Source organism: Chiloscyllium punctatum, chromosome 15, assembly GCF_047496795.1.
Source record: "Chiloscyllium punctatum isolate Juve2018m chromosome 15, sChiPun1.3, whole genome shotgun sequence".
NCBI lineage: Eukaryota > Metazoa > Chordata > Chondrichthyes > Orectolobiformes > Hemiscylliidae > Chiloscyllium > Chiloscyllium punctatum.
Window position 1 is genome coordinate 59,402,198 of NC_092753.1, and position 64,941 is coordinate 59,467,138.

The 64,941-nt window shown below is 41.3% G+C and overlaps 1 protein-coding gene across 1 annotated transcript; it reads left to right on the top strand.

Moving 5' to 3' along the window:
- The first annotated feature begins 13,933 nt into the window (after positions 1–13,933).
- LOC140485966 (tyrosine-protein phosphatase non-receptor type substrate 1-like) lies at positions 13,934–34,598 on the top strand. Its single transcript, XM_072584406.1, has 6 exons — positions 13,934–14,019; positions 14,115–14,450; positions 15,763–16,062; positions 20,601–20,705; positions 26,511–26,569; positions 33,869–34,598. Exons 1-6 carry the CDS (start codon positions 13,983–13,985, stop codon positions 34,118–34,120), a joined length of 1,089 nt encoding a protein of 362 aa, XP_072440507.1. The 5' UTR covers positions 13,934–13,982; the 3' UTR covers positions 34,121–34,598.
- Positions 34,599–64,941: the final 30,343 nt, after the last annotated feature.

Consider the following 64,941-nt stretch of genomic DNA (forward strand, 5'->3'; position numbering starts at 1 on the left):
AATCAGTAAGCAGGTTCAGATGAGCAGGTGGTATTTTGGAACAGATTAGTCAACTATTAGTAAAAATGTACGATCTGCTATTTTTCCCACTAAATTGTTTTATGTAAAATGATGAATTGACAGAATGGAAACTAATATATTACTTTTTAAACATTCAGAAAGATACCTTGACATGATTATTTATTAATTGGGTTGCCTTTCAGTGAAACCTTTCCTTGAAATCTTCAGTTTCTTCCCAAAATATGGGTTTGATGGGATTGCAATGTGTGATTCACCTGTCTTTGAGTCAAAACGTAGGCAGCATGCCAACATCAAAGATGTGAGCATATAGCTAGCATGTACATTGAGAGACAATAGACAATAGGTGCAGGAGTAGGTCATTCTGTCCTTCGAGCCTGCACCACCATTCAATATGATCATGGCTGATCATCCTTAATCAGTATCCTGTTCCTGCCTTATCTCCATAACCCTTGATTCCACTATCCTTGAGAGCTCTATCCAATTCCTTCTTAAATGAATTCAGAAACTGGGCCTCCACTGCCCTCTGGGGCAGAGCATTCCACACAGCCACCACTCTCTGGGTGAAGAAGTTTCTCCTCATCTCTGTCCTAAATGGTCTACCCTGTATTTTTAAGCTGTGTCCTCTGGTTCAAAGTATCATGAATGACTTGCATTACTTAAAGGAGAAGTGCATTGTGACTTGAACAGGAGTTGGGTGTTATTTCTAATTGTCAACTGGGGGAAAGAAAACAGCAAATGAAAAAAGGGAATGGGCATCCCAGTTTTGTGATCCATCACTGAGCGTTCCTCAGAAGGAGCAGGAAGAATTCCAGACACAAGATGAGAAGGCAGTTGGGATCAGATAACAATGGAGGTCAATAGCAGAACTCAAGCCTAATGACCTCCGTACTGTGCTAAAATGCATTTAATGATCTGAGAAAAGTTTCAGCATCAGTGATTTTATTCTGATACAATTGTCCATGCCCCCATCGCTCACCAATAATTTATATTTACATTTCATCTCACCCTCACATTCTTAGCACCATTGCACATCTCAAACACAATTCTTAGCTTACACACACTGCCAACTATTTAACCAGAATAGTTACAATACGACCTTGCCCTGCTGTGAAAGTTTTGTGGCTGCAACTGTTGGCAGATATCAGTTACAATCTCTTTGGTGAAGTACAGACATCTCAAACTTTGCTCATAAAGTTCAGGCAGATGAAATACAGGTATAATATCACAATTCCTTCTATTTAAAAATGGTAATGGACCTAAAACTAGAGACACAGGAAGCTGCTCATAATGTATGTTAGACATTACATAACTGTCCACTTATACACGTGCACCAAAACAATTTTTGTGAAGGTTATCATCGTGTTGAGCTTTCTACAGGTCAGGCTCCTTTCAAACAGCTACAGGGGATCTTTGCAGCAAAAGCACCCGAAAAAGGCATAGAATTGTATGAAAGGCTTTGACCTAGAAGCAAGGAAGATTTACAATTTTAAAAGATCTATGGAATCTGTAATTTTATTGAACAATGTTTGAAAGAACTTTAAAGAGTTTGTATTAATTGCAAAAGTATCAAATGTAATTTTCATGAAAATATTGGTCTAAGAGACTTGGTGATCCTTGACCTGGAAACAGTACCAATGTATCAACATACAAATTAGGTGCAGGCCCCTGGATCCTGAGAACATGCTCTGCCGTTCAATAAGATTGTGGCTGGTCTGATTACTTCACTAACATGCCCATGCCAATAGCAATTCCACCCCTTTGCTTTTCAAGAATTTACCTATCTCTGAAATTAAAATATTCAAAGATTCTGCTTCCACCACCAATGGATGATAAGAATTCCAAAGATTCTCAACCCTTTGTGAGAAAGTATTTTTCTTAATCTCCACCTGTAAGTGTGACTCCTTATTTTAACATTGGTGCCTAGTTGTAGATTCCTGTCAGGATTGTATATTTCAAGAAAGTCACCTCTTACTCTTCTAAATTCCAGTGAATATGCATTTAGCCTATTTAACCTCTCAACTAAAACAACCTACACATTTAAGGGATGAGTCTGATAAAAAATCTGAATATTTTCAACAAATTTACATCCTTCCGTCCTTCCTTCAACAAGGAGGTTAATACTAGATTAGATTAGATTACTTACAGTGTGGAAACAGGCCCTTCGGCCCAACAAGTCCACACCGCCCCGCCGAAGCGTAACCCACCCATACCCCTACATCTATATCTACATCTACCCCTTACCTAACACTACGGGCAATTTAGCATGGCCAATTCACCTAACCTGCACATCTTTGGACTGTGGGAGGAAACCCACGCAAACACGGGGAGAATGTGCAAACTCCACACAGTCAGTCGCCTGAGGCGGGAATTGAACCCGGGTCTCCGGCGCTGCAAGGCAGCAGTGCTAACCACTGTGCCACCGTGCCGCCATGACACTATACACAGTACTTTTCAGTATGGTTTCACCAATTCTATATAAAACTGAATCAGGGCCACCCTAAATCTGCATTCAATCCCCCTTGCAATAAACAACAGCTGTGTTAGCTTTCCTAGTTACTTATATCACTCAGATCCGTTTTCATCTCAGAGCTCTGAAGTTTCTCATCAGTTAGACAATATCCAGTTTTATTATGAACAACGAAAGAGTATATGAGAAACACAGCAGGCCTGGCAGCATCTATGGAGAGAAGTGACTAGATTAGATTCCCTACAGAAACAGGCCCTTCGGCCCAACAAGTCTATACCGACCCTCCAAAGAGTAACCCACTCAGACCCATTCCCCGACCCTATATTTATCACTGACTAATAACTTACTTCTTCCCAAACACAGAGTCTTAGAAGAAGTGGCAAGTGAGATAGTTGATAATGGTTTTAATTAACCAAACTTCTTGAGATTCAGAGAACATTCTGTTGGGTTGGAAAATAGCAAATGTAACACCTTTATTCAGGAGGGGGAGACAAAGATCATGAACTACAGGCCAGATTAGCCTAACATCTGTCATTGGGATAATGTAAGAAACTATTATTAATGACACTACAGCAAAGCAGTACAAATCATTGAGGCAATTGAACAGAGTGAACATCAGTTTGTGGAAGGAAATCATGTTAACCAAATTATTTGGAATAATTTTAAGAAATTAAATTTGCTGTGGATAAAGGGAAATTGTTTGATGCATTGCATTTAGATTATCAGATGGTATTTTGGAAAATAAAGTTCATAGTGCAAGGGGTTACACATTGGTATGGAAACCACAACGTAGTCATAAACAGATTTTTTTGAGGTAAGTTGTAGTGAGCAGCATACCATTGGGATCAGTGCTGGGACTCAACTGTTTACAATGTATATAAATAGCTTGGATGGTGATATGGTTAAGTTTGAGGATGGCACAAAACCAGTTGGAAAATGAGTTTTCAATTGAACATATGTAGGCTACAAAAAGATATAGAGAGACTGAGCAATAATTTGGCAAGTAAAGTATAATGCGTGAAAATGTGAAATCCATAATTATTCCAATGTGATTTATAAAAATAGATCTGTAAAAGAGTCATATTGGTTTGAAATGTTATTACTTATTAACGGGCGGCACAGTGGCTCAGTGGTTAGCACTGCTGCCTCACAACGCCAATGACCTGGCCTTGGGTGACTGTACGGAGTTTGCACATTCTCCTCGTGTCTGCGTGGGTTTCCTCCCACAATCAAAGGATGTGCAGGTTAGGTGAATTGGCCATGCTAAATTTCCAATAGTGTTAGGTGCATTAGTTAGTGATAAATGTAGGGTCGGAGTGGGTAATTCTTTGGAGGGTCGGTGTAGACTTACTGGGCCGCAGGAAACCCACGCAGACACAGGGAGAATGTGCAAACTCCACACAGTTAGACACCTCAGGTGGGAATTGAACGCGGGTCTCTGGCGCTGTGAGGAAGCAGTGCTAACCACTGTGCCGCCGTGCTGCCCAGTTAGCAGACTGTTAATTACAGAATAATGGGTAGGCATAAGGCAACTTGCTCAGCATTAGCTCCAGTCAGGTAGCGTCTGGACCGTGTCAGTTAATAGCTGATAAGCAGGTGTTAGTATATAACAGATCCTTGCAAAGAGAAGAATGGCTTCATGCAAAGGGATGAATTTGTTTATCAGGTGTCTGCACAGCTGCAAGGCCAACCATCTCAGGCAGGCATGGAAACAAGCTGTCTATCTATGTAAGGCAAAATGGTTTCCACACATTAATATGTGACAAAATGGCTTCCACAATTCTCCCACATTCTGGATATGTCTATCAAGACTCAAGGACACTGAGCCTGCAACTCCAAAGATTTCCTCAGTACCCCCTCCCTGGTAAATTGTAAGATAGATGGGAAAGACGATGGATAGGTCAAAAGGGCAATGCCAAGTTGGAGGCCAAGGTGATGGGGGAGGGGAAATGAGGAAACTGGTGAAATCCACAGGAAATGACTTCACCACAGGAAATAACAGCCCAAAGAAACCCAAACATATAAATAGAAAGCAGAAATCATATACAGTGCTTCACCTGAGGCCCACTGGAGATGTTAGGAGAAAGTGAGGACTGCAGATGCTGGAGATCAGAGCTTAAAAATGTGTTGCTGGAAAAGCACAGCAGGTCAGGCAGCATCAAAGGAGCAGGAGTATCGATGTTTCGGGCATAAGCCTTTCTTCAGGAATGAGGAGGGTGTGCCAAGCAGGCTAAGATAAAAGGTAGGGAGGAGGGACTTGGGGGAGGGGCATTGGGAATACAATAGGTGGAAGGAGGGTAAGGTGAGGGTGATAGGCCGGAGAGGGGGTGAGGGCGGAGAGGTCGGGAAGAAGAGTGCAGGTCAAGAAGGCGGTGCTGACTCTGAGGGTTGGGACTGAGAAAAGGTGGGGGGAGGGGAAATGAGAAAGCTGGAGAAATCTGCATTCATCCCTTGTGGTTGGAGGGTTCCTAGGCGGAAGATGAGGCGCTCTTCCTCCAGGCGTCGTGTTGCTATGGTTTGGCGATGGGGGAGGTCGACCTGCATGTCCTTGGTGGGGTGGGAGGGGGAGTTAAAATGTTCAACCATGGGGCAGTTGGGTTGGTTGGTGCAGGTGTCCCAGAGGTGTTCTCTGAAACATTCCGCAAGTAGGCGGCCTGTCTCTCCAATGTATAGGAGGCTACTTCGGGTGCAGCGGATGCAATAAATGATTTGTGTGGAGGTGCAGGTGAATTTCTGATGGATATGGAAGGATCTCTTGGGGCCTTGGAGGGAAGTGAGGGGGGAGGTGTGGGTGCAAGTTTTGCATTTCTTGCAGTTGAAGGGGAAGGTGCCGGGAGTGGAGGTTGGGTTGGTGGGGGGTGTGAATCTGACGAGGGAGTCGCGGAGGGAGTGGTCTTTCCGGAACGCTGATAGGAGTGGGGAGGGATCTTTATATTGCTGAGGCTAAACGTCAGCTCGCGGATACCTCCTCCTACTGCCCCCTTGACCATGACCCCACCTCCCACCACCAAACCATCATCTCCCAGACCATCCATAATCTCATCACCTCAGGGGCTCTCCCATTCACCGCCTCCAACCTCATAGTCCCAGAACCCTGCGCCAGCCATTTCTACCTCCTGCCCAAAATCCACAAACCTGACTGCCCCGGCCGACCCATGGTCTCAGCCTGCTCCTGCCCCACCGAACTCTTTTCTGCATACCTTGACACGGTCCTGTCCCCCTTAGTCCAAGAACTCCCCACCCACGCCCTCCACCTCCTCCATGATTTTCGCTTCCCCGGCCTTATCTTCACCATGGACATCCAGTCCCTGTACACCTCCATCCCCCATCATGAAGGACTCAAAGCCCCCCGCTTCTTCCTTTCCCGCTGAACCAACCAGTACCCTTCCACTGACACCCTCCTTCGACTGACTGAACTGGTCCTCACTCTGAACAACTTCGCTTTCAATCCTCCCACTTCCTCCAAACCAAAGGAGTAGCCATGGGCACCCACATGGGCCCCAGCTATGCCTGCTTCTTCGTTGGATATGTGGAACAGTCCATCTTCCGCAGCTACACTGGCACCACCCCCCACCTTTTCCTCCGCTACATCGATGACTGTATCGGCACTACCTCGTGGTCCTACAATGAGGTTGAACAGTTCATGCACTTTACTAACACCTTCCACCCTGACTTCAAATTTACCTGGACCATCTCAGACTCCTCCCTCCCTTTCCTAGACCTCTCCATTTCTATCTCGGACGACCGACTCAACACGGACATTTACTATAAACCGACTGACTCCCACAGCTCCCTAGATTACACCTCCCACCCTGCCCCCTGTAAAAATGCCATCCCATATTCACAATTCCTTCTCCTTCGCCCCATCTTTAATCACTGAAGATGTTACCTAGTAGGGTGATGAAATGTCTGGGAGTGAATCTTCCAGCTCAACAAGCGAACCTACATCCAGATGTTGCTAATCTTGAACGGGTGCAAGAAAGACTTACAGGCATATTGCTGAGACTGGAGGGTTTGAGCTACAGGAAGAAGTTCAATAGGCTGGGGCTTTTTTCCCTGGAATGTTAGCTACTGAGGGGTGATGTTACAGTGGTTTATAAAATTATTAAGATCCTGGTTAGGGTGAATAGCCAAGGTTTTTTTTCCAGATAGGAGAGTCCAAAACTGGAGGACATAGGTTTAATGTGAGAGGGGAAAGCTTTAAAAAGGATCGGAGGTGAGCTTTTTCAAACAGAGTGTGGTTCACATCTGGAATGAGCTACAAGAGGAAGTCATGGAGGGGAGTACAATTACAACAGTTAAAAGGATGGGTATATGAATAGGAAGTGCTTAGAGGGATATGGGCCAAATACTGGCAAATGGGACTAGGTCAGATTGGATGTCTGTTTGGCACAGATGTCTTGCACTGAAGGGTCTGTTTTCATGCAGTCCCCTCTTGGATTTTCCTTTCCTGTTGGAATGTGTTTACTTTGTTTATTCTGAAATATACCCTTAACTGCCTGCTACTGCATACCTTAATCAAATTTGCCAGTTTAGTTTAAAATATTATTAAAATAGATCTACCCTCCTATACCTCAAACCAAATGTAAAATTCAATTAAGTTGATTGCTGTTACCTCGGGGTGCCTTCACTATGAAGCTATTAAGTAATCTTATTTCTTTGCGTATTATCAAGTTTACTATAGTTTCTCTCCAGTTGGATCTAAAATATACTGTTCCAAGAAATAATCCTCAAACCATTGTACCAGCTCCACATTGAACCTACCTTTGCCTATCTGAATTTTCACTCTACATATAGATTAAAATCCCCCATGATTATTGTTGTACCTTTTATATTCTGTCCTACCAGATGGTTTGTGTTAGGGGACCTATAAACCACTTTCACAAGTGAATTCCTGCCATTATTTTCCCTGTTACACTCCTTGCTAGAACCTGTCCCAGCATGGTTCAGGTGTATGCAGATTGTAACTTTCGTCAGTATCAAAACCAGTACCCCACAAACCCAGAACCCACTTCTCTCATACCATCACGAATCATTTCCAAAATCTTATTTCCCTATGTTAATTTGCATACACTTGAGTAATAATGCAGAGATTATCACTTTCGAGGTTCTGCTTTGTAATTTGAAGGCTAGCTCCTCATTTGGACTAAGCAGCATCTCCTTCCTTGCCAAACCCATATTGTAGTACCTACATGGGCCACAATAACTGCACTGTCCCACTCTACTCTAAGTTCCAGGTTTGCTTAAAGTTTTGTGGCTTCAGTGCCATTGCAGTTGTGGGTATGTGCACCGAGCTGAGAAGTTGAGTTGCTGATGTTTCATCCCCTGTCAAAATGACATCTTCAGTGCTTTGGTTTCCAGTTGTTCATTGTAGTGGCCAGTACATTGGGTCTAGGTTTATATGCTTGTTGATGGAGTCAGTGGATGAGTGCCATCCTTCTAGAAGCTCTCATTGAAGGATTCCATCAACAAGCACACACACCTAGACCCTACATACTATAACGACTAACTGGAACTGGCAACCGGAAGCAGCAGGAATGGAACCAAATAAATTCCAGAAGATACAGTATAGCAGCACTTCACAGGAGGCTCCAAAACACTGAGGATGTCACTTAGACTGGGAATGAAACATCTGCAAATCAACTTTCCAGCTTAACGACAACTCTAAGTTTCTTCCCAGCCCTGAGAACAATGTCAATGTCCCCCTCACCTACTTCTGGCATGTTGCTTCTTGCTCTCCCCAGTCAAGTAGCATGGTGCTATGATTGGATGACTCATCCACTATATGGCCCTCACTCTCATCTGTATAAGCTGAGAAAATCTCAAACATGTTGGACAATCACAAAGACTGAGGCTCCTACAATCCTTTGGAGTAGCTGTCACAGTCACACCTTCCTGTCCCTGAACACTGAGCAAATTAGAAGAAACTGTCCTAAGGAGTGGGACCACCTCCTGTTATGACAATCCCAGTTAGCTTTCCTTCTCCCTGACATGTTACAGTGTCTGCCACTCAGCCTCCTGTTTGTAAACTTTAAGAATTAAAGTTCATGCTGCTGCAGAAAGTCACTGCTGTTTACCTTGAATCACACTGGCATACAGCAGCTCCCACATTTTACATTGTAACACATCAAATACCTTACCATTATTTTTACATAATAATTGATTTATGGAGTTAGCTTCATGGGTTAACAAATCAATGAAGCCGACTCTGAATAATTTTAATACTGAGAGTAAATGTTACCTAAAGTGGGTTTCTTGCTGTCTTCAAGGTCTTGGGCAATTTCTCCTTGTTGTAATATTGGATTTGTTCACGATTAGTCAAGCATATACTTATAGAGAGCTAATGATAATATATGTATCATTATGCCATGTGATTGTTGTGGTTCTGTTTGCCGAGCTGGGAATTTGTGTTGCAGACGCAGCTCAGCGAACAGAACCACAACAACGAGCACCCGAGCCACAAACTGTGTGTATTAAGGTACTGGCCTCACCTTGAACAACAGCTTTCAAAGATATTCTGAACAGTGTGTATTTTCTAGTCCATCAGTATGAGATTGTTAATCAACTTGTTAAGTGATAGAGCACAGGGAATATTGGTGTCTGTGATAAAATTGAAATGTCGAAACTCAACTGCAGCGTGATGCAATGGAACATAATAATAGTATCCATGAGGTCAAGCTCCACATTGGTTAATGAAATGTTAATACTTGTGTGGTGAAAGAAATGGCAGTATTTATCTCTGCTGCCTGCAAGTGACTGAATCTTGAAAACATGAAGCCAGGGAATCAGCCTTTGTTCAATAAAGAGTGCAGGAGGATATGCTAGAAAAAAAACCCAGAAAGCATATATAAGCATATCTAAAAATGAGGCACTAACCTGGTGAAGCTACAAAAATAGAACCACTTGTGTGTCTAACGTCTTAACAGCAAAACAGCTAAGCAATTGCTCAACCAACAAATCAGATCTAAGCCTTGCAGTCCTGCCACATCCAATTGGTAATAGTGGTGGACAAATATACAACCCAGCGGGAGAGAGAATCTTCAAAAATATCTCCATCCTGCAGAGCAAAATTTTTGCATGGCTGTAGTTTTGCGCAACACCACCCCCAATGGAAAAGGATTTCCCAACTTTGTTATGGACCAGGCCAGATGCCTCAAAACATTTCAAGAAGGTGGCCCAGCCCCTAACTTTGCTAGTTGGTTTAAGCAGGTGTAAAGTGGATATTCCAGAAGAAATGCCATTGGTCAAATCACTTAGTTTTAAACAAAACAGAATTTATTTAAACTGAAGTAGAGCATGCTGGGATTGTTGACTAAATTTTGTGCAATTTGTGCTAAGTCATTGCTAAAGTGCTGACTGCTCCAGGAGCAGACAAAAATGGAGGTATGACCATTACCAAATAAAACCACAAACTCAAAACAACCAGTTGCTGCAGTTTCAGCAGACCGAAAATGCTTTGCTGTAACTCAAAGATATAAAGGGCTTTGAATTTTGTAATTGGAGAGATAGCTTGGTCAAAACCTACATTTGGGATGACCTCGTTGCTCCCAAAGCTCTTGTTAAATAAACTGTATCTGATTTACTGCTAAATTTGAATTTGTGCATTGTTTTACCTGCAACAACAAGATTACTGAATGCAACACAAACAACAGAAAACAGAATACCGAATAACTTAACCTCCAAAAAACCAACAGATCATCCCAATTAAATGATGCTGTTCCAAATACTTGCAACAATCCCCATGATACGTCCCTTGGCACAAAAGATAAAATCAAACACAGGTCCTTACTGGAGAGAAGTCAGAGAGAGAGTATCAGCCCAGACCTGCTTCTCTGGGTTCTGAGGCTTTTTCCACACGACCGCTGAAAAACCAAACCAGAGAAAAGCTGATCTGGGAGAACTGGCCACTCCCCTTTCTTTGTACAAGTCTTTTTAATTAAAAAAAACTTGAAAGACTTCTGCCTGGGGCAATATTTGTTAGCTATTATCAATTGTCCCTAAAACCCTTCAGCCCCAGACTTTTCAGAGTCTGTGTTGTTTACGACCTTTCTGAAATAAAAACAGCCAAGGACACATAACCTTGTTAAAGTAGCAATTTCATTACAACTTTAATACAACTTAGGCTCAAATGCCAGTGTGAATGAACTTGCCCAGCAACCAATTGTCAAGCCATTCCCAGACACAAGATTTTTTTTTCAGAGGCAATCGGGAATAGAAGAGACACGTCTCAAATGAGCAATAAGAGAGCTACCACAACTGAGCACTGGACAGAGTCCAACTTAGAAATACAAATACAAGTACTTGGATAACCACAAAGGTTTCTAGAATATGTAACCAGCCCAGATAATGCAAAGTTATTACTGATCATGGTATTACACCATTAAGGAACAGAGGCTAACTCAAACTGATCTACAGCACATCAATCATGTGTGAAGACAGTGGTAAAGAAAACTTGGATAATATGATTATGTGGTAATGTTGAATGACAGCAACATTTGGTTTGAGGGGAGGAATGGCCTGTTCCTACTTATGATCTTATTATTGGATACTTGTTAAATTTTGTGATGGTACTTGCCTCTACCAGCCCTCCAGGTAATGTATTCCAGATACCCACCACATGTTGGGTGAAAATATTCTTCCTTAAATCCCTCCCAAACCCCCTTTACCTTGAATCTATGCTCCCTTGATAATGATTGGGTCTTATAAGAGGAAACGTTTCTCAGAGCTATATCGAAGTTTAAATTGTTATTTGGACGCACAGAACTTGTGTATTAATTGAGTATGGGTTTTGAAGATCAGTCACTTGGATCCGAAACTTTAATTTTATTTCTCTCTCCACAAATGCTACCAGGATTGCTGAGTTTCTCCAGCATTTTTCTGGTTTAATTGAATATTCATGGATGTGTCTTTATTGAGTAATACTGTACTGTACCAAAAATTGAATTGCTCATCTTGAAAAGTCTGTTTTAACTGTTTGCATAATGATCAAACTGAGAACAGTTGGCTTTGTACAACAATGTTTATTTGTTTAGGATAATTTCGTGTTTGGAACAAGGGGGCTGTTTCATGGTCAGTATATTCGTATATCTTTAGGAGGCATTGTTATGCTATCGTCACTATATCGTAGCGTGTGACACGAGACTTTAAAGATCTCAGAATCTCTTTTGACACCGTCCATTTGATATATTGCAAACTGATGCAGGCAAACTACTCTTTGTCACCAACAGATTAATGTTACTCCAGACATTGTGGGGAGAATCGTTTTTACGGGCCTGATCGATGGCAAGAAATGTGTGTTTAAACATTCCTCAACGCACCTTTAGGAGAGAGCCGGTGGAAATCCAGGAAAAAAAACGAAATGACCGTCTTTCACTGAAATTATAATTAAAATGTGACTTTATAGTCCTGTTCCTCGTTGTATTGTCATGTTCTCTTTCCAAGAAAAACAGGTTTAATTTAGAAATCAATGTCATTTTGAGGAGGCAGAAGAAAGGAACTGAGATAAAAATTGGGACAATTTGCTCTCTGAACAGTGTGATGGAATCTAAGATTTTATGATTTGTTTTTGTGACAAACCAAACTGAAAAAGAAACAACTTCCTGCAATATGCAAATGAGATTAGCAATCAAAACCTAAGGTTTCTTTGGAAAATGAAACTGGTTGCCGTCAATTACGATAATAGGACCAGGACACATCTGAGCTTAGATGCTGAGGCCAGAAGTGTTGGTTAGTCAAATTAGAGAAGAGGGAGGGTGCATTCAGGAATTGGGATTGGGAAAACTGACAGTTGCTGCAGCTGCTTCTTTTACTTGAAGTCGATGTTGATGGGTCTACCCCCATCAAGACCACTATAAGTAAAGTTGAAGTGTTGCCACAGACATGAACTATTTTGCTCAGTGTTGTACCCATGGAACTCCGATTGGTTTGGTGCTGCTGTTTGCTGGGGATTCGACTAAATGCTAGAAACAAAGGGAGCCAGAAGTCAACTTGTTGTGATTCACTACTTTGAGATTCTTGATGGTTCAGATTAGTGCTATATCTGAAGTGTGGACTGCCTCATAAATCTAGGACATATTGGTGTCATAGCTGATATTTCCTGTATAGCTCATATTGACCACCGTGCCTTAGTTCCTTCTGAAACTGTTAATTTTAGTTTGACTAGTACAGTAAACGATTTAAAGTGGAATCTTATTCGATGACAACCAGTTTCATTAACCCCGGAAAGCTTAGGTTTTGATTTCTAATCTCATTTGCATCTTGCAGGAAGTAGTTTCTTTCTTTTTCTGTTTGGTTTGTTCCAAAAACAAATTGATTCCTTTTTGTCGGGGTCATCTGGGAAGCTTATCGCGACAGAAATACTGTCGGGGTGGGGGAGGGGATCGGGTTTACCATTGACCAAAAACTGAACTGTACTCATCATCTAAATGCTATGACTGCAAAAACCAGAGTGGGGGTAGAACAGCCTGCGGGGAATAACTGACCTGCTGACGCCCGAAGGCCAGTCCACTAGATGTGTAGGTGCAGCTCAACTAAGCACATAAAGCACATTCAACTCAATACCATCCAGGACAAAGCAGCTCACTTGATGGGTAGACCACCCACAACTTACACATTCTACCACAGCAGCAGTATTGACAAGATACATCGTAATAACTTTCTTTCGCTCTATAGGTCATGATTTCCAAATAGATCAAGGCCAGCAGTTACACCTCCTGCGAATTCCCCTCCAAGTCACACGCCAACTGACTTGAAATTATCCCGCAATTCCTTCACTGGCACAGGGAGGAGAATGTTGCCAGTCCTCCCCCTACCTTGGGTGTATCAACTTGCCAAAGACTGCAGCAGTTCGGGATGGTGACTCCCCAGCACCTTATCAAAGACAAGGAGAGCGCGCAAAACTGCAGGCCTCGCCGGTGATATCCCCATAAGGACTGAATCGAGAAACGAAATTGGAGAGGAAAAAGCAGAAAATGGTCTTGAAAATACTCGTAAAATTGGAACCTGCACACACCGATCAAAATTCATATTCAGGCCTAATATTCATCATTAACATCTCACAGCTTTCAGGGATTTCATGAACTAACTGCAGATTTTCTCAGTATTACCTGAATTCTAGACAAGATACATTATTTGAAATTTATGTGGTTCTTAGATGTACTTATTTCGAATTTTTAAGGATATTTACTATGTTAGGTTGGAGCGAATCTATCGGTTAATTTCAAATTAAACGATACCACTTTAATCTCCTGTAAACCGTGGTGTAGGATTTGTTGGTTTGCACATGAAGGGGAACTTGAATTGCTATTGCACAGAAGCAGTGAATATCCTGGCACTGACCGGTTTAGTGTTGCTATTCCTTTCTATCTGTGAGCAGCAGTGAGTGTGATGTGAGTCAGTGCACGGTCCACCCGCACCAAACTCGCTGCGACCTGAATTTCCTGCACAATGACCAACAGCTCCAAGTAACCAGTGAGACAGTGTCACCCTCAGGAACATGGGCTCAGTTCTCAGGCTCTGGCTCTTCCTCTTAGGTAAGGATTGCCTTTGATTCCAGGGAGCAGTCATTGCAGTTAGACTCGGGCTCTGTGGAGTTGATGTTCCCATTTGTTGTCACATTATGTTCCAGGGCCTGTTGTCCCTCTGGAAGTGATTGAGTCTCCTCCAGTTCTCTCCCTCCTGAGAGGGCAGACAGCTCGGATCAACTGCAACCTGATACCGGGAGAGGAGCGGGCGGAGCTGGTGAGATATTATTGGTGTCGGGCGAGAGACAATCCTGACTTCAGCGGCAACGGATCCAGGAACTTCCTGGAAAACAGCTCCCGTGTGTCAGTGTCAGAGAGTTTCCTCATCATCCGGGAGCTGCTGGTAAATGATTCTGACACTTACCGCTGTGTGGTTCTGAGAGAGAAACCTCGGCCCTGGAAATACTTCCAGGGAAATGGAACAACATTGAACATCCAAGGTAATTGTGGAAGATCCGAAATATTCAGCAGGAAGGGCTGCAACTGCAGAGAGAGAGAGAGAGAAACAGGTCATGGCTCAGGTTGGTCAGAACTGGGAGAAGTTGGAGGTTTAATAGTTGAACAGTTTATCAAAGTCGTTTATCTGAGCCGTGCCCCAGAGACAGTCTGACCTGCTGAGTGTTCCTAGAATCCGCGATGTTTTGTTGCTGATTCAGTGTCTGAACAGAATAGTCAGGGAGAGTCTATCCCCATCTCCCAAACCAAGCGGTACAGAGTTACACTGAATATCCTCAGAAACAGAGTCCACATATGGGCTCGGTTTTACCCGCACTGCCCCGGAGTGGGACACAGACAGATTTCATCATGAATTTCAAAAGACAACATTCTGAAGAGAAACATTTCTCAGAAGTTTCCGAATCAGGCGGCTGTAGAACCAGCACGGACACGATGGGTCAAATGTCAAGGTGAGAGAGTGGTGCTGGAAAAGTCAGGCAGCATCCCAGGAGCAGGAGAATCGACGTTTCCGGGCAAAAGCCCTTCAGCAGCCCTTCACGTCAGGCTCACTGAAGCTCCAGTCTGACCTGATGTGTTTTTCCAGCACCACTCTCATCTTGACTCTGACCTCCAGCATCTGCAGTCCTCACTTTCGCCACGATGGGCCAAATGGCCTGGTTCTGAGCAGTGAGCTTTCTCTGAGAAGATGAAGGGAGAGTGAAATAACTCAATGTGTGAGAGAAGGAAACAGAAACAGTGCCCAGTATCACAGAGAGAGAGCGCAGACTGGGATGTTGTGTGGGAGCACAGGGTCTGCCCGGGGTTTACCTTTAATCTCACATTAACCACCCACCAGCAGAACCTGCTTTTCTATCGGATCCTTTCAGTCCCATCCTTTTCAACACTTAGCTTGAAGAAAACCGCCCAAAAGACAAAGCTCTCTAAGCTGAACCCTAACAGCGAAAGTTCCGATTTCCAACAAGTCAATTACCAAATAAACGAACATGATCTTGGGAAAAAATATTTATCATTACCTGGAATATACTGCTCCAAACTAACACAGCCCGAGCACGTGTCGGGACGAAGCTGATTGATGCTCCCGGGCTCTCATTCTAACCCACATTGTTAGGACGGGTCTGTTCTCCTTGTGGCGGTGATTTGGGAATCGGGGTACAATTTATTAAACCCATTCTGCACTGTCCCATTGAGGATCCAAGTTTCACGCTGTTTTAATCATCCCTTTCCTTGCTACCTGCCGATTTCTATTTGCTACAATGAAGATTGACACAATGTGTGTTGTTTAATGTGTTTATTTAGCGAAACCTGAAATCTATCTGACTGCGGATCCCCAGAATGAAGGTGTTGGGATTCAGACACTGACTTGTTTGGCTGCGGGATTTTCCCCGAGGGATCTGACCATTTCCTGGATTGTTGAGGGAGATGTCTCCTATCAGGAGGAGCCGGGCTCGCTGACAGTAAACACGGACAGCAGTTACAACCTGAGCTCCCGGCTGCGGATTGCAAGACCCCAGCGGGAGCAGGGAGCCACCGTCTCCTGTCACATTCAGCACAGGACCTTCACTGGGTCAGTGAGGACAAGGCTCAGAGATAGTCCAGGTAGGTGCCTCACTAATACTGACCATACCACAGTACTCCCAGTTACAGCCAAGGAACTAGAAAATTAACAATTCCATTATAAAACACGCAATATTCGAGATAGAATAACGGGAAAGAGTCCTTTATTCGTTTACGGGATGTGGATGTCTGACCATTGATTGCCCATGGCTAATTGTCCATAGGACAGTTTAGAGTCAGCCGCTTTGCTGTAGGTCTGGAGTCACATGTAGGTCAGACCATGTAAGAATAACACTTTCCCTCCCGAAAGGCCATTACATAGGGATTTCCTACAATCGGTACACGCTCATTAGACTCTTAATTCCAGATTTTGTTTTTCTTGAATTCAAATTCCACCAGCTGCCCAGGCAGGATTCGAATCCCGGGTCCCCCGAACATTACCTGGGCTCTCTCGATGAGCGGCCCTATGCAGTGCAGTATGTTAACCGTATAGCAAAAAAGAAGACACTCTAAATTCCATTAAAATTAACACAATGCTAACGCTGAATTTATTGGTAATTATCGGAAATAATGATGTGAATGGAAATTGGCAAAAACAGCCGATCGGCTGGGGAGCCGGAGTTGGAAATCTCAAACATTGACCTTTCGCATCGTAACCGCCCTAGAATCGATTCGGAGATGCCGGTGTTGGACTGGGGTGTACAAAGTTAAAAATCACACAACACCAGGTCTTTCATCGGACGACCACCGATGACGGAGCGTCGCCCCGAAAGCTTGGCTTCCAAGTAAACCTGTTGGACTATAACTTAGTGTGGTGTGATTTTTAACTCTGCTCTCGAATTAACTTCCAACATTGCTTTGTATGGACTTTAATTCTGTCGAACAGGTGAGTTCGCTTCAGTCGCTCTGTTAGAGCACACAATAATCATGAGAAATATTAAAAAAACAGAAGGCAATTCCTAGCTAGTTTCAACCCTTTGTTTTCACACCGAGTGGTGTCAGAGCCCCTTTCTAAGCCACATTTCCAGAGCGGAATCGCTCCCTGCTTCCACACCAGGCGGCTCAGTGAAATGTCAGCATTGACTGAAGAGTAATTCTGACTTCAGGAATGAAGAGAAAAGGAGCCGCTGGATACAGAACAGGCAGCGTTTATACAGCACAAACCAGATGGGGGAATTACAACTCTGTAACAGATGTCAGCAGTTCCACATTGACCCAGTTCATTCAGCAGGACCGCTGCATTGCTGACAGAGTGACCATAACTTCAGGCCAGACAGGAATACAGAAGGAAAGGCGGGAATTACAGGGAAATGGGAAAAAAGTTCCATCAAACTATCACGGCGACACAAGCAGTGGGCTGAATGGCCTCCTCCTGTGCTCCCATTTATGATTCGCTTCAACAGCCACATCCCATTTATCCGGTTGGCAGGTTCCCAGAGCGTGTGAATAGAATGAACCTGCTATATTCTGTGGGCGATAGGCTATTGACATCATCCCGCCGCTTCACTCCGTTCTCGGTGTGTACAGGCAGTGATCACAGCTCCTATTACACCACTGTCACTGGCCGGGTGGAGAATAGACCATCTATAAATCCCCACTCACGTGAGTTTCATTGGTTCATTACCACAGACCGGTTGGGATTTTAGATGCAGGATCGTAGCCACAAGAAAAGGAAACCCGTTCAGTCCATACCCACAGTGTCGCTCCTGTCCCTGCTCATTAAAGCTCAGGCAGTAAGCTTATCACCCGGATTCCCAAACTTCACCTTTTTGAAAAAAGACTGAGAGAAAGAAATATCCCTGGCCATGTTCTTGATATTTAAGGGAACGATTGCCAAAGAAACAGCGAGGGGATAGTTTGAAAACGTACAAATGGAGCTACGATCCATCAGCACCTTTGAAAACCGCTATGCGCCAAATTCTAGTGAGGGTCGGCGCACTGGATTTGCACGTCAGGCAGAAGTTTGGAACAGGGAATTCATGACCAATTTAAAACTCTTGGAGAATGAGTGTGCCGGGCCTAGCTATAGACTGGCACTAGCTGGTTGTGGCACAATGTGTTTTTGGTGTACACCATGGCAACAGTATCATCCTCGCTCAGCAGACTACAGAATGTACCACTCCAGAACCAAAATGCTGGAAATATGATATGAATGTAGAAAATGCTGGCAATTTCTGAAGATGAGGTAGCGTCTCTGGAAAGGGATTCCAACATTGCAGGTGGTGATCTTTCATCAGAACACTAATGAGAGCCATCATTCTCTAATGAGAGAGCAGGACTATAGTGCCTTATTTGGGAATAGAAGTTTGGACAGGAGGAATTATAAAATATATTAATATGGGCTGTAGTAAATTATTCCCTCTTGGAGGCTGCCTGGGTGGTTTCTGTCTCCACAGTATGCAGTTTGAAACCAATCTTGTTAAAAGTTTGCTATTTTGTGCTGCCATTAAAATAACTGCCAGATCAAAAAGACTAAAAAAAGCTGACCAACAAAAAAAAAGCAGATATGTTGGTCCTAAATGTATGTCACTTGTCATGAAGTTGCAAGATGTGTTGGTTAGGGAAGTGGGTTGTCCTAATAATCTGTAGCTCTATCAATCACGTACAAATAAACAGTAACAGGGATGATTTAGAAATTACAGAAGATGGAAGTGAAGCCTGAAGGCATGAACTTTATTTTCAACAATATTTACCCAGCGTCTTTATTTCACTAAACCACTTGAAGCACCTCCCAAAAGTATTATCAGTCAAAATGAAACACTGAATCACATCTAAAAAAATCATATTTAATACATCATACCACCAACCTATTCTCTTTCCAAATCCAGGCAATTCTGTAACTGAAGCAATTAACATTCAGAAATAAAAATTATTGGTATTTCACAGTAAGTAATACCGTTATAATCTCACAGAGGCCACAACTGCTTAGTGAGAGAAGGGGTCTTTGTGTTTTGTGAAGTACTGATCATACATGCTCCAAATACCTTTTCATGAAAATACAAATGTAAACATCAGTATTTTTGCAGCTTATTTGTCATAAGTAACTTTGTTGGGAGGAACCATAAAATAAACACACCTAGAAATGTGACTATCAGAAACTTCAAAAAGCCTTTATTAGTTGATCACTTCTTTTTGGATCTAATAAAGAATGAAATAATTAATCTTTTGATTCTAGTTCTGTCTTTTAATTGTATTGGTTCCGACTGTCTCCAATTTCAACTTTCAAATTAAATGATCAATTATATTGGCAATGTCCAATATAAGTCAACTAGTTTAATTTTTCTTTTTGAACACAACTGGCAGTTAATAATAGTAACTGTCAGCTTGAAACATTGATAGTTACCATGTCTGCATTGAAAACAAAATATTACAAATCATTTTAAAAAAAGGCAGCATTGGTAACAGTACAGCTGTATTTCAACAAATGTATTAGATGAGTTCTGAAAAAGGGTCACTGGACCCATAATGTTAACTCTGATTCCTCTCTACAAATGCTGCCTGTTGGGTTTTTCCAGCAATTTCTATTTTTGTTTCTGATTTCCAACATCTGCAGTTCCTTCGTATGTTTTTTAATTGGAGGAGGGATTGGGAAGAAAAGTAATGGAGGCACATCATGAAGTAAGTTTGAAATTGCCAATAATTTAAATAGGGGGCTCAGTTTACATGGTCCACTTCCAGCCTGTGTAACTGCAGTGGAAAAAGAGGACTGGGTTCAGTAAAGGTTGCTAAACATCAGTTTTCTGCATGCAAATATACATGGATGATTTGTTTATTTGTATCTCACCTTGGTAAACTTGTTACTGGTCACGAAGAGTTTAGAAAATGGAGGTTTAGCAGGCTGACAGTTTTAAAAGTTACTTTTACTTAATCTGTATAGCTATTCAGTGAAAATTGAAAATACTGTAAGAACATCTCTTAGGCTGTTGTGCATAACTATTTTCACAATACATTAAAGGGTAACATTTCCCCTTTACCTCAGTGACATGATTCTATATGCTGATACAGTGAGATGTGACTTCCCTTTAGGCAGTGACAAAACCACTCATGAATAGCATGACTGTAATGATAAAGACTCAATGATAGTGTGGAGCTTGTCCTTCAATAAATAAATAGTTTCTACACTTTTTGAGGAAATTTTAGTAGAAATGGGATAATGCATGTAATATTACTGTTACACAACTGGAACTAATTTTGGCATCATTCCTTAATGGCATTCTATTGGATGAAACCTATTTATCTATTTCACACAGACAAGTCAACTCAAAAACTTCGAAGTTAAAAATCACACGACACCAGGTTATAGTCCAACAGGTTTAATTGGAAGCACTAGCTTTCGGAATGCCACTCCTTCATTAGGTGGTTGTGGAGGACACAGTTGTAAGGCACAGAATTTATAGCAAAGAGTTTATATCAAAAAATTCAAGTGACAGATAATAAGTGTATTTCTGATTTAACATGTAGGTTAGAGAATATAATTGAAAATTTGAATTTCAAAGTATTGCATATTGTGTAGCCATTCTTGATCTTATTTGTAATTAATTATTATTAATGGTTTGAATTGTTTCAATTGTAATTTGAAGGTTTTTCTAAGTATTATTACCTCGGCCTGCTGAGTCTTATCCTTATTGTACCATTTTGTCTTTGGATCATAAAGAGTCAATGCTATAAACAGAAGAATGGAAAAGGTAATCAGATAAAATGCAGTCTTTTTTTTAATGGCTGAATATATTACATTGAAAATAGTGCATAAGTATTACATGAAATAATTCTAACAAAAATAACCATTGGAAAAATTCATATTCCACAGGCAATAAGAGCTCGGGATAACAGATAGTTAGCCATCTAGGACAGCAGGAAAAGACAAAGTGCAGGAGTCATTGGTCCTAATGCCACTCACAAACTGTTTGTAGGTGTCAAGACTATTTCAAGTGATGAGTTATATAACTAGAGCAGTGGAGCCAAATAGTGGAGATTGGGGAAGATAGATCAAATGATGGAAGATATGGTAAATTTAAGGAAACTGACAAGGCAATAGCACAAGGTATTAACATGGGTAGTGATAATCAGTGTGGCAAGAAGCTTAACATTTAAGATTGCGTCATCAAATAAGGCCTGCTTTTGCGCAAAAGGCAGAACTAAAAGCTCTGTATTTGAATGCATTCATAACAAAATGTCATACAGGAAGAAATATGTATGATTTGATAGCAATTACAGAGATATAACTACAGCATGAGCAAGACTAGGACCTATATATTAAAAGCTTCAAGATACTTCAAAAGGACAGGAAGCTCAGAAAAAGTGTTGAGGTAACTGTGTTAATTAAAAACAAATTTAGTACACAGTAAAAGATAACATTTGCACTAAAGATCAAGGTGCAGAATCAGCTTTGGTAGAAATAATAGACAGTAAATGTAAGAATTGCCTTGTGGGCATATTTTGCAGATCATAATAACTGTACTGTAGGATAGAATATACTTGAATATAATGGGGAATTCTGCAAAAGTTATCAGCATAATCAAAGATGATTTAAATCTACATAGAGATTGAATTAATGAAATTGGCAAGGCAGCATGGAATATCAGTTCATGTAATGGTCTCAGGGCAGTTTCTTAGAGCTGCATGTTCTAGAGTCAACCAGAGAGAAAAGTTATTCAAGAACTCATAAGCTGCAATGACAGAAGACTGACTATTGTTCTGATTGTAAACAAGGCTCCAGGAAGCCAAGGTCAAAACATGATAAAAATTTTGTTTGCATTTTGAGGATGACCAAAGTGGGTTGAAGACTAATGTTTTAAACTTAAATAAAGGCAATTGCAAAAGTGTGAAAGCGGTACTGGCCAGATTGAATTGGGAGATTACGTTAAAGGATAGGACAACATCGATGCATTGGTAGACACTTAATACATCTTTCCTCATTATCAGCAAAGATACATTTCAGTGAGAAAGCATTTTGGAGAAGAATGAAAAATCTGTGTACCAGTAAGGAAGTTTAAGATAATATTGAATTGAAAGAAAAAGTGCACAATTCTACAAAGATTAGTCCTAAGTCAGAGTTATTAACAATATAATTAGTGACTTGGTTGTGGAAAGTGAATGCACTCAGGCCAAGTTTGTTGATGACACAAAAATAGGTGGGAAGGCAAATGGTGAGGAAAACACAAAGAGTCTGCAAAGGAATATAGACAGGCTAGGCAAGTGGGTGAGAAGTTGGTTAATGGAATATAATGTGCGTAAATGTGAGGTTCTCAAATTTGGCAAGAGGAACAGAGGAGCTGAATAATATTTAAATGGTCAAAAACTGTAGAAAGCTATGGAACAGAGGGATTTGAGAGTTCTTGTCCATGAATCACAGAAAGCTACCACTCAACTTGAGCAGGTAACAGGGAAGACAAATGGAATTTTGGCCTCGAGTTTAAAGGGGATGGAGAATAAATATAGGGAGATTTTGCTAAAATTATGCAAGGCACGAGACAGATCACAGATTGAATGTTGTGAACAGTTTTGGTTCCCTTATCTATGGAAAGATGTACTGGCTTTGGGGCCAGTTCAGGGAAAGTTCACTAGGCTGATATCAAGTATGAAGGGACTATGTTGTGTAGTGAGGATGAATAGTTTGTGCCTGTACTCATTGGAATATAGAAAAATGTGAGATAACCTTAATGAAACATATACATTCTTAGGAGACTTGACAGGGTAGATGCAAGAAGAGTGTTTCACCTTTTGGGAGAGTCTTGGACCAGACAGTATGATCTCAGGATAACGGATCACACAGATAGATCAGAGATGGGTAATGAGGCTGTAGAATTCTTTGCCACAGTGGAATACCGAGGCTATATATACTCAAGGCTGAGACAGGCAGGCTTTTAATTAATAAAGGAAGTGAGGGTTGTAGGGAAGTGTTAGGAAAGTAGATTTGAGAGTTATCAGACAAGTCGTGATCTCATTGAACGGCTTGCTTCTGTTCCTGTGTCTTATGATTTTATGATCTAAATTGAGACGGAATTCCAAAACAAAGAATGACAATAAAAACTGGATGAATTTATAGTATGAGAGAAAGCTAAGTAGAAATATAAAAACAAATCGTAAGACTTTCTACCAGAATTTGAAAAGGGAGAGAGGAAAGTGAGCATTGTTCCACTGGCAGGGGGAAGAATGCGGAAAAAATGGGAACTAAAGAAATGATTGGAAGTGTGAACCAACATTTTGAGCATGTTTTCAATGGAGAAGGCACAAATAGCATTTCAGAAATACTTGAAAACCAGGAGCTGAAAGGGAGAGAGGAACTTAAAACAATGCAATTATGATCACTAAGGAAAACATACTGAGAAAACAGTGGCTCTGTGGTTAACACTTTAGCCTCACTGTGCCAGGGAAGATAGGTTTAATTTCAGTCTGTGTGGAGTTTGCATGTTTTCACTCTGTCTGCAGGTGCTCCAGTTTCCTCCCACAGTCCAAAGATGTGCAGTTTAGCTGGATTAGCCATGCTAAATTGCCCATAGTGTCCAGGGATGTGCAGGTTAGGTGGACTAGCCATGGGAATCGTAAGGTTACAGGGATGGGGTGGGTCTGAGTGGGATGCTCTTTGGTGGTTCAATAGGCTGAATGACCTGATTTGCCACTGCAGGGATTCAATGATTCAATGAAAACAAATGTAACAGACAGCCGAAAAGTTCCTAATGCACAGTGGTATGGTCTTAAAGGAAATGCTGATGAAATAATTGATGTATTGATTAGAATTTTGTAAAGTTTGCTGGATTCTGGAAAGAGCTGAAAAATGTGTTGCTGGAAAAGCACAGCAGGTCAGGCAGCATCCAAGGAAAGGGAGAATTGACGTTTCGGGCATGAGCCCTTCTTCAGGAATGAGGAAGGTGTGCCAAGCAGGCTACGATAAAAGGTAGGGAGGAGGGACTTGGGGAAGGGGTGTTGGGAATGTGATAGGTGGAAGGACGTTAAGGTGAGAGTGATAGGTCGGAGTGGGGGTGGGTCGGAGAGGTCGGGAAGAAGATTGCAGGTCAAGAAGGCGGTGCTGAGTCTGAAGGTTGGGACTGAGATAAGGTGGGGGGAGGGGAAATGAGGAAGCTGGAGAAATCTGCATTCATCTCTTGTGGTTGGAGGGTTTCTAGGCGGAAGACGAGGCCCTCTTCCTCCAGGCGTCGTATTGCCATGGTCTGGTGATGGAGGAGGCTAAGGACCTACATGTCCTTGGTGGAGTGGGAAGGGGAGTTAAAGTTTTCTGCCACGGGGCGGTTGGGTTGGTTGGTGCTGGTGTCCCAGAGGTGTTCTCTGAAATGTTCCGCAAGTAGGCAGCCTGTCTCCCCAATCTAGAGGAGGCCACTTCGGGTGCAGCGGATGCAATAAATGATGTGTGTGGAGGTGCAGGTGAATTTGTGATGGATATGGAAGGATCCCTTGGGGCCTTGGAGGGAAGTGAGGGGGGAGGTGTGGGCGCAAGTTTTGCATTCCTTGCAGTTGCAGGGGAAGGTGCCAGGAGTGGAGGTTGGGTTGGTGGGGGGTGTGGACCTGACGAGGGAGTCGCGGAGGGAGTGTTCTTTCCAGAACGCTGATGGGGAGGGGAGGGGAGGGGAGGGAAAGATATCCTTGGTGGTGGGGTCTGTTTGGAGGTGGCGGAAATGACGAAGGATGATACGATGTATCTGGAGGTTGGTAGGGGGGTAGGTGAGGACCAGTGGGGTTCTGTCCTCGTGGCGATTGGAGGGGTGGGTTCACGGGCGGAGGAGCGGGAAGTGGAGGAGATGCAGTGGTGAGCATCATCAACCACGTCACCACCAACCTCCAGATACATCATATCATTCTTCATCATTTCCGCCATCTCCAAACAGACCCCGCCACCAAGGATATCATTCCCTCCTCTTCCCTATCAGTGTTCCGGAAAGACCACTCCCTTCGTGACTCCCTCGTCAGGTCCACACCACCCACCAACCCAACCTCCACTCCCGGCACCTTCCCCTGCTACCGCAAGAAATGCAAAACTTGCGCCCACACATCCCCCCTCACTTCCCTCCAAGGCCCCAAGGGATCCTTCCATACCTGTCACAAATTCACCTGCACCTCCACACACATCAGTTACTGCATCTGCTGCACCTGATGTGGCCTCCTTTACATTGGGGAGACAGGCAGCCTACTTGCAGAATGTTTCAGAGAACACGTCTGGGACACCCGCACCAACCAACCCAACCGCCCCGTGGCAGAAAACTTTAACTCCCCCTCCCACTCCGCCAAGGACATGCAGGTCCTTGGCCTCCTCCATCGCCAGACCATGGCAACACGACGCCTGGAGGAAGAGCGCTTCATCTTCTGCCTAGGAAGCCTCCAACCACAAGGGATGAATGCAGATTTCTCCAGCTTTCTCATTTCCCTTCCCCCCACCTTATCTCAGTCCCAACCCTCGGACTCAGCACCGCCTTCTTGACCTGCAATCTTCTTCCCGACCTCTCCGCCCCCACCCCCACTCCGGCCTATCACCCTCACCTTAACCTCCTTCCACCTATCACATTCCCAACGCCCCTCCCCCAAGTCCCTCCTCCCTACCTTTTATCTTAGCCTGCTTGTCACACCTTCCTCATTCCTGAAGAAGGGCTCATGCCCAAAACGTCGATTCTCCTGCTCCTTGGATGCTGCCTGACCTGCTGCGCTTTTCCAGCAACACATTTTTCAGCTCTGATCTCCAGCATCTGCAGTCCTCACTTTTTTCTAGTGGATTCTGGAAAGGTCTCAACAGACTGGAAAATAGTCAACAAAGCTTCTCTGGCAAGAAAGGGAGGAAAAAGAAAATAAGAGAGCACAGGCCCATTGGCCTAACATCTGCCACAGGGTAAATACAAGATTCATTTCAATAAGTTGCAGCTCACACCTCACCAGTACTTGGATCAATGTTCTCAGAGAAACACATGACAGTGGCTGTGAAAGATTTAAATTAAACTCACAGGGAAATGGGCAGCAGCATGCAGAAGTGGCAAAACAACATAAGGTACATTCACTGAGAATGATGCATAGAACCAGAGAGGAAGTGCTCCCATGTTGAATAGGAGATGACTAAGAAGGACTACAAGGAATACTATGACATTTTGAATGCACACACTTAAAAAGACAAAGTTTAGTCAATAACGTTGACGAGCTACAAGCACAAGCTGTGTGAGAATTTGATGTATTGGCAATAACAAACATGGCTTATAAACTGTGAGGACTGGCTACAAAATATTCAAGGAGAAAGAGTGTTCAAAAATATATGAAAGGGAGGCAAGGCAATGGCACTGGTTCAGGAAGACATCTTAATCTTGAAGACAGAGGATAGAATGTATTTGCATTGAATTGAGAAGTTAGAAAGGTATGACGTGTGCATTTTCTTACCCAGGGTGATTGTCCAAATTGACCGAGATGTTGCGATTATAGGCTACTTTTATGGTTGAATTTCATTTATAGCTACCACTGTACTTCACAGTAAGACAGTTCTAACATTGATATACTTACAGATTCATCAGTCCGTGGTAAAGATGTTGATGATCAAGTAATGGAAATATCGGAATGTGCAGTAAGTAGATTGTTTTGATATATTTCTTCACTTAACTTGAGCTATGCTCCACTGAGCTGAAAAGTATTATCAGTTAAATAAATCAGTTGTGAACATGCTGCATTAGGAACACAAAGATAGCGTAAGGTAAAGGATTCACTTCATTTGTAAGGTGTAAATCAATTGCAATCATATGAGTACGCTAAGTAACCTGTTCAAATATTTTATTACACACCTCGGAAGCATGTGGGACTCAAACCCATACCTCCTGACTCAGAGGGAGAGACACCACCACTGCACCGTTAGAGTCCTTAATTACATTTAAAGGCTGAGTCAACAGAGTAATTTAAAAGGTTAACTAATCTTGCTTACTTACAAGATCAATTCAGACACAAACATTTTTCTTAAGTTTCACAGAATTTGTTAAGCTTATCAAGACATAGATAAAAGTAACGTTACTCAACAAAAGCAGCATTGTCAATCAATTGCTTACTGCCTGTGATCTGTCTCCTTTGGTTCAAGCTCTTACCTCAAAGCATTTTCACATTTGTTATGTTGCATTTTAATAAGCTTGGACCCTTAAACAACAACAAAAACCAGAAAGCATTGATCTTACCTTGACTGGGACATAGGAATATTCTTATGTTTTGCAAGAGTATTTTTACAGATAGCCATACCAAGTAGAATATAATTTCATTCCTGACTTAGAGTCATAGAATCATAGAGATGAACAGCATGGAAACAGATCCTTTAGTCCAAATCGTCCATGCCGACCAGATATCCGAACTTAATCCAGTCTCATTTGCTAGCACTTGGTACATATCTGTCTAAACCCTTCCTATTTATATTCCCACACAGATACCTGTTAAATGTTGCAATTGCAACAGCCTCCTCTGGCAGTTTGTTCCATACACACAATACCCTTTGCCCCTTCAGTCCCTTTTAAATATATGCCCTCTAGTTCTGGACTCCTGCACCCCATGGAGAAGACGTTGTCTATTTAGCCTGTCCATGCTCCTCATGAGTTTATAAACCTCTATAAGATCAGCCCTCAGTCTCCAGCGCTCCAGGGAAAACAGCACAAAACCATGTTGACTATCCCTAATCAGTCCTTGCCTTTCCAAATACATGTACTTCCTGTCCCTCAGGATTCCCTCCAACAACTTGTCCACCACTGATGTCATGCTCACTGGTCTATAACTCCCTGGGGTTTCTTAACCCCTTTCTTAAAAAATGGCACCATGTTAGCCCAGCTCGTCTTCCTGCAACTCACCTGTGACTATTGATGATATAAATATATCAGCAATGGGTCCAGTAATCACTTCCCTAGCTTCCCACAGAGTTCGAGGGTACACCTGATCTGGTCCTGGGGATTTATCCACCTTTATGCCATCCAGCACCTCCTCTTCTGTAATATGGTCATTTTTCAAGATGTCACCATCTATTTCCCCACACTCTATATCTTCCATGTCCTTCTCCACAGTGAACACTGATGCAAATTACTTGTTTATTATCTCTCCCATCTCCTGTGGTCCCACAAATAGGCCGCCTTGCTGGTCTTTGAAGGGTCTTATTCTCTCCTTAGATGCCTTCTTATCCTTAATGTATTTATAAAACCCCTTTGGATTCTCTTAACCCTATTTGCCAAAGTTATCTCCACTTTTTGCCCTCCTGATTTCCCTCTTAAGTATACTCCTGCTGCCTTTATATTCTTCTAAGGATTCACACGATCTCTCCTGCCTATACCTAGTATATGCTTCCTTCTTTTTCTGAACCAAAACATCAATTTCTTTAGTCATCTAGCATTCCCTACACCTACCAGCCTTTCCTTTCACCCTAACAGGAATATATTTTCTCTGGACTCCTGTTATCTCATTTCTGAAGGCTTCCCATTTTCCAGCCGTCCCTTTACCTGCGAACATCTGCCCCCAATCAACTTTTAAAAGTTCTTGCCTAATGCTGTCAAAATTGGCCTTCCTCTAATTTAGAACTTTAACTTTTAGATCTGGTCTATCCTTTTCCATCACTATTTTAAAACGAATAGAATTATGGTCGCTGGCCCCAAAGTGCTCCCCCACTGATACCTCAGTCACCTGCCCTGCCTTATTTCCCAAAAGTAGGTCAAGTTTTGCACCTTCTCTAGCTGATATATCCACATACTGAATCAGAAATTTTCTTGTACATACTTAACAAATTCCTCTCCATCTAAACCTTTAACACTGTTGCAGTCCCAGTCTATGTATGGAAAGTTAAAATCCCTGCCATAACCACCCTAATATTCTTATAGATAACTGAGATTTACAAATTTGTATTTCAATTTTCTGTTGATTATTTGCGGGGGGGGGGGGGGGGGGGGGGGGCGTCTATAATACAATCCAAAATCCAAATAGGGTGATCATCCCATTCTTATTTCTCAGTTCCACCCAAGTAACCTTCCTGGACGTATTGCTAGGAATATCCTCCCTAAATACAGCCACAACCCTCATCAAAAAATGCCATTCACTCATATCTCTCACCACACCTTCTATTCTTCCTATAGCATTTGTCTCCTGGAACATTAAGCTACCAGTCCCGTTCATCCCTGTAATTGCTAATGGTATTCCAATCCCATTTTCCTAACCATGCCCTGAGTTCATCTGCTTTCCCCTGTTAGGCTTCTTGCATTGAAATAAATGCAGATTAATTTATCAGTCCTGCCTTGTTAGATTAGCTTACTGACTTTTAGATTACCGACAGTGTGGAAAAAGGCCCTTCGGCCCAACAAGTCCACATTGACCCTCTGAAGAGCAACCCACCCAGACCCATTTCCCTAAATGATGCACCTAACACTATGGGCAATTTAGTATGGCCAATTCACCTAACCTGCACATCTTCGGACTGTGGGAGGAAACCGGAGCACCCGCACGCAGACACGGGGAGAACATGCAAACTCCACACAGACAGTTACCCAAGGCAGGAATTGAACCCAGGTCCCTGGTGCTGTGAGGCAGCAGTGCTAACCATTGAGCCACCATGCCGCCTCATGTTCTCTACTTTGTCTCTGCCTACCCTGACTGTTTGACTCACTCCTTTTCCCAACTGTACCTGTCTCAGACTGATCTCTTTCCTCACTATTTCTCTGGGTCCCACACCCCCCACCTTACTAGTTTAATTCCTTCCAAGGAGCTCTTGCAAATATCCCTGTCAGTATGTTAGTCCCCTTCTTATACAAGTCACGTCTACCCTAGAAGAGATTCCAATGATTCAAAATATGTGAACCTTTCTCCCCTGCACCAGCTCCTCAGGCACACATTGATCTGCTCTATCCTCCTATTCTTACCCACACTGGCTTGTACCACCATGAATAATTCCGATATTACTATCCTTGATGACCTCCTTCTTAAATTCCTGCCTAACTTCTTATATTCAGAATCTCACCCTTTGTCCTTCCTATGCCATTAGTTCCAATGTATACAATGACCTCCTGCTGGTCCCTCTCCCCTTTGAGTATATTCTGCACTCTGTCCAAGATATCGTTGATCCTGACACCAGGGAGACAACACACTGTTCTGATTTCTCGCTATCGGCTGCAGAAACATCTGTCTATGCCTCTGACTAAAGAGTCACAGTTGATCTCGTGAAACCTGACGTACCCCTCATTACATTAGAGCCAGTCTTGGTACCAGAAACATGGCTGTTCGTGCTACATTCCCCAAAGAGTCCATCACTCCACATGTTTTCCAAAACAGCATATCTGCTTGAGAAGCTGATAACAGCAGGAGACTCCTGCATGACCTGCCTCCCTCTCCTACCTTTCCTGGAGGTAACCCATCTACCTGACTGCATCTGCAGTTTTTCTCCCTTCCTATAAGCGCCATCCATCACACCCCCTAGCTCCTGTAAATTCCTCATTGCCTCTAACTGCCACTCCAACTGATCCATGTAATCTGACAGTATTCACAAACAAAGATATAATAATCATACATACATAATAATCAGTAATATGGAAATCTCCCACATCCAACAGGAAGAGCACATCATTCTACTAAAGGCCATCTTTTTACCTTAACTATCTACAGACCCAGAAAATAGCACAGTCTTACTGCTCTAAAAAACACTGCTCCAAGATAACTCAGTATAAATGTTTTACATTTTCAAATATTAATCAAGAGACAGAGCTCAATAAAATAAATAATCAAAAAGGAGCCACTTCACTCACTATTGCAGATTTACAAAAAAAAAGACAGCTTGCTTACATTTACCATGCACTTAGCTGCTCCTATGCTGTGAGCTCTCCCACACAGATTCCTCCAAGGTTAGCTGTGATTTAGCTGTTAGTTAAGTTTTCTTTGATTCACTCCAACGTCCAGAGATACTTGAACTCAGACAGCAAAGGCAGTAGCTGTACAGTTCACTGCTGTGTCAGACAGCAGTGTAGGTTTCTTTCTCTCTCATGTTTTCACTGACCTTGTGGTCTCTACCTTTGTCTGGTCTTCCTCCTTTTTCAAGTGCTGTTGTGTTGATCTTGGTTTTCCCAAATTTCCAAAACAATGCAACAGCTTATAAAACAGTAATTGTTGGTCCTGGAATTCGAAGAAATCAACTCCAACACTTAAAATACCTTAAAAAACAGCAGCTCTTACAGTCACAACTTTTTCCCATCTTCCATCTTAAATTACCCAGAATCCAAGCCTTACTTGTTTAATTAGATTAAAATTATCAAGAAATATCTTCAGTCTTACAGTTGGATTTGATCCAGTTTACTACTTGAGTAGTATAGGGAATATAGTAAGAAAAAATGGATATGGAGGTTAATACCATAGCGATAGACTCTGACTATTTTCCCTTTCCTCATTAGTTATGAATAAGTGCTGAAATTGAAGATTGAAATGTGTCCCATATTCCATATGTGGCTTGTTGAGATAAAAATCTATGCTCTACCCAGGCACCTAATTTAGTCAATGAAACAACATTTTGCCTCAGCAAACTTTCTTCAGTAGGTTTTATTTTACCAATATGGAAACTATACATGGGAGAGTGCCTCTAAATAATTGAGATTTAATCCCGTGGGGACACAACCTATCTTTTGTTCTCTCTTTTCCCAGAAAAGAAGCCATTTTTTGCTGTATCTCTTTGAAAATTGTTCTACAATGTTGAGTCAACAAAAACTGATTATTCCTTTAATGGATGGGAGTCTTTCAAAATGTATTCATTGATTTCAATGAGATTTGACTGCCTAGTGTAAAATCCCTACTGCTATTGCGTTCCTTTAAATAATACTGGGAGCAACATCTATTGAACTGTTGCTCTGCTGAGTGTGCCACTCCCAATATTAGCATAAGAATCCATCAACAAATTATCATTGACAGCTTTCCATCCACGGAAGATGGCGAACATACAGCAAACAAATTCACACTTTTGCTCATGACTGAAGAAGTTAATCCTCAAGAGTTCTGTCTCATATTCAACTGAATACTAGTATAGGTTGTTTTGCAGTATTGGTGTTTGTTGTCAAGCTGCTGTAATAATCATTGGTCATTGTAGCACTTCACAGAAGGTGTTGCCATTTTCCAGTATTATCAGCTAGTGATTCCCAGGTGCAATATTCTAGAGCCTTCAGGTCATTAGATTACTTACAGTGTGGAAACAGGCCCTTCGGCCCAACAAGTCCACACCGACCCGCAACCTACCCAGACCCCTACATTTACCCCTTTACCTAACACTACGGGCAATTTAGCATGGCCAATTCACCTGACCTGCACATCTTTGGACTGTGGGAGGAAACCGGAGCACCCGGAGGAAACCCATACAGACACGGCGAGAATGTGCAAACTCCACACAGTCAGTCGCCTGAGTCAGGAATTGAACCCAGGTCTCTGGCGCTGTGAGGCAGCAGTGCTGACCACTGTGCCACCGTGGTAATCATTCTCGATGTTGAGCTTTGAACCTCTTGTTGGTTGATTGGTATCACGATTCTCATCAGAAAGGAATTCTTGGTTATACAACTGACTTTCACGCTCTGAATTTGCCCGGCAGTCCAATCATGTCACCTATGGTTGATGAGCATTGCAAACTTGCAAACTGTTTTTGAGATTACTGTTATGTTCGTGACTTAGCTGCAAGTGGTCTGCATTTCGAAGCCATGATACATAGACCCAAGCACACATCAATATGTAAATAAACAAACTTTTGTCAAATGATGAATCATGGATTTCAAAAAGTCTTTGTTTTATTTGGCTCCCTACATACTTGACATAAATAATAACGTGATTGTTGATCCACACTTCTACAACAGTGCCTGAGATTTATGTCCTGCCTATCTAATGATCCAATTTCTTGAAGTAGGAATGTAACCATGAACAAATCAATATTTGTAGTTCAGTAATATTTTAAACATCAGTTTTCATTCTACTACTCCTGGAGGCATTTAATTGCACCCAAATATCAAAGTACATGTCATGTAAATTCAACATAATATTGCTTGACTAAGGAAGGTGTGATGATGGTGTTTAGTCAGGCAAGTGTCTGCACATACATATATGCACATGTACTTTACTCACTAAATATTCAAGAATGTAAGCCTTACTCTGCCCCTATGACAGTAACATTCAGTTAAATTGCACTATTTCAGTTGCTACCAGCTACAAATGAGGATATTGCAAGTAAAATCTTCTACAGTATGGATGATTGAACATAGGATAATGCTTTCTCAAATATCCAACACTAAATTAGTGGCAAGAAAATGTGATTGAGGTAAATTCTGCCTCCATTGCATATTGAATACTTGGCATTCTGTTTAGCATTTGGAAGAGTAATCGATTATAATACATTAACAGCAAATGCAAGAGAAATTCAATTGGTTTGGCAGCATCTGTGGAGAGAGAAACAGAGTTAACATTTTGAGTCAGAGAAAGGAGGATGCTACTTGCAAGAGTTAGAAATCCAATGGGCTGTGCATCATGCAATTATGTCCAACCATACTTTAAAAACAAGATTTATTTTGCAAAGGTGTGGACAATTCATTAGTCTGGACTGGGCACTGGCAATTTAACCAGAGATGGACTGATTGAATGCCAACCAATGGTTTCAGAGAAGCGTAAATCAGGATTATTAAGAGGCCAATATGAGCATCGTCCATACACCAAAGTCAGAAATCTATTTTAATTGCTTGTTTTTGAAAATTTGGTATTGATATTGGAATATTGATATTTCTATGTGGCTATGAATTATCAAACAGGAAGGCAAGATTCATGCTAAATTAGTATCAAACCATAAATTGAAATGTCCTCATTTTTAATTCATCTTGTGTTCTTATTTCTGTTTCTTGTTCCTATGTTACAGGATAATATTTCTCTGAGCAGTGAAACTCTTCATTATGCATCTGTTCATGTCAAAACTCTTCCAAAGAAGAAACAAAAACAGGAATTGAAAAGACCAGAGCAGGACCAGGCAACAGAATATGCTGTTCTAAAGGTCAAAGATAAAAATACTCAATTCTACAGAGATTACTCAGTTGCCAGCATTTGCCCCACATCAAACATAAGACAAACTGCTAACTACATAGGAACCACATATGCTTCTCTTAAGAAATGAACATTTCATATCATTTCAGATCATTCGTTTTCTCAAGGGCAATTAAGGATGCCAACAAATTGCTGAGCTTGTCAGCAACTCTAATGTCTTCCAAAGTGTGATTTGGATGGGGAATGGTTTTGCAATTGCAAATGCATAAACAAATGTATTTTTAAAGTGGTTCCTGTGCCTCAAGTTGGACATTGACATTCATTCTTCCTTTAGACTGAAATTAAATCAACTATTAATCGCTTAAATGGTTTGGGTATATCGTAAACAGTATGTCACAGAGTTCATAGAGATCAAATTTAAGATGACTGCTGTAATGCCTTTTGATGGTTAATTATTCCACAAACCTGTCAATTATGCTGCAATTCCCTGTATGGGTCCTTCCATTCTCCTGTTTGTATCATAAAAGTTTTGAAACTTCAGACCCTTAAGGGTCCATTGTTTTATCAAAGGGTTAATTCAATGTTAAATGCACCCCCTTGTAATTGGTGTTGAGGTAGCATACCAGCCTTTCTACTTGTTGGCTGCCAGTGAATTAAAAGGCAAGCCATCCCTTGTCTGGGAGCTATTGTGTGAATTTCTGTGTCAATTTTCAATAAAAGGTCAGATTAGCCTTATTAAAGAAGTAAATAAATTTATAATTGCTTGGTCATGGTAACTTGCGAGAAAAAGATTAATCTTCCTCCATGGTTTATGGTTTCCTCTTTATCTTTGGATGTTTCAGCCTTTCTGCGGAGGCTGCATACCTGTGCCAACTCCCAGTGATGGCCCCCGCAGCCCAAGCATTGCCTCAACTGGTCCCTCAGTTACAAGGAAACTGGCCACAATCTTCACAGAAAGGAAGCGAGAGATACGAGTCAGTTGTGACCCTTTCCTCTGGGGTAAGAAGAGGTGCACAATGTAGGTCTGTCTGAACGCAGAGCTGACTGGATTGGGTCAATCAATAAGTGGGTCACTGTGGTCTGTTATGTTGCATGTGGGTATTAGGTTTGACTCAAAATAAATGAATTCACTCTTTGTTTCAAAGGTATGCATGACTGTTAAAACGTTATGCAAAACACTTTAAGTTTGTAAACCAAACAGTGGCTCTGACTGGTGACAGTGGAGTCTGCAGCCAGCAATCCAGCTATATGATGATACGATTACATAAGTTTGACTGCACAATTGTCTCTCCAATGCCAGTAACTGTCTGAGATATCAATTGCCTCAATACCCATCTCTCCACTTGATGACTTCTTTTTCAATGCAAGCAATGAGACTTTTCAGCCAGTTCAAGCAATTCAAATAAAATCCCAGCCTGTTGAATCTTACTTATTCATCATGCCACACTCATTAGACATGATTACTGAAGGTTTCGGATACCCAGGCACATCCCACAAAATTACATTGTGTCTAAAGTTGGGCCTTTTAACAGGGAAAAAAAACAGAAGTTTTTGGAAAGCTAAGCAGTCTGACAGCATCTGTCGAGAGAAATCAGAGTTAACATTTCTTTTGCAGCTCTTTGGGTTTGTATTTCGCCTTTTAAGAGGATATCAAAGAGCAGGGTTGCTGAATGAGTAGATGTGTGTCTGGTTTACCAGCTGTGTCCTTTGCTGTGTTTTACGATATAGCAGAGGGCAAAAATAGAAGAAGGCTTTTCAGCTGTGCCAATCGGCAGTTATTTTGTTTGCTCACCCACCTTAGTTACATCCTGTTTCAGGATAGGAAAATGCCAGCCTTGTTCTCTACTTTACCCTTTATATCTTAACCATCCAATATCAGCTCTGGTCTCCTTCCCAACCTTCAAAAACACCATCATCCAGAACCAACTTGACTCTGGCATGGATCTGCCTAAATTTATAGGCCACAGATAACATATTATTGTGTTAAGAAATAAAAGCTTGCATGACTTGGAGGAAATGAGAGGCAAAATTACTTTAGAACTAACTGTGGTCAGAGTTTGGTCATGCATTTCAGCAGAGCTATACTAACCGCACAAGAAAAACTTTCCATTCAGACTATGACTATGACATGGTAAAAGCTCATGTCAAGGAATGAATTAATCATTAGCAAGGTTGATTACAGCAAAAACATATCCTCTGTGTAATGCTGATTTTTCATAGAGCAAACTCAAAAAAAAAAGTGACACTGCTCAATACACACAACAATTCTTTTGAGCTTGTGATATGTTTAACAGCTAGTTATCTCAACGGTGAAAGAGAGACTAGGAGAAAGTGAGGACTGCAGATGCTGGAGATCAGAAAAATGTGTTGCTGGAGAAGTACAGCAGGTCAGGCAGCATCCAAGCAGCAGGAAAATCGACGTTTCGCGCATGAGCCCTTCTTCAGGAATAAGGAAGGTGTGCCAAGCAGGCTAAGATAAAAGGTAGGGAGGAAGAACTTGGGGGAGGGGTGTTGGGAATGCAATAGGTGGAAGGAGGTTAAGGTGAGGGTGATAGGCCGGAGAGGGGGTGGGGGCGGAGAGGTTGGGAAGAAGATTGCAGGTCAAGAAGGTGGTGCTGAGTCTGAGGGTTGGGACTGAGATAAGGTGGGGGGAGGGGAAATGAGGAAGCTGGAGAAATCTGTATTCATCCCTTGTGGTTGGAGGGTTCCTAGGCGGAAGATGAGGCGCTCTTCCTCCAGGTGTCATGTTGCCATGGTCTGGCGATGGAGGAGGCCAAGGACCTGCATGTCCTTGGTGGAGTGGGAGGGGGAGTTAAAATGTTCAGCCATGGCACCCGCATGGGCCCCAGCTATGCCTGCCTCTTCGTAGGATATGTGGAACAGTCCATCTTCCGCAGCTACACTGGCACCCCCCCCCACCTTTTCCTCCGCTACATCGATGACTGTATCGACACTACCTCGTGCTCCCACGAGGATGTTGAACAGTTCATGCACTTTACTAACACCTTCCACCCCGACCTCAAATTTACCTGGACCGTCTCAGACTCCTCCCTTCCCTTCCTAGACCTCTCCATTTCTATCGCGGGTGACCGACAACACGGACATTTATTATAAACTGACCGACGCGCACAGCTACCTAGATTACACCTCCTCCTACCCTGCCCCCTGTAAAAATGCCATCCCATATTCACAATTCCTTCGCCTCCGCCACATCTGCTCCCAGGAGGACCAATTCCAAAACCGTACAACCCAGATGGCCTCCTTCTTCAAAGACCGCAATTTCCCCTAAGACGTGGTTGACGATGCTCTCCACTGCATCTCCTCCATTTCCCACTCCTCTGCCCTTGAATCCCGCCCCTCCAATTGCCACCAGGACAGAACTCCACTGGTCCTCACCTATCACCCCACCAACCTCCAGATACATCATATAATCCTTCGTCATTTCTGCCACCTCCAAACAGACCCCACCACCAAGGATATCTTTCCCTCCCCTCCCCATCAGTGTTCCAGAAAGACTACTCCCTCCGCGACTCCCTCATCAGGTCCACACCGCCCACCAACCCAACCTCCACTCCCGGCACCTTCCCCTGCTACCGCAAGAAATGCAAAACTTGCGCCCACACCTCCCCACTCACTTCCCTCCAAGGCCCCAAGGGATCCTTCCATATCTGTCACAAATTCACCTGCACCTCCACACACATCATTTACTGCATCCGCTGCACCCGATGTGGCCTCCTCTACATTGGGGAGACAGGCCGCCTACTTGCGGAACGTTTCAGAGAACACGTCTGGGACACCCGCACCAACCAACCCAACCGCCCCATGGCAGAACACTTTAACTCCCCCTCCCACTCCACCAAGGACATGCAGGTCCCTGGCCTCCTCCATCGCCAGACCCTGGCAACATGATGCCTGGAGGAAGAGCGCCTCATCTTCAGCCTAGGAACCCTCCAACCACAAGAGATGAATGCAGATTTCTCCAGCCTCCTCATTTCCCCTCCCCCCACCTTATCTCAGTCCCAACCCTCGGACTCAGCACCGCCTTCTTGACCTGCAATCTTCTTCCCGACCTCTCCGCCCCCACCCCCTCTCCAGCCCATCACCCTCACCTTAATCTCCTTCCACCTATCGCATTCCCAATGCCCCTCCCCAAGTCCCTCCTCCCTACCTTTTATCTTAGCCTGCTTGGCATACTTTTCTCATTCCTGAAGAAGGGCTTATGCCCGAAACGTTGATTTTCCTGCTCCTTGGATGCTGCCTGACCTGCTGCGCTTTTCCAGCAACACACTTTTCAGTGAAAGAGAGACTACAAACATCTTAAATGTTTAAACTTATACAATTTATTATGTAGAATCTATATAAGAGGTCTATAGTTAGATACAAATTTCAATTTATTGCTAAACAATGAGTGCAGTTTTCTTTTCTTTTTGAATCTAAGTGTGGAAGTTGCTGAAACAGGAGAGACTTCTGCTAAGGGATGGGTTGGGATTTTGAACTTGGTTACTTAGTTTTCAAATGATTACATCAGGCGTTGGTGCTACACCACATTTTATGGGCTAAAATGTTCTAAAGCCCATTGCGACCTTACAGGCTCCAACATCCAGATGCCATGTTTAACAGGGACCCAGAAAACATTTCACTCTCTGCAACCCAAGAGCATTGATCAATCTCTGCTCATCATTCTCCACTCACCCCTGGTGATGTCAGAGACCAGGCCAAAAGGAGTGCCTGGTTTAAACAATGCATCCCTAGAAGTTGTCCTGAAGGCCGCTCACAGATGTTATTTTCCCTACAGGTGACAACAAGAGGCTGCTGCAGAGGCCCACATGTGGGAGGGTGAAGTGAAACTGGCCCCAGTGCCGCAAGAGGGCAGGTACCTCTGGCCACTCAACTCTTCATGCTCCCATGAGTGTGAATTAACATTTTAATGTTGCCACTGAAGCATAATGTTACACAGAAGCTTGGGTGCCAGGTCTCCATCAAATATGCAATCAGTGTTTGCCATGTGTCATTGCAGCTACTCAGTGTCACAGTACTGAAATGACAGTGGCATCGCCTCTCACGCATCTGCTAGAAATCACACTTAAAACATGAAAGGAACTGTAACACCCAGCAACTCATAGCAATGACTTTACACCACTTTGAGGAGAATTTGCACATCTCATAACCTTTCACCAAAGGCTCGCATGGGACAGTGACACAACCACAAAAGATGAACTTTTGAGTTGATCACCTTTAATATTCAACTCTGTTTGCCTTGGTCAGGTTTGCTGGAGTCAGCCACTGTGCATCCCTCGTTGGGTCAGGCTTGTTGATGCAGTCAGGCTTCACTCCCAACTCTGGAAGCATTTAATAACGACAAACCTGACTGGGACTTCTCAGCAACATGGAGAGGCTCATCACTAAAGCTCTGAACTTTTGCTTTAAGAAATGTTTTAGTTCCAAATGAGTCAAGTAACTGAAAAGGTGTTAGTTTATTGGTGCATAGGGAAAGCAGTACATCCTACTTGGTGCACACCTGATAGATACAGTCAAATTTGTGACAACATGTAATTTCCATTTGGGCTCAGAGTGTTGTGACATGCTAATTAATGTAAAACATATACCGAACAGTGATGTTCAGGAAAGCTTACCTCCCTGAAAAGAGCTGAGAATTTACTAGCAAGAATTCAACTTACTGTCAGGAATCTGAATCTTCACCTCCTGCCCAATTAGATTCCCCTGCCCTGCCCTTTTGAGAGCTCTGGGCTCTGGATATTCTGTATCACATGCAGATTTAAGGACATTCTGTTATTAGCAAGTGAACAAAGAACTTTCTCAATTAATCTAATTAGTATTTTTCTCATGTCCAGATGTATTGTCCAGAGAGGTGAGGGCTGAAACTTCAAAACAATTATAATTTAAGGGGCCAGGAATTTTAGTTCGAACTTGATGATGTATGTATCTTGGGACTCAATGTACATATTGGGGAAAAAAAATTGAAATAATTGAGGGTCCTGGCTGGCATTACACATTTTCGCTTTGTAAACCTCAGGCCAACCAAAACTATGTTGTGCGTATCTTAGCTTGCACCAAGCACCATGTACCTGTCATTTCCAAATCCATTGATCTCAGTTAGCTCCTGATCAACTTTAAAAATTCTCATCCTCGCTTGTAAATCCTTTCATGACCTCAACTCTGTCCATCTCTATAATTGTCCCCATTGCTAAAATATTCAGAGATTACCTTTTTTTTTAACAATCAGAATCCTTATAGTGTGACGACAGGCCCTTCGGCCCAAATAGTCCACATCGAATCCCTGATGAGTAACCCACCCAGACCCATTCTCCTTCCCTATATTTACCCCTGACTAATGAACCTACATATCCCTGACCACTATGGGCAATTTAGCATGGCTAATTCACCTAACCTGCCCATCTTTGAATTGTGGGAGGAAACCCACACAGACACTGGGAGAATGTACAAACTCCACACAGACAGTTACTCGAGGCTGGAATTGAACCCAGGTCCCTGGTGCTGTGAGACAGCAGTATTAACCACTGACCCACAGTACTACCCTTGCTGCTTTAATTCTGGCATCTTGAGTATCCATTATTTTTATTGACCTATCATTGGTGGCTCTTCCTCCATCAGCCATGCATTTATATTCTGGAAATTCCTTCCTAAACCTCCCCACCTCACTTTTATTAATTTATATATATAAGAGTTAGACAAATTATTGACTGACAAGGGAGTCAAAGGTTATTGGGGCCAAACAGGGAAATTATTTAAAGTCACATTAGGCTAGGCATGGTCTTGTTTATTGGTAGAGAAGGCTTGAAGGCTTGAATGGCTTACCCCTAATTCCTTTGCTTTTATGTTTTAAAATCTTCTTATGTGGCTCAGTGTCAATTTGGGTCCGTAACACTCCTGTGAAACATCTTAGTACAATTTATTGAGTTAGAAGCAGCTTTATGAATACAAGTTATTATTTTTTGAATTTGGGTTTGATTCTCTTGTGTGAAAGTGTAGAACAGGTACTATCATTATATTGAGTGTTACGATTAGGCTGGAATAGCTAACTGTAAAATTTAAAGTTTTTACTCAAGGACAGAGGAATTGGTGGTGGGAAGTAGATTTTGAAGTCAACTGAATTTGCTCTATTCATTCATGACTAATGCTTCTGCCTCCTCACTGTCTAGTAGCATTAATCTCTGGAACTACTTACAATGCCTCATATGTCTGGACCCAGAATTAGAATTGTCATTATTGTTAAGCTCGGTTTAGTATTCTCTACCTTACAGTGCTCTGGAATCTCAGAACTTAATTTAGTTCAAGACAGAGATTGATACATTTCCAGTCACTAATGGCATCAAGGAAAAATGGATGGTGTGACAATGTATCATTAAGGTAGATGATCAGTAGCTTGGTAGAGCAAGCTCAAGAGCTTGAATAGCCTACCTCTGGTCCTTTGTTGCTCCCTCTGTTGTTCCGCTTTGCAACACCTGAGACATCTACCAATAGCTCTTCCCTGACTGCAAAATTTGGAATGTGTACTGTAACATGTCACTAGTGTAAGAACTGTGTTTTTTTTTATTTTTGTGTCTTTTAAAACTTCAATCTACAATGAGAGTGAACTTTAAAAGCAGGGAGTTACCAAGATGGCTGCATAATTTCACAGCAAAAAATTTGAATCTATTGTGATCTCTGTTTTTGTTTTGTGGCTGTGGGTTCCCGCAATGGACAGACAAATAAGAGCTGATCAGCTCCTCATTTTGTTTAAAAGTGAACCTGATTGGTTGTTAGCTAACTGATCAGGTTGGAATGGGAAACAAGTTACAGTGACATCAACAGGGAGTGCAAGAAAGACACAGAAAGCTGTACAGTTGCTCTCCTCCAGCAGAAGCTGCGTGTTCTCTGTAATAACATGCAGTTTAAACTTGAAAAAGCAAGTTATCTTTCCTACAACAGTGGATACAATGTAATAGCAGAAGATGATTTACTGAAAATGACGTTTGGAAAACAAAAAGGAAAAAGAAAATTAAACAGAAAATTACAATCTTAGTGATGTCATGAAAAATGACAGAATATAAGTGCAAATTATCTGGATATGATCATCCTCCTTTTTCTCAGGTCATATGAAGAATGAAGTGGATATTGTGCTGCAAGGTGTATTACATATGTCATATTCGATATTTGGATTTTAAAATAGAGGTGGGTAGATATGGGTCAGTTCTGTGAAGGTTTTTATATATCAGTTCAGAAAGTCATTTGGAGGAGAGACATAGATACATCAATTCCAAGAAAGTATGTGACTACAGTCATGTGACTGGGATAACCCGCTGTACTGTTAATAGATAAAATGTTTATGCTGTTGAGTTATTGAGTAAACATGTCAAGGTAAGTAGTTTGATTGAGACGTCAGAACAAAATGCTCATGGGATAGAGTCTTCCAGGCATAAGAATGATATAGGTTATGGCTAGAAGGTTAGTTGGGAAAATCACATGAGGTAGTCCAGCATGGAACTTCTCAATGGAGAGTATTTTGAGAGGACTTGACCAGGTGGATGTTGAAAGGATGTTTCCCCTTGTGGGAGAATCTTAAACCAGGCATCTCAGTTTAATAAGCGACACCCATTTAAGACAGAGATATTTTTTTCTCTCAGAGTGTCGTGAGTCTTTAGAATTCCTTTCCTCAAAAGACAGTGGATGCAGAATGTTTAAAGATTTTTAAGGCAGATAGATTCTTGATTACTAAGGGGATGAAAGATTATTGTGGATATGCAGGTATGTAGTGTTGAGCTTAAAATCAGATCAACTGTAATCTTATTGAATGGCAGAGCAGGCTTGGAGGCCAACTGGTCTACTCCTTTTGTATGCTTGTCTGAGAACAGAAAGTCTAATTTTCTAGTGAATGCTGAATGGTGAGATGAGATTCTCACGAGGGAGTGGCAATAAGCCCATTGTATGCATTGATGTGCACTAACATCTCATTATTGCCTAAGCTCACCCTCTTATTGTGGGTGGTTTCCCACCTTGATGGTGACAATTCATGACATGAAAGTTAGAGCAGTTACATGGAGACTCCAGCTCTTGAATAACTGCTCCATGAGTCCATATAAGATGATTGGCATGCCGGCATAATTCACGATATTGACATCAAGTACTGGAAATCACAGCCACACACAGATTGTGGAATTCATGCAGAAGTAAGCAAATTTTCAGGAGCGCTAGTCGCAAGCAGAAATCAGTCAAGGGGTTGCTAGATGTCATCATGCTACATTTATCTCACACCTTGACCATGTGCCAGCAACATTCACTACAAACACACTCCATGTACATGAACCATTTGATAGTCTCTGGTGGATGTAGATTGCTATTGAAGATGTGCATGGAGTGTGTTTGTATGTGAATGTTGCTGGCACATGGTCAAGGTGGGAGATGTCATTTCTTTCTTTGTACATGATTTCAAGGTGGCCCACATAAACCAGAATGGCACAGTGGCTCAGTGGTTAGCACTGCTGTATCACAGTGCCAGGAACTTGGGTTTGATTCCACCCTTGGGTGACTGTCAATGTAAAATTTCCTCCAGGTGCTCTGGTTTCCTCCCAAAGTCCAAAGATATGCAGGTTAGGTGAATTAGCCATGGGAATTGTAGGGATAGGGTGAGTGGACTGCTCTTCAGAGGGTCGGTCTGGACTCAATGGGCCAAATTGCCTGCTTCTGAAGAGTAGGCATTGTATAATTCTATGATTCACTTAAAACAATTAGAAGTTCTGTTTTTAAAATGACGAACAATTGATTTGGTGATAAAACTTGCTCAAGATAAATTTGGAAAAGTGTGGTTACCTCCCCAGGACATATAATAGGATGAAGGCAAATGCTGTCAAGAACAGCAGGAGTATTGACTTTGAAAGGGTTGATTAGATTAGATTACTTACAGTGCGGAAACAGGCCCTTTGGCCCAACAAGTCCACACCGACCTGCCAAAGTGCAACCTACCCAGACTCATTCCCCTACATTTACCCCTTCACCTAACACTACAGGCAATTTAGCGCGGCCAATTTACCTAACCTGCACATTTTTGGACTGTGGGAGGAAACCGGAGCACCCGGAGGAAACCCATAAAACTAAATGAGAAATGGTAAGATTTGTGGGAATGTGTGGTTTCTATTGCAGGTTTGTAACAGACCTCAGCAAAATAGCAGCTCTTCGGAATGATTTGCTACAAAAGAATACAAGGTAGTGTGGTCAAAGGAGTGTCAAATAGCTCTTGAGAGTCTAAAAGTAATTATGATCAATGAATCCATGTAGGCAGCACCTAATTTCATGACATGTCAAGGTAGCAATTGATGCTATGACTTAGAGTAGGTGCAGTTCTGTTACAATAAATTGAGTCAAACATAGAGAAGCTAGTGGGATGCTTTTCTAAAAAGCTAAATCAACACTAAAAAAGATACCTGCCAGTGTGTAATGACCAGATATAAAGGGATGATCAACTTCTCTCTTTATAAGCTCCCTCTTGGTCATTTGCACCAAATATTTTGTATTATAATATCTCCAAGCATGTTGATTAAAATAACTGATGAAAATTAGTGTCTTGTCTTTTCTAAACCGCATCCCCTGACACACACACACACACACACACACACATACTCAAACAATAATCAAGATTCAGAACTCTGGTGGATATAGATTTCTATTAGAGATGCACCTCTGTTATTTCTTACAGGATCTCAAGGTGGTCCACAAAAACCAGATAGAAACAGCTTTTCACAACTGGCTCCATTCCTGGTGAAGGGCTTTTGCCCGAAACGTCGATTTTCCTGCTCCTCAGATGCTGCTTGAGCTGCTGTGCTTTTCCAGCACCACTATAATCTTGACTTTCCATTCAAAATCTATTGAAGTCGTGAAACCTACATCCAGAACCTCAACCTGAGTGTGAAAATCCTGAACTGTGTAGCCTGATAAGGGTCACTTATTGCCAAACAACCTTTCTGGCACTGAAAATGAACTTGTGTGAACTCTCAATCTATCAGATTTTAATTGTTACTAGAGATTTTTTAAACTAAGTTTTACTCTTTCTCTCGACTTTATTTCTCCAGCTTTTAAAAGATCCTTTTTTCTCTTTATTTCATTTTTAAAAATCTAATATGATATTAGCTTTACCATTCTAACTTTGCTAATTTACATTTCTTTGTGAAAGATATTATGCTGTTCACTGACAATAATTCAAGCTGATGATTTAAAAGAGACACACAAGGTTGAATCTTATGGGCTTTGTTTGATTAAATATCGGCTAGGTCAAGATTTTTGGAAGGCTTTTTTGCTGTGAGGCCCAACGAGATCTCTCACCAAACCCAAACACTCCCTTGCACATATAACCCCATTTTCTCACCTTATTTAACCACAAGCCCACACTGTTCATCTCTCCTCACTCATATCCCAGCTAAACACTGACTCAACATCATCACTATTCTGTCACCATTGCCCATTGGATACTGCAGCTTGTCTTTGTCCAATGGAGGAACATCACTCGCAGGCAACCAATCAGACAATTCCAAATATAATTTTTGATTTACAGCTCATAAAAGAAAACACAAACAACAAAAAGAAAATAAAGGTTGCACATTATGCCCACAATACAAACCGTTTGCTGGCATTATGACCAATAACCCCAGTTAACATTCCGTGTTGGTCTGCTGCACCCAGCTCTCATCTACTGGAAGCTGGTGGTAAACAGGTTCTGACACAGCTGAACTCTTATGCACAGGAAAGCTTCCTCCTCTCCATTATCTGCTTCCACCCCTCGGGGAAGACTGTTCCAGTCCTCAGTATTTGGCAAATCACCTCATTGTCTGCTCCAATTGTGCAATGCAGAGCAGAACATGATGATGTGTCACCCCATGTTTGAGCCGTACCACTCAACACTCTCAGATCAGTCCAAGCAATGGAACTGTATCTTCAGAATCCCTCTTGTCTGCTCCACATGGTTCTTGTCGCAGAAAATGCATCAACTTGATGAAGGTAAGTGGTCAACATATTACATCAAAAAAGGAAGGCCTGCTGTACTTTGATTCCTTTCCCATCCCAGAATCACATTCATCATTCAACTTACCATTAAATTCAGTAGAACCCTTACATGACATAGGATCAAGCAATGTTCCCAACCTCCCACAGCACCCTTGGAAGGTTCACAAGTGACGAGATGCTTTTAGCCTGCATGTATTTAAGTCATTGCCAGTAATTGCTGCATTACTACGATGTCAGTGTTAGGTTTGTGATCACCAGCAGAGTGTACAAAGTTAAAAATCACACAACACCAGGTTATAGTCCAACAGGTTTATTTGAAGCACTAGCCTTTGGAGTACTGCTCCATAACCACCTGATGAAGGAGCAGCGCTCTGAAAGCTAGTGCTTCCAATTAACCCTGTTGGACTATAACCTGATGTTGTGTGATTTTTAACTTTGTACACCCCAGTCCAACACCAGCACTTCCAAATCATGACCAACAGTATGGTTCTTATTGCCTTTAGTCAGCACTTGTACCTCCCCCCACCCCAAAGCATGTTTAGTCCTGTGCATTGTAAATGAGCAAAAAAATGATTGGAAATTAAATGGATCTGGAGTTTGAAAAATTCATGTATTTGATCCTTCATTGTCCTGGCATCAAGAAGATGTGGATCTCATACTTTTTCCCTTCAAAGTGACACTGGCTCCACTCACCATGGCTGCTGTACTGAGTATTTTTCCATTATATTAGCACCTAAAGAATGTGAAATGATGGCAAGAGTGTAGCTCACCATGGACACCGTCAGCACTGAGCTCAACCTGTTTTCCAGGTACCTCCCCACAATCAAACTCTTCCAGGCCTCTTAGACCCTTCATGCCCCCTTTTACTCTGCACTACCCCAGCAGCCTATTTCCACCCACTCTACCCATATCCCCGGCCAAGCCTCCAGCATGTGGAGATCCATTATAATGAACTTTGTTTCAACTATCCTCGCTGCTTCATGAGCTCTGCCACTACCACCACCCCAGTCCACTCCTCCATCCTGAGGAGTGTACAGTGATCACAACAAAAAAACACCACCTCTCACAGTCCACCGTGCTCTCTGATGCTGTTCCATATAATTCTCATTACACTTTGAGATTCCTACCTCCCCCTCCTCCACTGCATGCCTCTCATTTCGTTCACCTTTCCAACCTTCAGTGCCCTGTTTTTAGCACTGATACCTCCCTTTGCCCTACAGCACTCAGCAATTAATACACTGACCCCCAGGATCGTACTCAATTCAGACCTCTGACTGATTTCAAGGAGCAGCCCTAGACATTACTGCTCAGGCCCCTGAATGGTGTCTTTGCAATTCCCCCGTTAATGGTACACAATTCTCCTCACTGCTTGTGACAGTCCTAGAGTAGGATTGTTGCCCAGTCCCCTGGACTGCACTTTATCTTATCTGACAGGGACTGGCTCAAGTGGACGACTAACCATGGCTAAACACTGGACGATGTGCTGACTGTGCCAGTGACTGATGGTACGGGGACCATTTGACTAACGGTGCCATACTAATTGACTGGACTGAGGACAAGCCTGTGACCAATTTCTGGTGTGGCTATTTGGTTGAATAAATATGCAGTTCTTTGCCGAGCAAGAAGCTGGCACATGCTCTAGGTTCCCCTGACAATCCCCCCCACCCCACCACCTCCCCCAGACAGGTCCCGACCGACGAGCATGGCAAGCAGCCTGTTGATGTGACTGTTCACATCTGCATATCAATATAGCAGTACTGATATCATGCAGGGTCTGGCTGAAGCATTGACAAACTAACAGGCCAGTCAAGGCAAGATAAGGCTGCTGTGAATATGCAGGCAGGCAATAAGTGAGTGAACACTAAATAAGCAAGCGAGCAGCTCTGAGAAGCTGCCTGGTCTGGTCAGTCAGCTGGGTGCCTGTCCCTGCACAGAAAATGTCCACGCAGCAAGTTTGCAAAACAAGTTGCTGGTGCACCCTCCGGTGCAAGTCTGTGCTTTCTAAGCAGAATGAGAGTGGATCAGAGAGCTGCCATGACAATTCTGAGGCATTGGCAAATATCAGATGCCAATGTCCATGTCACTGGTGGCCAGGATCATGCCCTGAGACAATATTTCTTGCTGAGCAGTCAGTGGCAGGCTGAAGTTACCGAGTAGCTATGCTGACTTCCATTTTGAAAATTCAAGATGTCTAGTTTGTTCAGCCTTTTTGATAAGATAGGTAGCTGCCAATTAATCAGAGAGTCATACAGTCATACAGCACAGAGTCAGACCCTTTGCTCCAACCTGTCCACGTTGATCATAATCCCAAACTAAACTAGTCCCACCAGTCTGTGCTTGGCCCATTTCCCACCAACATTTATTAATCATGTACTTATCCAAATGTCTTTTAAATGTTGTAACTATACCTGCATCCACTGCTTCCTCTGGAAGTTCATTCCACACACGAACTCCTCTCTGTGAAAAATTATTGCCCCTCATGTCTTTTTAAAATCTATCTCCTCTTACGCTCTGGTCTTGAAATCCCCAATCTGACAGAAATACATTTGCCATTCACTTTATCTATACCCCTGATGATTTTATAAATCTCCATAAGGTCACACCTCAATCTCCTACATTCTAGTGAAAAATGTCCCAATCTCTCCTTCTAAGTTAAACCCTCCATTCCTGGCAAAATCCTGGTAAACCTCTTCTGAATCCTCACCAACTTAGTAGTTTCCTTCCTATAGCATGATGACCAGACTGGACACAGTAGTCCAGAAGAGGGCTCAGAAATGTCTTGTACAACTGTAACATAGCGTCCCAACTCCTATACTCAAAGGTCTGAGCGATGAAGGCAAGCATACTAAATGCCTTCTTAACCACCCTGTCTATATGTGATACATACTTCAATGGGTTATGATCTGATATTGTAGGTCTCTCTGTTCTACAACCAAAGGCCCAACTTTTAATAGTATACGTACCGCCCTTGTTTCTTTCATCAAAACGCAATACCTCTCATCTATCCACATTAAACTTCATCTGTCACTCTTTAGCCCACTAAACAATTGATCAAAATGTCTTTGTAATCTTAGATAACCTTTTTCTGTATCCGTTATACCATCAATTTTGGTATCAACTGCAAATTTACTAATCATGCCTTCTGAATTCTCATCCAAATTATTTATATAAATGGCAAACAAAAGTGGACCCAGCATATATCCCCATTGAACACTGCTGGTTTCAGGCCTCCAGTCTGAAAAACAACTCTCCATCAATACACTCTGTCTCCTACCTTTAAGGCATTTTTTTTAATGAAGCAGGTTGTGTGATTAATAAACTATTTAACATGTGATAATCTCCCCAATAGACATCTCACTGCTGCAGAGCAATAAACTTGTCTCAATATCTAACATCAAAGATGCAGTGAGTTATTCCCAATGTCAAGATAGGCCTCAGTGGGTTTCTCATGTGATCCTGCCACAAATCTCACCACAGGCCACATTGTTCACGACCCTAAAAGATTCCAGCACAGTTGCTTTCCTTGTTCATAAAGGTCACAAATGGCCTGTAGAGAGCATGGTTTAGATCTCTAACTTACATCGACATCTCATGCGAAAGACCAGAGAAATAATTTAGCAAGTGCAGTTTTATCAAGTTGCTAAGTTCACGAGCTTACCATCTGTAGTTAATATAAAAATGAGTTGTTGTATATCAATAAAAATAAATGCATGAATGGAAATGGGGTAAAGGTTGGTGATTAGAAAAATTGAGAAGTTGAAAGGTTTAGGTTGACAAAACATTAAAAGCAACCTTGAGTGCATAAGTGCAAAGCTCATGGATTCTTGCCAGAAAACAGTAAGCATAGATTATAAAATATAATGCTGAAGCTCTCTATGAAATTATAGAAAGGCCACAACTGGCATGCTCTGTTGTTCTATATGTACAAACATAAAAGACAAGCAAGGATGGATAAAAACTCTTGGCCTGACCAGTAGTGCCCATAAGCAACAAACAAATAGTTTGGGAATTTGTTTTCAAAAAATATGCAATTGCAATCAACTAAAAGAACACAGAATAATATAGTTCACTGTATTACATCAAAATATTAGGAAACTGTACTCATTAATGGAAAAAACAAATCTAGCGATCATCACAATATACCTAAACCACTTAAATGATTAAAATTTCAGTTTAAGAAAACAATTAGTGTTAACGTCCAACTTGAGACACTGGAGCCACTCTAAAGTTACATTTGTTTATGCATTTGCAGCTGCAAAACCATTCTTTGCCCAAATCACATATTTGAAAGTTGCTGGCAAGGTCAGCAATTTGTTGGCATACTTAATTGCCTTTGAGAAAGCGAATGATATGAAATGATATGAAACGTTTATTTCTTAAAGACGCACATGTGGTTCCTTTGTAGTTAGCAGTTTGCCTTATGTTTGATGTGGGGCAAATGCTGGCAATTGAGTAATCTCTGCAAAATCGATTATTTTTATCTTTGACCTTCACAACAGTAGATTCTGTTGTCTGGTCCTGCTCTGGTCTTTTCAATTCCTGTTTTTGTTTCTTCTTTGGAAGAGTTTTGACATGAACAGATGCATAATGAAGAGTTTCACTGCTGAGAGAAATATTATTCTGTAACATATGCCTGAGAAAGAGAAATAAGAACACAAGATTAATTAAAAATAAGTTAATTGGAATTTTAGGTTTGATATTAATTTAGCATGAATCTTGTTTTCCTGTTAAACAATGCTAAGCAACATAGAAATGTTAATATTCCAACACATACAGCAAACATCTAAGAACAAGCAAATCAACTGTACATTTCTGACTTTCATGTTTTGACAATAGCCTCTTAAAAATCCTGTCTGTTCTACACTTCACTGAAACTGTTGGTTGGCATTCAATCAGCCCTCTCCACCATCTCTGGTTAAATTCCCAGGACCCAGCACTGGTAACAAATACAATCCTGCTGGTCCTTAATTGCACCTTCATGTTTGTATTGGACAATCAATATCATGTCGCTTAATGACTCATTAAGAACTGTCCACACCTTTGAAAAGGAAATCTTGTGTTTAAGGGATTGTGGGATGCTCTTATATGGTGCCCAGCCCACTTGATTTCCTCCTGTTGCAAGCAGCTTCCTCCTTCTTCTGACTTGAAATGTTAACTCTGTTTCTGTCTCCACAGATGCTGCCAGACCTACTCAGTTTCTCTCGCGCTGCATTATAATCAATCAGACTTTCAGCTGATAATCAGAACACTCGCTTGCCAAACATAAACTGGAGACAAAATTTACCTCATTTATAATCTCTTGCAATTAATTTAGTGTTGGATACTGGATAAAGCATCATCCCATGATATCATAGAGGTGTACAGCACAGAAACAAATCCTTCAGTCAAACTCGTCCATACTAACCAGGTATCAGAGATTAATCTAGTCCCATTTGCCAGCACTTGGCCCATATCCCTGCAAACCCTTCTTATTTATATACTCATTCAGATGTCTTTTAAATGTTGTAACTGTACCAGCCTCCACCACTTCCTCTGGCAGTTGATTCCACACGCACCATGCTCTGCATGAAAATGTTGCCCCTTGGGTTCCTTTGAAATCTTTCCTTTCTTACCTTAAACCTAACACCCTCTAGTTTTGGAATCCCCTACCCTGGGAAAGAAAGACCTAGACTATTCACCTTATCCATGCCCCTAATGATTTTGTAAATTTCTCTAATGTCACCCCTCAGCCTCTGATGCCCCAACCTTTTCAATCTGTCCCTACAGCTCAAACCCTCTAATCCTGGCAACATCTTTGTAAATCTTTTCTAAACCCTTTCAAATTTAACATCTTTCCTATAGCAGGGAGAACAGATTTGAATGCAGTATTCCAAGAGTGGCCTAACCAATGTCCTGTACAGCCACAACATGTCCTCCTCAATTCCTACACTCAATGCATTGACTAATAAAAGTAAGTATACCCAAATGCCTTCTTCACTACCCGGTCTACCTGCAACTCCACTTTCACTTCCAAGCTCTCTTTATTTGGCAACAGTCCCCAGGACTTTACTATTAATAATGTAAATCCTACCCTGATTTGCCCTAATTGAAATGCAGAACCTCATATTTATCTACCTTAAACTCCATCTGCCAGACCTCAGCCCATGTTCAATCATCCACACTGGGAAGAAGATTTTAGTTTAAATACCCTCATTTTCAGCTGGATGCAATTGAAGCAGTGCGGTTTCACTGAGTATTACTGTCATAAGGGCAGAAACCGCTTATACTCATGCATATTTAATCAGTTTTGCCTTAAAGTACATGTGTATATATGTATGTGTACACTTGCCTGATTAAACATTGTCATGATACCCCCTTTAGTCAACAATATCTTACTTAATTCTAATGCCTAAACTAATACCTCAAGAAAACTCACATGGCATCTACTGTGATTTTTTACTATATTTAGATGCAAGTAAATCTCTCCAGGAGTAGTAGAGCAAAAGCTGATTTTTAAAAATTACAGAACTACAAAACGTTGGTTTATTTATGGTCAAATGTCAGCAGTCTTCTTATGGAAATTGAGCCATTAAATAGGCAGGGCATCAATCTCAGGTATCACTGTGGAAGTACCAATGTGAAACAACATTGTCATTTACCTCAATCATGTGGGGAGCCAAATAAAACAGACTTTTTGAAATCTATGATTTATCATTTTACATCCAGAGATAATTATTTGAGAGACTGAGATTCAATCTAAAATGCTAATGCCATTGTTTTCACAGCTGAACACAATTATTTCAGCTGTTGGTGGATTTCTATCTTTACAATGCTAATGTTTGCTGATTGAAGGTCAGGAATGAATAAATGACTGTTCTGGAAAAATACGCACCTTTCTCTATTTACTCCATCCTATCTCACATTTGTATTTCCTCAAATTGCTGAAAATTGAATTAAAAGCCAATAGGCTGAGGCTTGCTTCAACTTTCAATATGAACTTCGTAATATAATAAAAAGCATATTAATTTTCCCAATCAGATTTGGTGGTTAATACCAATAGTTCCTGGACAACCTCATGCTGGAAAGTTTGCAATTTATGCGTGTTTCTTGTGTATGCTAATTAAAAACTAGATTAGACATTGATCTTATTTCACAGAAAAGAAGTGAAATAAATCTTCAAAGACATTTCAAAGTAATGACGTGTGCTCAGGACTATATTTTATGTCGGTGAAATGTGGACCACTTGCAGCTATATCACCAAAATAGCAGTCATCTCAAAAAAAATTGTTCACACTCAATCATATGACTTAATTGGCTTTAGAGAATGTAGGGACTGCAGATGTTGGAGATCAGAGCCAAGATTGTGGTGCTGGAAAAGAACAGCAGGTCAGGTAGCAGAAACGTATGCCCGAAATGTCAACTCTCTTGCTCCTCAGATGCTACTTGAGCTGCTGTGCTTTTCCAGCACCACTCTAGTCTAGACTCTGATCTCCAGCATCTGCAGTCCTCACTTTCGCCCGAGAGTTATTCTGCCAGTCAACCAGCAGGATGTTCAAAGCTTCATATCAAGGATGCTTACCAATATGATCTGAAGCTTCTAGAATATTGAACCTAGGAATCACTAGCTGATCAATAGTGGAAAATGGCAACAGCTTCTGTAAGGTGTTGTGATGACCAATGGTTATTACAGCAGATTGACAACAGACACTAATATTGCAAAACAACCTACAATAATATTCAGTTGTGTAATGTGAGACAGGATTCTTAAGAACTGACTTCTTCAGTGATCAGCAAAGGTGTGAGCACCCTGACAAAATGAATTTGCTTCCTTTACGTTCATCATCTTCCATAGATGGAAGGCTGTCAATGAGAATTTATTCATGGATTATCGTGTTAATGATAGAAGTGGTACACTTAGCAGGGCAATAGTTCAACAAATGTTGCCGTCAGTGTTATCTAAAGGCATGCCATAGAATTAGGGATTTTACTCTTGGCAGTCAAATCTCATTGAAATCAAATCAAAGAATGCATGATTTTGAAGAAACTTAGCCTAAACAAAACCCTAGATTTTGTTGATTCAACTTTGTAGACCCTGTCTCGAAGATATGCAGCAAAAAATAGTTTCTGGTTGGGGAAAAGACAGAACAAAAGATAGCCTGTATCTCCTTGGGATAAAGTTACAATAGAGTAGTGGCACCCTCTCATGTACAGTTTCCATGTGGAAAAAATAAACCTTCCTGAAGAAAGTTAGCCAAGGCAAAACATTGTTGTTTTGACTTAATGAAGTGTCTGGGTGGAGCATATGAGGAACAAATACCTTTGTCTTAACCTTTTACTCATGGAATATGGGCATATTTCAATGTTCATCTCCATCATATATCCACAACCAATGAGGAAAGGGAAAATAGACAGACTGTGTAGCTAGGATATTATCCTCTATATCCATTTTTTCTTGCTGCATTCCCTACATACCCAGGCAGAAACAAGATTGAATCGAACTGTATGTTAATTTTCATTAAGTTTGAGCTAATTAAGCAAGTGAGGACTTAAATTATATTCTATTTGATTATGGGTATATGTAAAAATACTTTCTCAAAAAGGAAGAATGTCTATATGGCCCAGTCAAGGCAAGGTCAGTGATTTATGGTTTTATTTCTGTTTATATGGCCCAAGCTAACGTACACACAGGCAAACAAATGTGAAAATACTTTGCGATAAGGACCTTTTACTGAAGGATACCAATCACAGAGTACAAATTTGACTGAATGCATTGCTTTTATTGAGTACCATTTCTTTTGTGCATATCTTGATAAACTTAAATTCTGTGAAGCCTGAGAAACTGTCTCATATATCCGATTTGGTCTTGTAACTAACAAATATAAGTTAACCTTTTAAATTAGCCCTGTCAATTCAGACTATAATTGCAATTAAGGACTCTTATAGTCCCTACTTCTGAGCCAGGAGGCTTTGGTTCAAGTCCCACCTGCTTCAGAGGTGTGCAATAAAATTTCTGAACAGGTTAATTAGGATACACATATGATTGCAATTGACAGACTTTACAATTAAAGTAAATCTTAAATCTTAGATAAAGACAAAAGATATTCTGCTTCTTTTGTGCTCCCAGTGCATCATATTCACAAATGATTTAGTTAAAGCTGACAATATTTTATAACAGCTTCAGTTTAGTGGAGCACAGATCATGTAAATTCAAGGAATATATCAAAACATCTTCTTGTTACACATTTTGATTTTTCCATAATTTGGTCATCAACATCTTTGCCATGAACTGATGAATCTATAAATATATTAATATGAAAACAGTCTTATAGTAAAGTATAGTTGTATGTATAAATGAAATCCAACTATAAAAATAGTCTATTATAATGAAATCATGCTCCATTTGGACAATCACTAAGGGTAAGAAATGTATATGTCATATGCACTTGATGAAAAGGAAGAATATCCACATGACCCAGGTCAGTGTATGGAGAAGAATTTATAGTTTTGTAACTATAACACACAGGCTAACAAATGTGAAAAGGCAACAAAATGAAGAGCATTTACCAAGGACACTGATAACAGGCAGCAAAAAAACATGTAAATCCTATCTCTGTTTCCATCCAAGGAGCCTGGCTTTGGTTTCCCCCAACCGTTTGGAATGTACACATTCTGTACTTGACACATTGTCTCTAGAAAGATGACCCATTGTTCTGATATAGATTCTCCATCAGCCTTAGCTTCATTTTTCTGGAAAGATCCCAATTCATTTCAATGAAGGTAGCCCTCTTTCACGTTAGACTTTTTCTTACTCTTTTAAATCTTGCAGTTTGACGATCAAATATAGTCAAATTTTGATCTAACATTATTCATTTGATATTTGGATGATTAAACTTCCCAAAATCACCACAATTAGTTCTTGCATATTGACTGAAAGTCGGCAGAAAATTTCCAAGCATGTGAGTATACCTTTCCACTTCCTCAACTCAATGCAAATACATTCTGTCCTGTTCCCTCAAGGAAACCCTCTGTCTCCAAGACTAAGATATCTTCCTGAACCAGTGCCATTGCCTTGCCTCCCTTTCATATATTTTTGAACACTCTTTCTCCTTGAATATTTTGTAGCCAGTCCTCACAGTTTATAAGCCATGTTTGTTATTGCCAATACATCAAATTCTCACACAGCTTGTGCTTGTAGCTCATCAACATTATTGACTAGACTTTGTCTTTTTAAGTGTGTGCATTCAAAATGTCATAGTATTCCTTGTAGTCCTTCTTAGTCATCTCCTATTCAACATGGGAGCACTTCCTCTCTGGTTCTATGCATCATTCTCAGTGAATGTACCTTATGTTGTTTTGCCACTTCTGCATGCTGCTGCCCATTTCCCTGTGAGTTTAATTTAAATCTTTCACAGCCACTGTCATGTGTTTCTCTGAGAACATTGATCCAGGTACTGGTGAGGTATGAGCTGCAACTTATTGAAATGAATCTTGTATTTACCCTGTGGCAGATGTTAGGCCAATGGGCCTGTGCTCTCTTATTTTCTTTCTCCTTCCTTTCTTGCCAGAGAAGCTTTGTTGACTATTTTTCCAATCTGTTAAGACCTTTCCAGAATCCAGCAAACTTTACAAATTAGAATCAATACATCAATTATTTCATCAGCTACTCATTTACAGACCATACCATTCATCACTTCTCATCTTTCAGTTCCGATCATTTTCTCATTTCCTTTTTCTTCGTGAACATAATTTCATTTCAACAACTGCATAATTGTTTTAAGTACCTCCCTCTCTTTCAGTTCCTGGTTTTTAAGATGCTGTTTGTGTCTTCTACATTGATTACTTACATAAAATGTTATTTTACACTTCCAATCATTCTTTAGTTCCCACTAATTCCTCATTCTCAACCTCCCAGTGGAACAATGCTTGCTTTCCTCTTTTCCTTTTCAAATGCTGATAGAAATCTTACAATTTGTTTCTATTTTCTACTTAGCTTTCTCTCATATTCTAATTTCTCCCATATATTTTAGTTGTTGATTGTTTTAGAATTTTATCTCATCTTAGACCATAAAATCATATGCTGGCCTTCATAGTGAGAGGATTTGAGTATATGAGGAAGGATGTCTTGATGCAGTTATACAGGGCCCTCAGTGAGGCCATGCATTGAGTATTGTGTGCAGTTTTGGTCCCCTGGTCTCAGGAGGGACATTCTTGATGTTGAGAGTCCAACAAATGGTTCTCAAGACCGATTCCTGAGATGGCAGGACTGACATATGAAGAAGGATTGGATCGACTGGGCTTATGCTCGCTGGAATTTAGAAGAATCAGAGGGCATCTCATAGAAACATATAAAATACTGATGGGACTGGACAGGCTAGATGTGGGAAGAATGTTCCTGATGTTGGGGAAGTCCAGAAGTAGGAGTCACAGTCTAAGAATAAGGGGTAAGCCATTCAGGATTGAGATGAGGAAGAATATCTTCACTCAGAGTTGTGATCCTGTGGAATTTCCTACCATAGAAGGCTGTTGGGGCCAGTGTATTAGATATATTCAAGAGGCCCTTGTGGATAAAGGGATCAAAAGGTATGGAGAGAAAGCAGAAATGGGAAACTGAGATTGCATGATCAGCCATGATCATATTGAATGGTGCTGCAGGGTCAAAGGGCCGAATGGTTGACCCCTGCACATGTTTTCAATGGTTCTGTGTTTCTATAAGAGATAGGTGCAGAAGTAGGCCATTCAGCCCATTCTATCATTCAACGAGATCACAACTAGTCTGATAATCAAATCCACTATTCTATCTTTCCCCTACAACCCTCAAATCCCTTGCTAATTAAAAATCTGTCTGTCTCAGCCTTGAATATATTTAGCAACACAGCCTCAAAATCCTTCTGGGGCAAATAATTCTATAGTTACACTATCCTCTGAAGGAATGTCTTCTACATTGATTACTTACATAAAATGTTATTTCACACTTCCAATCATTCTTTAGTTCCCACTAATTCCTCATTCTCAACCTCCCAGTGGAACAATGCTTGCTTTCCTCTTTTCCTTTTCAAATGCTGATAGAAATCTTACAATTTGTTTCTATTTTCTACTTAGCTTTCTCTCATATTCTAATTTCTCCCATATATTTTAGTTGTTGATTGTTTTAGAATTTTATCTCATCTTAGACCATAAAATCATATGCTGGCCTTCATAGTGAGAGGATTTGAGTATATGAGGAAGGATGTCTTGCTGCAGTTATACAGGGCCCTCAGTGAGGCCATGCGTTGAGTATTGTGTGCAGTTTTGGTCCCCATTTCTGCTTAACTGTATGGTCCTTTATTCTGAGGTTATGCTTTCTGGTCCTACACTCTCCCACAAGGCAAAACAACCTTTTTTGCATCTACCCTGTTAAGTCCTCTAAGAATCTTGAATGTTTCAATAATGTCAATCTGATTCTTCTATATTCCAGTGGGTACTGGTTCAAACTACTCAGCCTTGCTTCATAAGACAATCTCTCCATACTTGATATCAGCCTAGTGAAACTTCTCTGAACTGCCCCCATTGCCAGTATGTCTTAGATAAGGGACCCAAAACTGTTCACAGTATTTCATCTGTGGACTGACGAGTGTGTTGTATCCTTTTAGCAAATCCTCCCTACTTTTATTCCCCATCCCCTTTAAAATAGGGGCTAAAATTCCATTTGCCTTCCCTATTACTGGCTGACTGTGAATGCTTTCTGTGTTTTGTAGACGATGACCCTCAAAACCATCTGTTCCATTGCTTTCTACAGTTTTTGTCCATTTAAATATTATTCAGCTCCTCTATTCTTCCCACCAAAAGGGGATAACCTCACATTTCCTCACATTACATTCTATTAATCAACTTTTTCGCCCACTCGCCTATCCGGTCTATGTCCCTCTGAAGACTCTTTGTGTCATCCTCGCCACTTGCCTTCCCAACTATGTTTGTGTCTCAAGCAAACTTGGCTTTAGTCCAATCACTTTCTTCATTCAAATGTATTTACAATACTAATATGTATTGTAAATAATTCTGGACCTAACACTAATCTTTGTAGAATTGTGCACGTTTTCCTTCAAGTTAACACTATCTTGAACTTCCTTAGCTATCCACAGTTGTGCATTCCTCTCCTAGATTCTCTCTTACTAGAATGTGTCTTTGTTAATAATGATGAAATATCTCATTAAACGTCTGCCACTGCATGTCTATTGTCCTATTCCATAACATTATTTCCCAACTCACTTTGGCTAGTACTGCCTTCATACCCTTGTCAATGACCTTTATTTAAGTTTCAAACATTAATCTTCAACTCACTCTTCTCCTCCTCAAAATGAAGGCAAAATATGATAATGTTTTGACTTTGTTTTCCTGGAGCCTTCTTCACGATGAGAACAGTCTTGTCATTCCACCTTATGAGTTCTGGAATGACATCTCTCTCTAGTTGACTGTGGAAGATTTAAGAATCTGTCCTGAAAACATCACATGAACAGATTCCATGCTATCTTTGTAATTTAAATCATCTTTGATTTATCTCCATATCCTTTGCAAAATTCCCCATTATTTATTCCTGTATATTCTAACAGTTTAGTTACCATGTGCAGACCTACAAATACTCCCACAAGGCACATCTTACATTTACTGTCTATTATTTCTGCCAAAGCTGCACTTTGATCTTTAGTGCAAATGTTATCTTTTACTGTGTACTAAATTCGTTTTTAATTAACACAGTTACCTCAACACCTTTTCCAAGCTTCCTATCCTTTTGAAGTATCATGAAGCTTTTAATATATAGGTCCTAGTCTTGCTCATGCTGTGGTCGGACCTCTGTAATAGCTATCAAGTCATACATATTTATTCCTATATGACATAACAATTCATCCATTTTGATACGAATGCATTCAGATACCATTGTTTTTACTATTATTTGTTGATGCAATCTGAAATTTTAAGCTCTGTCCCTTCCTGCCTCACTGATTACCATTACCCATGTTGGTACCTCGTAGAACATACAACACAAGAACGGACCCTTCGGCCCATGATGTTGTGCCGAATATGACTCCAAATCAAACCAATTCCTTTTGCCTGTCCTTGGTCCATGTCCCTTGCATAATCATGTATTTATCTAAAAGACCCTTAAACGCCCATAATGTGTCTGTGTCCACCACCCTTGGCAGGGTGTTCCATACTCCTACCACTCTCTGTGCAAAATATTGACCCTCATATCTCCTTTGAACCTACCCCCTCTCACCTTAAATGCATGCCCCCTTGTATTAGATATTTAAACTTTGAAAAAAAAATTCTGACAATGAACCCTATCTATGCATCCCATAATTTTATAGACTTCTATCAAGTCTCCACTCAGCCTCCATCCCTCCAGAGAAAACAACCTGTGTTTTTCTAGCCTCTCCTTATAGCTCAAACCCTCTAATCCAGGCATCGTCCTGGTAAACCTCTTCTGCACCCTCTACACAATCTCCACATCCTTCTTGTAATGTGGCAACCAGAATTGAACAAGTGAACTACTCCAAGTGTGACCTAACCAACATCTTATAAAGCTGCAACATGACATCCTGACTCTTGTACTCAATTCCCCAACCAATAAAGGCAAGCATGCCATACACCTTCTTTACCATCCTATCTACTCACGTGGCCACTTTCAGGGAGCCATGGGCTTGAACCCCAAGACTGCTCTGTACATCAATGCTGTTCAGGGTCCTGACATTAACTGCATATTTTTCCTTAACATTTGACCTCCCAAAGTGTAGCCCGTTACACTTACCCAAGTTAAATTCCACCTGCTATTTCTCTGCCCATTTTTACAACTAATCTATATCCTGCCTTATCCTTTGACAATCTTCTACATTATTCATAACTACACTGATCTTTGTATCATTTGCAAACTTACTAACCCACCCATCTACATTTTCATCCAAGTAATTTAAACCCATCACAAACAGCAGAGGTGCTAGTATGGATCCCTGCGAAACACCCCTGTTATGGACTAGGCCATTCTTAAGCAGGCAGCCCAGACCGCAACTTTGCTATTTGTTTTGTAAGTGTACAGTGAAAATTACCCAGAATAGGTTAGCTAGGTTGACTACCAGATTTTAAAAACAGACAAAAATTTATTCACAAAATTACGTCATGAAACACAAAGAAATGAAACAGAAAGAACAACATAGAATGCCCACAGGAAGATGGCACAGTGGCACAGTGGGTAGCACTGCTGCCTCACAGCGCCAGGAGACCCGGGTTCAATTCCCATCTCAGGTGACTGACTGTGTGGAGTTTGCACATTCTCCCCGTGTCTGCGTGGGTTTCCTCTGGGTGCTCCGGTTTCCTCCCACAGTCCAAAAATGTTCAGATCAGGTGAATTGGCCATGCTAAATTGCCCGTAGTATTAGGTGCAGGGGTAAATGTAGGGGAATGAGTCTGGGTGGGTTGCGCTTCGGCGGGTCGGTGTGGACTTGTTGGGCCGAAGGGCCTGTTTCCACACTGTAAGTAATCTAATCTAAGTAACTCAGTCCGTCCAAACTAGACTTAATTGTACTGTTCTGAAAATATACAACAGTCCCAAGAAACAAACCCCTTAATCACAGAGTAAAACTGAAACAGAGGCTTACAGGTCAAAGTTAGAAGGACAGAGGAGAGAGAAAAAGGTTTCTGGCCTCCTTCCGTATAGCCTCTGCTCCAACTGACTAAAACAAGAATTCAGCTTTCAGGACTGACCACTCCCCTTTCATTATACAGGTTACTTCTAAAACATAAAAGCCTTAGCCTAAAGTCTCATCTGTTTGCGTACAAACAAAACGCCTCTCAGTAAACACTTTCATCTCTGAACCTGGGCTGTTTTGTGACCCATCTGATAAAATTCAAGGACACAATATCCTGGAGAAAAAGGACCAGCTTTGTGACACAACTAGGCACGGGCCTTCAGCAAGAAAAACACCCTTCCATCACTACCTTCTGCCTTCTATGGCCAATTCTCCATTCTGAATTCATGTGGCCAAGCCAGCGTGGATCCCAGGCATCCTAATCTCCTGGATGAGCTTACCATGAGAGACCTTATCGAAACTTAAAAATGCGTTGCTGGAAAAGCGCAGCAGGTCAGGCAGCATCAAAGGAGAAGGAGAATCGACATTTCGGGCATAAGCCCTTCTTCAGTCCTCACTTTCTCCTCTCCTTTGATGCTGCCTGACCTGCTGCGCTTTTCCAGCAGCACATTTTTAAGCTCTGATCCCCAGCATCTGCAGTCCTCACTTTCTCTTAAACCTTGTCGAAAGCCTTGCTAAAGCCTTGTCCTTTCCCTTATATTTACCACATCTCCCACCATTTGATCTGTCTTCCCCTGTCCCCACTATTTGGCTCCACTGCTCTAGTTATATAACTCATCACTTGTAATAGTCTTAATGCTGACCAACAGTTTGAGAGTGGCCCAAGCACCAATGACTCCTGCATTTTCAGTTTTTTCCTACTCTTTCAGATGGCTAACTATCTGTAATCCTGAACTCTTACTGTCTGTGGAATATGAATTTTTCTAATGGTTATTTTTATTAGAATTATGTCATGCAGCATTTATACACTGTTTTCAATGCAATGCATTTAGTTCAGCCAAAAAAGAAGATTGCATTCTATTCCAAATACTTTTTCCATTCTTCAGTTTATGGCATTCACTCCTAATGATCCAAAGACAAAATGGTACAATAAGGAGAAGACTCATTGGACCAAAGTATTAATAATTGGAAAAATCTTCAAATTGCAACTGGAACATCAACCAAACCATTAGTAATAATTCATTATATGTGATCAAGAATTGATACATTACGTTCAATAATTTAAAATTCAGATCTTCAGATAAATTCTTTAAACTGCATATTAAATCTGAAATATATTTACTCACTGTCACTGGAATTTTTTAATTGACTTGTGTGAAATGTATGAGTAGAACACCATTAAAGACTAATATTAAAAATACTTCAATTTGTGTAATATGAATGTTATATGCATTATCCTATTTCTACTAAAATTTTCCAAACAAGTGTAGTAGCTATTTAATGGTTGAAGGACTAATTCCACGCCATCATTGAGGCTTTATCACAATGGTTATATTATTCATGAGTGGTTTTGTCACTGCCTGAAGGGAAGCCACACCTCACTGTATCAGCGTATTGAATCGCGTTACTGAGATATACAGTATTACCACTTTCAATCGAATATCATCCTTTAACTATATTGCAAAAATAGCTGGGCACAACACCCTAAGAGATGATCTTAAAATATTTTCACTTTGCATCAAATAACTACAGATATTTAAAAATAACTTCAAAACCTAAGCCATCCTGCTGTGTTTCTATTCTCTGAATCCTTTATGTTCAGTAACAAGTTCACTACAGCCAGATAGTGATAAGCAAATTATCCATGTACGTTTAAATGCAGAAAACCAATGTACTGCCAGCCTCTTACTGAACTCACACCTCCATTTTTGCTGCAGTCACACAGGCTTGAAATAGGCAATGTAACTTGAACTCCTTACTCAAATTACTGGCGATTGGAAAGTTAATTTATAATGTGCCTTCATGATTGTCCTTCCCTCATCCAACACGTTTGTCTAAATTCAGTGTCCTATCATTAACGGTACCTTTCAAAAATGATTTGTGTTATTTCTGGTTTTCAATGCATACATGATGGTTATCAATGTTGCAAGCTGGCGGTTATTATTATAAATTGCCAGTTCTGGTTCAAAAAGAAAACAAACCAGTTCACCTACATTGGAAATTGCCAGGGTAATTGTCATCTAATTTGAAAGTTAAAACTGGAGACTATCAGGACCAATATTGTTGAAAATAAACCTCATGCCTTCAGCATTCACATCTATCTTCTGCAATTTCCAAATCACCTCTGTTGCTGTTTATTTGCAACTGATGGACAGAGCTACAGATTGTTATGACAAGCCACTTCCTACCCAACACAGTCTAGCACCTTAAATTCATAAATAGGTGACATATATTTCTGACTATCATTTACCTGCTTTTCTGTTGGTCAGCTTTTTCTTTGGTCTGGCAGCATAAAATAACATTTTTTAACAAGATTGGTTTCAAACTGCATACTATGGAGACAGAAACTGTTCAGGCAGCCTCCGAGAGGAAATAGTTTGCTACAGCCCATATTAATACATTTTATAATTCCTCCCTTCCAAACTTCTACTCCCAATAGGGTGTTGTGCACAGCTATTTTTGCAATATAGTTAAAGGAGCTATAGTCCTGCTCTCTCATTAAAGAGATATGGCTGGTGGTAGATTAGCCTGAGGAGTCACCATGCTTCATATGAGGGGAGAAGTTGAGAAAGTGGGAATTCCTGGTAACCACAGCTGGTGTGTGAATTGAACCTGTGCTGTTGGTGTTACTCTACATCAGAGGCTGGCCAACTTAACTAACCAGCCCCCAATTGCTGACTGCAGTGACTCAATATTAGGTGAGGACACCTCACTACTACCTTCTCAAGGGCAATTCGGGATGAACAATAAACGCTGATCAAACCAGCAAAGTCCACATCCTAAGCAATAAAACCCCAGAGAAGGTTGGAAATAATTGGCAGCATCTGTGGAGAGGGACCTCTCACTTTCCAGATGACTCTCCTTAGTGTTCTGATGAAAGGTCACCACCTGCAATGTTGGACTCCCTTTCCAGAGAAGCTACCTGATCTTCATTGCCAGCATTTTCTACATTCATATCAGACTTCCAGCATTTTGGTTCTGGAGTGGTGCATTCTGTAGTCTGCTGAGCGAGGATGGCACTGCTGCCTTGGTGTACACCAAAAACACATTGTGCCATAACCAACTAGTGCCAGTCTATGGCTAGGTCTTATTACTTGTAACTTTGGTTAGATGCTCAGCATGTGGCTATCATATTCCTCTAGCCATTCGGTTTGTCTCTAGCACCATCTTATTTTTAATTTTT

What these genes read in the sequence shown, in the direction of transcription:
- LOC140485966 (XM_072584406.1), top strand. Translation starts at nt 13,983, where the DNA reads ATGGGCTCAGTTCTCAGGCTCTGGCTCTTCCTCTTAG. An exon ending in GCTCTGGCTCTTCCTCTTAG is followed by an intron (nt 14,020 to 14,114) that starts GTAAGGATTGCC and finishes ATTATGTTCCAG; the next exon opens with GGCCTGTTGTCCCTCTGGAA. An exon ending in AACAACATTGAACATCCAAG is followed by an intron (nt 14,451 to 15,762) that starts GTAATTGTGGAA and finishes GTGTTTATTTAG; the next exon opens with CGAAACCTGAAATCTATCTG.